We start from the raw sequence: 60,948 nt of genomic DNA, 5'->3' as shown, positions 1-60,948 counted from the left end.
TACAGAACCGACGATAATAACCAGCCATTCCCAGAAAGCGACGGAGTTCTCTCCTGGTGGTAGGTATTGGAAAGTCCTTGATGGCCAGCACCTTAGTATCAGCTGGACATATCTTCCCACTGCCAACCTGTTGTCCAAGGTAAAGGACTGTGCCTTTCCCAAACTCACATTTTGCGAGGTTCAACGTTAATGAGGCTGCTGACAAACGCGTGAAGACTTGCCTCAGAGATGACACATGGCTGTACCAGTCATCCGAGTACACCACAATGTCATCAAGATATGACCTACAATTTCTAACATCCCCCAGTACTTTACTCACCAGCCTTTGGAAGGTTGCAGGTGCGTTGCATATCCCGAAAGGCATGACTGTATACTGGAGAAAGTAGTCAGGTGTAACAAAAGCTGAAATATCAGAAGCACGCTTAGTCAGAGGAACCTGCCAATACCCTTTTAGCATATCCAGCTTGGTCACAAATTTTGCGGGACCGATCTCATCTATACAGTCATCAATAAGTGGTAACGGATGGGCATCTGGTACTGTAATCGCGTTCACTTTACGATAATCGGTACAGAACCGAGGGCTTCCATTTTTTTTAACCTCCAAAAGACAAGGGGAGCTCCAAGGACTACTACTTGGAATGGCTAAACCATGCTGCAAGAGGTACTCCACCTCTTTTCTCATCAGGCTTCTCTTTACCGGGTTAATCCGGTATGCATTCTGCTTGATTGGGGAAGCGGTAGTAAGAACAATGTCATGTTCAATATATGTTGTCTGAGAGGGTACATCACCAAAAAGACATTGAAAGTCCCTAATCAATGCCTCTAAATCTCTAAACTGACTTTCTGATAGGTGAGCTAGGTGGAAAGGCAAGTTAGACATTATGTCACTATTACACAATTTAATCCCCTGAGTTCCAATGTCGGACAACAAAAAGTCATTGTCTTCAGGTGGAGATGCAATCAAGGCTAAAGCCACAGGCAAACTATCTGTGTTGGCATCTTGAGATTGCTCCTGATTTTGCATCTCACGAGTGTAGTACGGTTTGAGCATGTTAACATGACACACTCTTGTACTGCGACGCCTTTCAGGGGTTCGAATGAGGTAATCTGTTGCACTTAACTTCTTCTCCACAATGTAAGGTCCAGAAAACTTGGTAGACAAGGCTGATCCAGGTTTGGGCAAAAAAACCAATACCTTGTCACCGCACTCAAATGACCTTACTATGGCCTGCCGATCGTAATGTCGCTTCATCTTCTCCTGAGAGAAAACTAAGTTGTTCCTTGCCAGAGAACAAGCCTGCTGGAGTCTGGCAACATACTCTGGAACGCTCTTAAGTTCCTTTGTCTGAGAAACAAGAGTTTCTTTTAACATTTTAAGTGGACCCCTGACGTCATGTCCAAACACCAACTCTGAAGGACTGAATCCAAGAGAGTCTTGTACAGCCTCACGAGCAGCAAACAAAACAAAGGGAATGCTTTCATCCCATGTCTTCTCTGAGTCATAACAGTGCTTCCGTAACATAGCCTTAAGAGTCTGATGAAACCGCTCCAGAGCTCCCTGACTCTCAGGGTGATATGGGCTGGAAGTCACGTGTTTGATCCCAAGACACTCAATGCTCGGGCAAAGGTTCTTGATTTAAAATTCGTTCCTTGATCCGATTGGATTTCTGTTGGGAGTCCGAATACTGTAAAAAATTTCACCAACGCTTTGGTGATTACTGGGGCTGTAATCTTTCTCAAAGGGATGGCCTCAGGAAACCTAGTAGCAGCACACATTATAGTTAATAGGAATTGGTTCCCCATCTTTGTTTTTGGCAATGGCCCCACACAATCTATTGTTACTCTTCCGAATGGCTCTCCTATTGCAGGGATGGGATGGAGTGGAGCAGGTCGTATCACCTGATTTGGTTTACCTGCCACCTGACATTTATGACATGTTTTACAAAACCTTACAACATCTGCCTTGAGGCCAGGCCAGAAAAAATGCCTCAGGATCCTGTTATAGGTCTTGTTAACCCCCAAGTGTCCAGACCAGGGGTGGTCATGGGCCAAGGACAGAACCTTGTTACGGTAATCTGTGGGCACCACAACCTGATACACATCCCTGCCTCCGGTTTCCAATCCATCTGACCATCGTCGCATCAGCAGATTATTGTCAAGGAAGTAAGCAGTTGTTTTTCTCCTAGCCTCCTCCTTCAAGACAACAGAAGACAAACACCTGGAAAGGGTTACATCATTTCTTTGAGCCATGATAAAGTCTTTACGACTAGCAGGATTTGGATCGGCAATGCTGGTGAGAGGAGGCACAACTTGTTTCACTTCCTTTGTGCGCTCTTCTCCGTCAGACGACTCATCTGTGGCAAGAAATGAGTCAGACAGGTCAATTTCACCCTTCTTGGATCGGGCCCTGGTCACAACGCATGATGGAAAAAGAACATCATCCATCAATTTATCTGGCACATCATCCATGCTAGGGCTGTCGAGTAACTCAGGGACTGGGGTGACTTTCCCCCCAGCCAAATCATTACCTAAAATGAGGTCAACGCCGTCGATAGGCAGAGCTGAAAGAACTGCTACTTTAACCATTCCGGTTACAAGTGATGACTTCAGGTAGATCGTGTGCAAAGGAGCAGAAACCAGGTTTGCTCCAATTCCCTGAATCATGACAAAGGAACCACATGATGACGCCTCTGTTAAGGGCAGAACACCGTCACGGACTATAGACTGTGACCCTCCAGTGTCTCTTAAGATTTTTACAGGACACTGGACAGCAGTGTCATCAGTAAGAGACACAACACCAGTTGAGACAAATGGCTTGAAACAGGGGTCCATGTTGATACCCTCCTGTTGACGTGGGAGATCAGAACATGTAGCCTGCATCAATCCCATTCCCTTTGGTTGACTAGAAGAGGTTGACTTCTTCAGGGCATAGCAGTCAGCAATAAGATGTCCCCTTTTGTGGCAGTAAAAACATGAGCGAGGGGGTGACAATGGTGGCTTTGGTTTATCTGAATGGCTAAGGCGAGTTAATAGAGGATCAGAGTGGCTTTGAGAGTGTAGTGCCCCAAATACATTTTTGTGTGTCAACACAAACTCGTCAGCTAGGACAGCCGCCTTAGACAGAGAAGACACTTTTTGTTCATTTAAGAACACCACAAGCTTTTCTGGCAAAGCTCTCTTGAAGTCTTCTAGCAAGACCAGCTGACGTAGTGCTTCAAAGTCATCTTTGACATTGCTAGAAGCACACCACTTGTCAAAGAGATTCCCCTTTTCACGTGCAAACTCCACAAAAGTCTGCTCACTGGACTTTTTGTGGTTCCGATATCTCTGCCTGTATGCCTCAGGCACTAGTTCATATGCACGTAGTATAGCTTCTTTGAGGACACTGTAATCCAAGCTTTCCTGTAAAGACAAAGCAGACACAACTTCTTGGGCCTTTCCAACCAATTTGCAATGGAGCAAAATAGGCCACATGTCTTTTGGCCAGTCTAGTGCACTAGCAACCCTTTCAAATGCATTGAAGTACGAGTCAACTTCTGACTCCCTGAATGCTGGTACAAGTGCAATATTTCTACTGACATCAAAACTGTGCTTTGTTACAACGTCCCCCGATTTTTCAGATAGTGAGGGTTGAAACTGTCCTGAGGAAATTTTCATGGCTTCGAGTTCTATCTGGCGGAGCCTGATCTCTTTTTCGGCTTCAATTTCTAATTTTTTCACCTGGAGACGTAGGTCGTACTCTGCTTTTCTCACCCTCTCCTTCTCTTCTGCTTCCAAATGGAGTCGAGTTAGCCGTACTTTAAGTTTGGCACCGGAACCAGAAACATGAGGAGAGGATTCATCAAAGCGGGGCAAGGTGACAGGCATTGCAGGAACACCCTCTGGTGGACGAATGGGTGTGATATGGTCCTTCACATCTGAAACAGAAACACCAGGAGAAACAGCCTCTCCCAGAACAGCATGGCCAGCAGCCATAGGCTCTCCCAGAACACCAATCTGAATTAACTTCCCCACCACATGGTTTTTAATTTCTCTTTTCAGGCTTTGCTTAGAAACACTAATGCCAAAATGAGCAGCAATAAGCAAAAGATCATCCTTGCGACACAAGTCAACTTTAAGATGACTAGGGTGATCCAGAAAGTCCTGTAAATCAAACATTGTGTGAAAACAAACGTAAATGTTAAACACAGGTTAACAGTATCCCGGACGAGCCCCCAATTATGTTACGTTCACAAACGTACAGGTCTAGGGCGGAGGTGTACGTAACATAAACACACATTATGAGGAACTTTTAAAGATTTTATTGAACGTGGAGATGGGGAGGTAGGGACAAAGGTTGGGCCAAAGGAATGAAATTAATAGAACAAAACTCAGCCTGGCTATCAAAGCGCTAAAACTAAAACAAGAAAAGAAAAGACTCACTGCCTTATCTATAAAGTGATGATAAAACATACAAGGGGTGGCACCAACCAACTTACCTAGTGTGTCTAACAGAACGCAAGCTGCATGAGGTGTACAGGGTACCCTGTCTTACCTGTCCACAAACCTCCCACAATCTCCAACACAGCAAGCTCAAAACATTCATCTGGTAGTGATCCAGGAAGAGCTTTCTCCTCCAGTGGTTCACAGGAGCTTATATGCAGGCCTGGTGGCTGGCTTTGGGGCCTGATTGTGCAGCTGGTCAGGTCTCCACCAGGTGTCTTCACTCAGCTCGTTAAGCACATGCAGAGGAAAGAAACAAAAGAAAGACATGAAAAACCCCTGCATGTAACAGCAGTTATTTAAAAAAATGGATAAATCTCTGACAATTTCCCTCCACCTTGAACTCTATGCAAGATCTCCCCTGTTTGACTACAAACGGTCTTGAGACTGACTGGAGAGGAAACAGTCCAGAACTACGTGGTCAAAGCCATCTACATCTACACATTTCTTTTATTTTGAAAACAAATTTACAACATTCAGTCAGTAAAATATATGGTACCTCAGTTTAAGTTTTGGAAAGCTGTCAGCTGGAGAAATGTTTCTGTGTGCACGACGTGTTCAGTGATTTTGAACCTGCAACACAGGATTTTCACCAACAAATTGTGCCCCTTTTTTTCTGCTTAATTTACTGTTTTCAGTCCAGACAGCTGTTGATTTAATTCATCTGTCACACATGACAGTCATTTCACTTAATATTTAACAAGTTAAGAAGGGTATTTCCAGAAAAATTAAACTGGAATATTGTTGCAACTCCAGCTTTCTTCATGCTATTTTTTTACATCTGTTACTTCTTGTAAATAATAATAATAATGGATCTATAACGGATTTATCTGCTGTTTCCAGACGCTCAAAGTGCTTACAGTGTCCATTATTTATTCACCCCTCATTGATTCTTGGTGATGGTAACTACTAATGTGGCCACAGCTGCCCTGGGGCAAACTGACAGAGGCGTGGCTGCCAGTTCACACCTACGGCCCCTCTGACCATCACCGGGACATACATGCACGTTCACACACTGCACTGAGCTGCACTGGAGGCAAGGAGGGTGATGTGTCTTGCCCAAAGACACAACGACAGTTGGCTAGAGGGAGCGGGGATCAAACCCCCGACTCTTCGATCATTGGACGACCCGCTCTACCGCCTGAGCCACTGTCGCCACAATAGACAAATAGAATAAATATTAATTTAGGGAGAAAAAAAAACAATATTTAACATCATTCACTTCCGTTGTTGGAAATGTTAGTTTTGAAGTTGAACTGCAGAACTTTTTCCACGGTGAAATAGTTTTCATTATCTTGAGATCCGTCCATGTCTATGCTGCTCCACGTCTGTGTATTTAAAGGCTGAATTTATGCCATTTACTTTTTAATAAGCCTGCTTGAACTGTTTTATTCTTTTACATCTCAGCTGAAACACCCAAAAAGAAAATAGGACTGCTGTTGTCTCCTCAATCAGCGGAGAGCGGCCCAGGAGGAACACAGCTCTCGTTTCCAAATGGATCATGGACATCTGCACATCCAATACTTTTGTTCTTTCTAGGATTCTCATCAGAGAAAGAGCTCCAAAAATGGGGAGCAGGCTGTTTGGAGCAGAACAGTGTCTTATCCCTCTGACACAAAAGCTTCCTCTGATCCGTGTAACACCAGAGCCAGCTCCCGTGTGCCCTCGGGCCAGGCAACAAATAAAAGCGATAATGGAGCATGTCTGCTGGAATCCCCTGCGGATAAACCGGTCCAGCTTGGAAAGGACTCTGCCAGGCAGCGGCTGAAATACCAAATCCTGGCACAGATGTTCCTTTTTTCCCCCCTAACCCGCCTAATGGACGGGGAGTTTTCTTCTGTTTTCATTTAACACTAATGCAAAGTCTGTGAAAGCATGAGGGTTAGGACCAACTCCTTTGTGACTTTGTGGGATTGTTTGGGGGTTAGTCGTCACCCACACAAGTCCCTCCAGCGGGGGGAGAACTGGTTTAGATGAAGCAGATATAACAGTTGCCACACAAGTCTCATGGTGGCTCTCCCTAAATAAAACAAAGGGAACAGACCCGAACGGATTCAGAGTTCACCGCAACGCTTGCCGCTCCACTCCCCTGAGTTCACGATGCTTCCTCAAACATCTCTGATGAGGGAAAACTGGGAATTTACCCACAGAAATAAAGCATCTCAGATCCCCCCCCTGAAAAATTCATGTTTGCGGAATGTTGTGCAAACGCGTTTGAAGGAGAAAAAAAAAACTGTGCCACATTTGTGACCTCAAAGTTGAGCAACGGGAATTTCAAACTACTTTTCAGACACCACTGGTGTTTCAAAATGGGTCGAGATGTGAGGGAAGTGCGTGCGGCTCCACAGCGCCACCCTGTGGTGCGTGAACAGCAAAAACACAGATATACTTCTTTTAGTACCTTTTATTTTATTTTGAAAAGCCAGACTTCAAGCTAGATTGAAAAAAAAAATCATTATAACAAAAATAAATTCTGGCTTAACTTTGGCAGCATCTGAAGCTCACATTTACATTTTTACTCCTAACAAAAGATTCACAAAAGCACAGTGCATGACGGCAAACTTGGACTTGGCAGCAAAGCACTGATCAGAATATAATCTGTATTTTGTTTTTAATTGCCCTTCTGTGACCAACATGCACCTGTTCGTCCAGTCTTTGCAACAACCCTGCTGTCTCAGCCATCTATGGAACAACGGCTTTTTCACTATAAATAGAAGGAAAAAATGCATTATTATTGATTTTTCAATTTAAAAATGTCCCCTTCTGACTCCTTTTTCAAGTTAATAAACTTTTTGGGAGGGGAATGATCATTGTAACAGTCTACAGTCTTCCATACATTCACAAAAACAGATGTATCCCAGTCTAAGGCACTCAGTTTAGAGAGAAATGTAGGTTTATAAAAGCCCCGGAGCCTGAAAGCAGGTTCCAATCGAAAACTTTACATTTTACGTTCATCCACCGTCACAGTTAAGTTGACATGTGGATGATTGAGATGCAGATGCTTAGGAAAGAAGCTTATAGAAAGCCCAGCTAGAACGACGACAGCCCGTGACATGGTTCCTTCCACGTTCTCCACAATCAGCCTAAAACAGGAATCAGGCCGACCCAGACTCCGTTTCCATCAGGGGTCCACTGTTGCCCAGCTGCTCCCGATTTTGGTCCTCTCCGATCTTCCTAGAGCATCACACTCATCGCCGTGCAGTGCCGCTTTAAAGAAAATAAATAATCACACATCGATCTTCTTCAGCTGCTCGTAAGTGAGGAAGAACTGAAGATGGAGTCAAGGAAAAGAAAAAGAACTCAAAGTCACAAGTCAGGAATCTCGTCAAATCTTCAGGCCTGGATGATAAATATCTGTCAACCAGAGGATGCAGTGATGCTTCAAAATCGCAGAATTCACAGTGACCTTCACTCCCCTCCTCACCTTACACTGACCTTTCCTGGGAGTTATGAGTGGGTGGAGTTTGAGGGCCCTGAAAAGTTACATAAAAGAATTACCGAGAATTCAATAAAGACTTGGAATTCCATGCGACACTGAATCCCTAATAGCATTTGAGAACCCCACTCAGCTCCGAAAAGGTTTATGAAAAAGGTGGGAAGGATACGATGATGTTCCACGGTCCCAGACGCAGCCAGTTGGGGAAGAAGCCTTTATAGAGAGCCATGAACCCCTCAGAGCGCCACGTCTGTGAGAGAGAGAAAAGTTTACAGCCAAACTTAAAATCACTTCATTTGCTTCAAAAACTGCACTTGAAAAGACTACAGCAGGTCTGTTAAACGTACAAATCCTTGACAATATAAAGCAACAGATCCAGACAGAAACCACTATTAAAGGCAATTTTCTGCTTTTTTACTGGCAAGTTATTGACAACATTTTAGGATTTCTTTGACTAAATATAGCTAACATAATATCATTTATGTAAGCAATATTGGATGACATTGTTAGCAAAGACTGGATTGTTTTTTACATTTTATGTTCTTTAAAAAGGGCGTTTCGTATTATTATGTCCTGCAGAAATCATGGATTACTAGGAGCAGATTTTTTTCTTCCCTCACGATTATTCTTTCCTACTGCACCTTCAGGCAAACATTTCAAATTATTATGGGATGGCCACAGGACCTATGACTTGGTGGCCATTTTGTGGTAAAACCTTTCCCACCATATAAGAAAAGAAAACGTACTTGAGTGATCTTATAGGAATGTTTACACAGACACCACCAGGTTACATCTAAAAACACAACCCAAGTTTTGTTGACCTTTGACCTTGGGAAGTGGCCACCATTCTTGAATTTGACCAAAACGTCTACAAATTTAAACTCCTCTTAGGCTACGTTCACACTGCAGGCTGAAACGACCCAATTCCGCATTTTTTGCCCCTAAGCGGCCCAATTCCGATCTTTTCATGACAGTCTGAATGACACAGATCCGATCTTTTCAATTGCGACCCAGGCCCCGTGGATTTGCCGTCCTGATTCCGAATTGTAGCCGTTCTTTTCAATTGCGACCGCCGTCTGACCGGCCGGGCGACTTGATTCCGAACCGTACGTCATCGACACGCAACAAACGTCATCATTTTGCGTTGAAGTAGGCGGGAACGAGAACGTAAACATCAACCATGGTGGACGATGCTGCTGAGACCAGTCAGTGGAAGGGAAGCGAGGTCACGGATTGGATTAATATTTGGGGTTATCGCTCTTTTCAGGCCAAACTCCAGGGCTCTTATCGCAACTGGGCGGTTTTTGAAAAAAATTCCAGCTAAATGGCAGAGCGTGGTGTTGAACCTTTACCGCTATAACTTTTTTTTCTTTCTCCCCTTTCCGACCGTGTTTAGAAGCGCGGGGGACCCGAGGCGACCCTCCTCCTCCTCCCTGTTCTGATCCTTAGATTCTCCAGAACGGGTTAATAAAGAGTCCATAGCATTTATTCTGGGGGAAACTTTCTTTTATTACCGTCCTCCGTAACACACAACATGAATGCGCGCCCACACTGCCCCCCCCTATTCTCTATCGCGGCACGCGCTTGCACACACACACACACGCGGGCGCGCGGCCCCAACACATGCACATTTCCTTTCCACAACAGTGGGTACAGACGATCCCAACTCCATTACCTTCTTAAAATGAGAAGATTGTAATTGTGCTGCTCCTTCGTGAAAATAAATGTAATATTACAAAAAGAGCTCCGCTTTTGACAACACTGTTGTTGACATCCATTGTTAACGTTTGCTCCGCAAACAACAAGTGACATCGTTCACTGTTGTTCACTGTATTCTTCTGGCTTCTGCGCATGCGGGTCTCGTTTGGGTCGTGTCACGGTCACACTGGAGATCACAAAAGTTCGGATTTACTTGGAAATGTGAACGGTCTAGCAAACAAATCAGATTTTTTCAAAAAAACCGAATTGAGCATTAAGCCCTGCAGTGTGAACGTAGCCTTAGAGTTTTTGGTCTATCTTGTTGTAACTCCTCGAACATCAAGTTTCTTGGGGCAAAAACTGTTGGTTTTAAAGTTTGTAGATTCGGAACGGCGTCAGCACGGCGAGCTCCCAAAAGTGAAGCTTTCCCTGCTGCTCTAATATTTTTTTTTACCATAATATTGTGAAAATTGTTTACATTAATCTTTCGCTCAAGCTGAACAAAACAATGACTATATTAGGAATGCGGGCAAGGGTTAACAAAAAACCTCTGTTGTCAAGGAAATCCCAAAATTTCACTTTTGCCAATTGTTCTAAAAGTTACATCGATCTGTTTGTCACCCCCAGGCGACCAAAAACTAAAATGGTTGCTATGGGAATAAAACCAACAGAAAAGCCACCATTTTGAAAAAAGTTTTCAAAATTCATTCAATAAAATGAATTTGTCACATGCAGCTCTGATCAAGGACGATAAGGGAGGGGTGTGTGTGTGTAAAGGGGGGTGACGAGGGCAAGTATCACCTGTGGGCCATGCAATCCCTCCCGCAGCTTTATTCTTTCTTTCCTGGAGCACATTTTTCTTGTTGTTTAGACTGTTCTTTGCCTTCAATGATTCCACTGTAGTGCCATGTTCCAACGTTTTCCTTTGTATTGTATGTGCATTTTCAGATGAAAGCTTGCAGGTTGTTGTGACTTGTGTCCCTTTGGCCCACCGTTCTGCCATGCTGCACCTCCAGATGTGACTGACCTGCAGCAAGCAGTCCAGCGTCCCCTGGTAGAGGGCTCCTCCTCGCTGATTCATCATGCGCGTCCGCACCACGTCTACTGGATTTGAGGCCAAAGCGCCAGCTAGGCCGCACACGAAGCTCGACCTGCAGAGCGCAGAAGCGCACGTTAAACTTCTCGTGTTACTCCCCAAAACAGATGGGACTCCTATTTTTGTGTTTATATTACAACTTGGATTTAAGCTCGATAGGAAATGGAGACTCACAAGAAGTGTGTGTACACAGTGTCCCCCATGTAGCCCGAAAGGATCAGGTGTTTCTTGGTGATGTCATAGACTGGAAGTTCAACGCCGACCACAATGGCAGCCCTCTGCGCCGTCAGAGAAACGCCCTGATGCAGAGAGGGGGGGGCATTAACACCGTTTGAGTCCATTATACATTAAAATAAAGGTTGACCTACTTTCCAAAGGCCTCTGGTTCCCTCCTGCTGGTAGATGTTGATGAAGTTGCCCATCATGCTGCCTTGGATGACATTTCCCTGAGCTTGCATTCGAATCTGACGAAACAGTAAGTTCATTTTAATGTGAATCTAGATTTGTGTTGCAGTCATTCATAACTGCTGATCAAAAACAGCTCAACTTCCTGCCTCTAGTGACTATAAAGTCATATAACAGGATGTTCCAAACCCGTATGAGTCAATCCGTCAACACTTAGGACATCACGTGCACAGAGATCACCGCAACTCATAAAACATAATGGAAAAATTCTTGGCAAAAGCAGCCCAGATAATCGCCGGCAGCCGTGCACCCATATCATTTACAGGACACTATGTTAAGCTTTGAAGGTACGACCCCCTATAAATATCCACAGACGGGTCTCTCTCTCCACCAGGCGAGCTATAAAAAAACCCGTCTACATCTTCACCCTGAGGCGAGGACACACCGGGGGGAAGAACACCACAGCCCACCCGGCAGGTTCAGAAAACTGTCAGACGCGCTCGGAGTGCAAAAAAGCAGAGGCACGCGTATTGGCAAACCTTCAGCACATCAGTGGGGTTGGCGATGGAGGAGGAGATGACTCCGGAGAGAATGCCACACGCCACGTTGGTCAGCAGGGTCTCATCTGAAATAAGAGGGGAGCTTTTAGAGAGGAATGCTCGGAACTTTACAGCCTGCGGCAGAAGCATGAATTCAGAATGAGGAGGGCAGGGTGACACTCACCCTCCGGCCGGTCAACCAGAAGCCTCTTGAAGCTCTGGTATGTGCCGATTTTGATGGTACCATAGGAGGCCTGGCGAAGCATGGCAGGAGCAATTCTGCCCATGGAAAAAAACATTTCTTGAAATCTTAATTTGGTCATTTCAAATTAAAGCTTTGTGCAAGGATGAGGTGACATGGCCTAGATATGAGAATCTAGAGCTGGTGCAAACTTTATAATGAAGATCAGCAGTGACGTCATTGAAACAATGCATGCAGGATGTCAAACGAACTCACTGACCCTGAATAAAGAGCCCGGGGCCCCTCCTCCTTTCCGATCCTCATGATGGCATGGAGCATGCCTCTGTAGCGGATCTCTCGGTACCTTCTGTCGCCCACCTGGCCTTGAACCTGGAGACGCGTCTTGGTTAAGTCGATTGGAAACGTACCTGCAGCACAGAACGCGCAAATCCAAACCTTAAATTAGGAAGAAAAGAAAAAACCTGAAAGCAAGGAGCCACGCCGGCGGGCCTCCCCGCCCATCACTCACCGCATTCCGCCGTCACAGAGGCCAGCCCGCCGAAAACAAAAGGTTTCCAGTTTACGTTAGACATCTTCTCCGCTGAGTACCGACGCACAGAGCTGACCCCCCCGGACCGACAAACCCTCAACTGTCCAGCAACTACGGTTATAGCGCGGCTGCGTGGTGTCGGACTCCCAGGGGGTTAGAGGAGCACCGCCGCCGAGCTCCTTCAGACAGACACACTTGAGAAGGAGTGAAGCCCCGCCCACCACCATTCCCTCTGCTGCCGCCACTGTCACGCCCACCGCCGGTTGCCCGGCAACTGTGGAACTTAAATCAGCAAAAATTAAATTAAATTAAATTAAATTAAATTAAATTAAATTAAATTAAATTAAATTAAATTAAATTAAATTAAATTAAATTACATTAAATTACATTAAAATTGAAATAAATAGATACATACATTAATGTAATTTAAAATACATTTAAAGTAAATATTAAAACAAAATAAAATAAAAAAAGTGAAATACATAACTAGTAAGACTACTGTTGATGTGCTATTTATTGTCTGTTTCAGCAACACATTCAAAAGAAAAATATTATTTACGTAAATCAAATAAAAATTGTATTTTATAACATAGTTTAAAGTAAAATGTATTGCACGGCTGTCCGACAGACATTATTGGGGTAAAGGATTATACTCTCAAATAGGTTCATACTTTGAAAGAGGTCATTGCTTTAAAAATAAAGCTAAATGAAAGACAAGAGGATGTACTGGTAGTTTGTGCTGTTTTTCCCTTTAGAATTTGTATATAAGAGGAAAAAAAGTAGAGTATAGTACTGAGTAGTGAATTACTTTTTCAGGTAATGAGTAAAGTAATTTGATTACAATTTCAATCCAGAGTAACGAAAGTAATCAATTACTTTTTAGAAGGAATTTACCCAACACTGCTGACAGAGTTGGCTACAGGCCTAAGAACAGTAAGTATAAAAAAAAGTTAGGTGACTGAGTATGAAAGAGACATTTCAATACATGTATGCCAATACAGCCTAAGCGATTTGAGGTCACAAAAGTGTCAAATGTTCAAAACGTATAAAGCGATGGTGCCTTGTAGCGATTAACAGTGCAGTTTTCTGTTCAGACGTTTTGTGTGGGTGGGGTGGGAGTCCAGAAGGACAGGTTTTAGGTGATCTGGTTGAGGGCCCGAATGACCTGCGGGAAGAAGCTCTTCCTTATCGTTTCCGCGTTAGCCTGCAGGGAAGAGAAACTTATACCCTTTAAGTTTTCACAACATATAATATAACATATAACATACCTACAACATTATGTAGATTTGTAACACTTTGAGATGCATTGCATGAAAGTTTTTAGTCCACTTTTTCTGTAGACAGTTGCAGAAAACTCAATTTTCTCTGCCGTTCTTAATTTTTTTCAAAAAGCAAGAAAAAAACTTCAAAGATCTGACTTGCTGATAATTTTGAAGAAATACATTTTTGTTTTGTTGAATGTACCTGAACAAAAACAGTAAATATGTAACTCATCGACGATACTCCATGAGGAGCTACTTTAAAAAGAACATTTTATGAAATGCAGATATGTCAACATATTTACTGTCTTTTGACTCAGTTATTTTCTTTTATGGTCTTTCTGACCCAAATCGCTGAATTGGCTCACTGACCTTCACTTTTCAGTTAAAAAAACAAAACAAAAAATGTTACATTTCATCAATCTTCCCCTTTATCAGCATTATTGACCCCACTGGGTGTGTGTTTTTTTAGATTTTTTAAAACATTTTCATCATCGAGACAAGAGACATCTGGAAGAAAAAATATCTAGTTGCACCAAAGCAACAAAGATGTGGAGAAAAAAACACAAGTAAAATGTGAATAAAGATGAAGGAAAATAAGTAGAAAGAAATGAAATGAGAAAGCAAAGTTTACATCCTCTAACTTCTTGTTCTGACTTATATTCTTCTTCCCTTTAGCTCAGCTGTTTTACTCAGACCTGTGTCCATGCAGCTTCCCAAGTAAGCAGGAAGTTTAGATCCTATCTCTGAAAATGTTTAAGTATTGTTGGAGGCATGCTCATTTGTTTCTTGCGATTTTATTTTAGTTAAAGATAAACAATTTAAGGAACACTTAGAGGCACAAGTCTTTATATACTTGTAGATGCCGATAAAGAATTTCTCATGCAAATAAGGATGTAATCCTTAAAACAAGATAAAAAATTCCCAAACAAATGCAGCATTTATACACATAAAAAAAATTAAGTTACTATTCTTTATTTATTCCCTTTTTTCTGTTTTATAAATATAACTTTTTATTTGCTGGAAATATGTTTCACACATGTATTATCTATTGCAGCTCTGAGTCTTAATTACAAAAACAATCAAAAAAATTGTTATTATGATAATTTGAAACCTCCTTAGGACTTGGTGTTTATGAAAATCTCAAGTCTTTGCCCCCCCCCTGGTATTGATGAAATCTATGCGTTATTGGTGCATTTGGAAAATAAAAAAACAAAAGTCCCTGTTCTGTTCTACAAACTGTAACGGCCTCGTTCGAAACCTCACCATGTCCTGAAGGGGTTGAGTTGAAGAAGTTGCTGTTCAAGCTCTGCATGTGCAAAGTGTCCAATGTGCATGTGAATAGAACAAACCCATAAAGAAATGCCAGATAGGCTTAAGTGTCCTGAGCTAGAAATCATTGAATAAATCTATAACATATGAAAACATAAACTTTCCCACATGATAAATGCCAAACTTCAAAGGTACACACGCCCCCACGTGGTGGCCAAAAAAAATACTGGCCACCTCAGTGGCCACCCCTGAAAATAATTCTACAATTTTATTTTTATCAACATTTGTGTACTGTCAACACAGTCCAGCATTCTATTTATTTTTAAAACTCAAAATCTTTCCAAATATGATAGAATATTATTAAATAAAGTCGGAGGGTGGAGGCAGGAGATTGTTTTTAAATTAAGCGCATTTTGCAAGAAGCGGGATTTTCAGAAGATGGAGACAGTCGGTATGGAATCGACAGTAATATCGTCAGTTTAACATTAAAGTTATGGTTCTCTGCTCATTTTTATGTGTTTAAAATAATTACAAGGGTGATGGACAGTTCTAGCTAGCTAGTCTTTGGGTTTCAAACAGGGTTGTCGCGGTCGTAAAAAGTCTTAATGCCATTGAATTACTGAATTTAGAAGCAACACATCAAAACATTGTTTTCTAAAATCCAACATTTTGCTATCTAGGTCTCAAGAATGGTGCTGTGACTTCATTGTTTAGCATTTCTTGTACGAAATTTCTCATACAGTGGTTTTGACATGATTTCAGTTTGGCGGGAGTGCGAGCTTGCGGCAGTGCACACCCAACCGACCCCGCCGTCCCACACACCCAATTTTCCCCTCTTCCCGGGCACACGTTTGCTTCTGACCAATCCTTTTGTCCTAACTTGTCAAAGCATCTTGTACTAAACAAAACTCTGAAAATGTTAATTTATTATTAACAGATGTTTGTTCAATTGATTTCAATATTTTGGTCAATGGTCACATTTAAAGTAATCCAGAAAAAACTTTAATTAAAAGGCTTTTTCAAATACCATACAAAACTGTTTCTCAGGAATTTTACTTAATTAAAATTTAAATCCAAAATAAAACTATCACCATTAAATCTCCACATAATTTCAGTTTAGAATCTGTATTTAGATATATAAATGCAGGTTTATGCTAAACTTAAAGGTAATTTTTTAGTTGCAGAGACACAACTTGAATGACTAACGTTTATTTAGACCAGCGGTGCCCAAAGTAGGGTTATCTTTTGGCCCGCCAAGTCGTGGCTACAGCAGCCACGGAGTGTTTATGTAAAATCCCTTAAGCTCCCATCCATTGTCTATAGCACATGTGTCAAACTCAAGGCCTGCGGGCCAAATGTGGCCCTCCATGTCACTTTATGAGGCCCACGAGATCATAAAGGTTTTTATTTTCTTAAAAAATAAAAATTGGTGTGTATTTTTTTCATATCTAGGGGAAATTGGACTTGAAATATTGGATTGGGAAACTATACATTAGGACTTAAACACTTTCCATATAACCTAACCTGACAGAATCAAATTCAAAAGGATTTATTCTAGAGTAACAAGCAAACATGTTTTCTATGCAACTGTAATTGTCACTTCAAAAAGTTATAAGTAAATAAATAAACAAGTTATTTAGCATTAAGGAGTAGTTACATGTATTTTTCATTACATTTAGTTACATGTATAAGTTATATCTGCCCCTTTGAGGACAGCCACTATGCTGTTGTGGCCCTCAGTGAAAATGAGTTTGACACCCCTGGTCTATAGCGTTCCACAACTCCACAGCTGTAATTTACTTTCGGCTTCCAGGTGGCGCTGTTAGCACTTTTTGTCCCCATGGCTAAGGAAGAAACAACCCACAACTGAGTTAGCGTTCTTTGGTCTAAACTATAGACTTTTTGTTTTGGATCACAATTGTATTTATAGTCTGTTTTTTAGGAACATTGCAGATCAGGAACTTTTCTGAGCATTAGCACAAACTTTTTCCGCACAGGTTGCTTGAACTTTTGTTGTTATGCATAATTGACATGATATCTGTCACAAGTTAAGGCAGATGGCTGGATCCAAATGCAGCAGGTTTAGTACCTCAAGTAAAAGTTCACAAAGCTAAATCAGGAGTCAATAACAGGCAATAAGTTCATCCGAGGAGAGACAAGGTGGTCAAAATACAGGCGAGGGTCAGGGCAGGGGGCAGGCAAACAGGATCAGGAGACAGAAGATCAGGTCCAAATACAAAACTCGGTAAGGAAGGCAGAGTGGCTCAAACAATGCTTCATAATGAGCGTCACTCAGTGCAGCATATTCTGTGGTTGATGAATGAATTAGAGTAAGGTGTGAGGCATCCTGGAAGTGTGGGATGGGGGTTTGCTGGGAGATGTCGTTTGGCTAGAACTCTGGAGGTGGCTCCTGCCAGTAACCAGAGAGGGAGACAGAGCTCTTACTTCTGACAATATCCCTTGGCCACCCTGTGTTGCTCTGGTCATCCAGTGGCAACCACTAAAAAAAATTCTGCCTGCATCCCTGCTCAAAGCGGCTTCAGCTGATGCTTCATAAGATCAGTGCTGGAGCAAGTTGAACCTCTTGTCAAACACTGGTTTACTACTACCCAAACATATTAGCATCTGTCTTGCTGGGCTGCACCTTATAAATGCTTTTTTACAGTAAGGTTGACAGGTTTTGTCTCCCAACAATGTTTGCAGTCATTGTATTCCAACTGTGAGTCGCTCAGAGAAGAGAAGCATAGCAACTAGCATAGCAGCATAGCAACTATGGACAGAAATTATGGAAGTCCTGCGCTTTGCAGTCCTTCTTGGAGATTGCTCATTCAAACTTTATATTCTGTTGACCAATTGTAAACTCATGTATCAACGTCAGACACAGCACATTTTACTGCTGCTTTGGTCCAGTGGAGGCATGGTGCAGGGCGGTTACTGGCAAGAAGAAGAGATCTAAGTAAGTGTTTATGACTTATAGATGTCGGGAAAACAGTGAACGGCAATGTGCATAAAGTTAAAAGTTGTTTTATTGAGCCTGCATTCATCCAATAATATTTCAATAAGTTGGTGTGTCTCTTCTTTGTGATGTTATGGCATTATTGTTAAATTAAACATTGCAACATTGATAACACAACAATCATTGGTTTACACAAGTTCACAATTTGCTACATTCTGACTGCATTTTGGATTACGTGGTCATTTTGATTCAGTTGTTGCGCTCCGGGAACAGATTGTATTCAGACTGAAGAATCTCAGAGTGAATTGAAGCTCAGGCGGATTGGAAACGAACTGAGAAAGATGGGTCAGAGTGCAGTTCCTGGTCCCGGACCAGGGTACGCTTGGACCAGAACAACTTTTGAGGCTCTTTGATTTCCCATTTTTTTGTAAATTAGGAACAGTTACAGAGTAAAAGGAATAGAAAATCAAGAACAACCATTTCAGTTTGCTCTGTATTAAAACCTCAAATCAGGATTTTATTGAAGCAAGTGCAGCTTCTTTGAATTTGTTTGACTTTTAAGATTTGCTGCTGTGGATCAACAATACAAAAATATTGTTCATAAATCAGGACAGAAAGCTACAAACATGTTGGACATTTAAGTTTCACAATGTTTGTGTGTGTTTTCTATCCATCCTGAAACCCTGAAAGCGCTGGCTTCTTCTCTTCCATTCAGTCTAAGCAACCCTGGTAAAAAATAAATAAATAAATAAGTTTCAAGAGATAGAGTAGTTTAAAAATCAAAGCAGATAAAACTTGATTTGAAAGACAAGGCAGAGTTGTGTCCAGGAATGGATGCATTGTGTTTTTCTTAAAAAACAAATAGCATACTCACTGTGCTTATTTGCCATCGGTTACAACCTGTAGAGATCAATACAGTAAAAAAGAAAAGTCTTAATCAGTCATCTTTACAGGAATAAAACAGATCAATTTGGGTTTCTCCAGGATTTATTGGAATCATATATATACAGTGGAGCAAAAAATGTATTAGTCAGCCAGCAATTGAGAAAGTTCTCCCATTTAAAAGATGATCGAGGCCTGTAATTATCCTCATAGGATTACCTCAACTATTAGAGACAAAATGACAAAAAATAAGAAAATAAGTATTTGGGCAATAAAAAAACTTCAACCCAATACTCTGTTATATAACCTTTGTTGGCAATGACAGCAGTCAAACGTTTTTGTTAAATCTTCACAAGGTTTTCCCAAACTTTGGCCCATTCCTCCATGTAGATCTCCTCTAGAGCAGTGATGTTTTGGGGCTGTTGCTGGGCAACACTGACTTTCAACCCCCCTACAAAGATTTTCTATGGGGTTGAGATCTGGAGACAGGCTAGGCCACTCCAGGACCTTAAAATGGTTCTTACGAAGCCACTCCTTTGTTACCCAGGCAGTGTGTTTGGGATTGTTGTCCTGCTTAAAGATCCATCACGTTTCATCCTTAATGGCCTTGCCGATGGAAGGATGTTTTCACTCAAATCGGACGATACATGGCCCCATTAATTCTTTTCTTTAGATAGATCAGTTGTCCTGGTACCTTTGCTGAAAAACAGCCCCAAAGCATGATGTTTCTACCCCCATGCTTTACAGTAGGTATGGCCTTCTTTGGAGGCAACTCACCATTCTTTCTCCACCAAACACGACAATTAGAGTTCTTACCAAAAAATTCTGTTTTGGTTTCTTTTGACCATAGGACACTCTCCCAATCCTCTTGGATCATCCAAATGCTCTAGTAAACTTTAGACGGGCCTTCACATGTACTGGCTGTAGCAGGAGGACACGTCTGGCACTGCAGGATTTGAGTCCCTGGCAGCGTATTGTGTTACTGATGGCAGCCTTTGTTACTTTGGTCCCAGCTCTCTGTAGGTCATTCTCTAGGTCTGGGATTTTTGCTCACCGTTCTTGTGATCATTTTGACCCCCCAGGGAGCCTTGCAGGGAGCCCCAGATGGAAGGAGATTATCATTGGCCTTGTATGTCTTCAATTTCCAAATAATTGCTCCCACAGTTAATTTCTTTACACCAAACAGCACCTTTTCTTCCCAGCCTGGTGCAGGCTGGGAGCAATTGCAGCCAACAATTTGGTTTCTGGTGTCCTTAGACAGCTCTTTGGTTTTGGCCATAGTGGAGTTTGGATCATGACTGTTTGAGGTTGTGGACAGGTCTCTTTTATATAAAAAAAACAGTTCAAAAAGGGGCCATTAATAAAGGTAAAGAGTGGAGGACAGTGGATCCTCTTACAGAAGTAGTTACAGGTATGTGAGAGCCAGAAATCTTGCATGTTTGTAGGTGACCAAACATATTTTTTCCACAATCAATTAAAAATAAGTTCTTTAAAAATCAGACAATGTGATTTTCTGGATTTTTCACCCTAATTTTGTCTCTCGTAGTTGAGGTTTACCTATGATGAAAATTACAGGCCTCTTTCATCTTTTTTAATTGGGAGAACTTGCCCAATTGGTGGCTTACTAAATACTTTTTTGCACAACTGGATATAGTCAAATCAAAGGAGAGCATGAATTTTATCATAGCATTTGTGTCTCATCTTTACTGACCTCGGATTTGAAAAACAATGCAAAGGATTAGAATTTTTCTATCAATATTGTACAAATAAATATATGACTTTGATTTGATAATGATGACGGTGTAGTCAAATCCACTAAACAGCAGGTTTTTGTGGGTTTCATCCGTCATACACAATTCAGAGAAGAAGAAAAAGCAGCTCTCTACATTTGTTAAATTGAATGTTTGGTGCAGTAAAGCTGAACACAAAATCTATATGGTTTTTGGTGAAATTGTATTAGAAATCCATTGTTCTCTGTTTTCAAAAATCACTGTCTGAATCTAAACAACATACTTACATCTTGATACTGTTGCTTTCCCATTTTTGCACCAGACAACCCGATGGTTTGTAAAGAGAAAGATATCCTTGCATTCCAGTTCAACTATCTCTCCATTTGTCATAAATTTGACTCCAGCAGGTATAAGGTCCAAATAGGCATTAGTGTTCACAGAACAGTAATTGGCTGCATAAAAGTAAAAACAACAATAAAAAAACATGAAAAAAATGTGTAAGGATTTTTTGACAAAAGTTTGAAGACTAAACTGTCTGGTCGTAATTTTTACCTTTGCAGGTGGGTATTGCTGACCACTTGTTGCTGTTGTAACACACCACTTTCTCAGGACCATAAAGTTTATAAAATTGTTGACATCTAACTCTCAAAGCCAACGTTTCAGATTTCTCAACTAATCCGTTTTCAACGATGGGGAATTCTCCACAATTTTCAACTACAAAAAGAAAAAAAAAGACATTCATCAAGCAATAATCATGTAAAAAACAATAAGAAATGTTGAATTAGAGTTGTTCAACTTTTACAAGGTAAGAAAAAAAAACTCAATTGTTTTACCTGGCACAAAGGCAGGCTTAGTATTTCCATCTTTAGATTCAGGAGAGTATACTATGAGAAATGCAGCAAAAAATATTTGTCATGGCTTTCTTTTTGCGACACACACATCTGTTTTTGCTGACCATATTTCTTGCTTAAGGCCATGTCACAAAGCCACTACATACATTTTGCGCGTGTTGCAGATGAAAATTGGTCATACGTGAATGGACGGGGAGAAAGTGAGAAATGTTGTGGTCTTTACATAAAAATTTCACAGATGTGTCACAAATGAACCACGTTAAAACCATGGAAGAATTACGAATAAGCCACACAAAGAACACTTAAATCATCATAGAACATAAACAGTGCGTGATTTTTGCACTGTGTATATGCAATTAATTAGATATTCGTGCATCAATTATGTAATTTTAATGTAATATGTGCACTGTATGCCTGATATGAAAGTTATACATCAGTGGTACATGGGTGAAAAGGCCATCAGACATACATGAACATACATGGAACGGTCATGGAAAGCCACAAAGTTGCGTATGCATCTCGCAAAAATCCCAATTGTGTGACGTTTGCATAATAAATGAGTATAAGCTACATAAAATACACAGCGCAATTCTCAATTTATAACAGTTTAAAACCGAATTCACGCAAAGACCCGTTAGCCGAAACACTCAATGGATATATGCGCACATCGACAAATGATAAACGCAAGAAACACTTGTGCATTACATTTATCACACATGTATCAAAAAAACGTAAAAATTTCATACGTGGAAAATACACAAAATGCCCGTAGTGACTGTGTAAAACAGCCTTAAGTGTCTGTAACCGTAATTCTAACACTTAGGCCTTGATAGATTGCAATCTACAATACAACTTCAATGCAAATCTCTGGATATTTCCTTACTGCATGTTGGGTTTTCCGTCCAGTTTCCAGCGATGCAAAAGATGGACTTATTTTTGGCTCCTTCTTCTGTTACATAGTCATCTTTACACTGATATGTCACCTCACTGTCCCCAGGAAACACCTCCTGGTGTTCCTTGTTAATAATGACTGCGTAGGCAATTTGAGGTGGCTCTGTGCATGCGTCTTTGCTCTCTGGTGATGACATTCCCAAATAACAACAGAACAAGATGTCTTCCAGACTTATGAAACGGTGTAATCAACAAGACTTACTCTCACATACAGGCACATTTGTCCAGTTTCCATTGACACAAAGAGCTGTGGCGTGAAAGTTTTTGGTGCTATACCCTTCGTTGCAGGTTACCCATTTTTTACTACCATTCTTATACCAAGACTTTGAATCCTCTTTGAATTTTACATTGGTTATGATGGGCGGGGTACAGGCTGAATTCTCTGAAGAGAAAGAAATAAAAATAGACAGATTCTTTCCAGATTTAGAAAGATCTCAGACTTCAGATTTCATGTCAGTTGGGAAAAACATTCAAAAGTTGAGAAAAAAAGTTTCAAACCTTTTGATGTAAAAGGTTTAGTTAATAATCACCATAACTCGTGCAGCACAGAGGTCCCAGCAGCAAACAATAACATTTGAACATGTGATTACTTTAAGAAAGAAGCAAATGAGCAACAATTTGTTTTAGTTTCATTTGGTAATCATAACCCTCTGTGTTCTTCTTTTTTTTTTGTCTGACAGGAAAAAGATTTTTCATGATCCCTAAAAAATATTATACCTGTAAAATTGTATTTTTTTAAAAATCCATCCATCCATCCATCCATCCATCCATCCATCCATCCATCCATCCATCCATCCATCCATCCATCCATCCATCCATCCATCCATCCATCCATCCATCCATCCATTTAATTTTACATGCTTACTTTTTACTTTATTTTGCATTGTATTCTGTCCCTGATTGGCTGTAGACCTTTGTCGATCAATCTTCTTCATGTCTTCGCGTCAGTATAAAATGCCTTTAGCGTGCCAAATTTTCTTAAATCTTTGATCGTGAGCAGATCTTTGATTTCCCTCTGTTCTTCGCTGGTTATAATCTTATTTCTCAGACAGCACTCAATTCACTTGTCCCCCCGAAGAACCTGTCACCACAGGCAATCCCCAGGGCTCTGTCCCGAGTCCCCTGCTTTTTCTCATCTACCTTTTTACCCTCGGTCACAACCTTCGGCCCACGTTGATGACATCACCCGGTTCGTGTACTTTTATCTACTTCCATCCCCAGCATTCCTCCCTGCCTCAGCCCCCACTCCACTGTTGCCTTGTTAACAGCCTTGAAACCTCCCATCTCCACTATTGAAATTTCCTTTTGTTTCGACTCACAAAAAACTCTACATAACCTTCAACTGATTCAAAACATCAGCTCTAAGGCAACCTCTACTCACCACATTACTCCTGTCCTGGCTTCCCATTACCCTCTCATCACCCTCTTTTTTGTACTACTTACTATATTCAGAAGAAACATTCAAATAAGGTACACAAACAATTGCTTTCAAATTGGATTTTTTGCTAGTCGTTTCTTGCTCTCTTGTTGTTTCCTTAAAAACAAGCACCAAAGAATTTCCATGGAAAATTCTCTAAGCTTTCTTTCTAAAACACGTTTTTTGAATGTGTAAAATACTCACCAATGCACAGTGGCTGAGGAGACCATTGACCATTTCTACACACGCTTTCTGCCCACCAGCCCTCCACTGCAGGTTTGTATCCATTCTCACAGGCATACGTGATCTTTTCATGTTGCTGGTAAGAGTTCTTCATGGGGACCAAATAACCATTTAGCAGTGTGGGAACACTGCATAACTCTGGTGTTCCCTGCGCTGGAAAAAAGACCAAAAAAACAAAAATAAATAACAAGAAAAAAGAACGTCAAAGAAATCACAGCGAGCAAAAACAAACGTTAGATGTGTTTGGTTTCAAACTCTGACATTGAAGAAAGGTTGGTCTGCAGGACATAGGGCAGCATGAAGTGGCTGAGATTCTTACCAGACAAAAAAAACCTTTAAATTCTTACCATTGAGTATTCCTGGAAGCCAAACCAGTAGAGCAAAACTGGAATAACTCAACCTCATCATGTCAGGACTTCAATCACTACTGAAGAACAGCTAAGAACCTTTTACTGATCGAGACCAGTTAATGATTGCTGGATATTTTTCCTGAGGGACAAGAAGTGAAGAAAGAGTAAATACACAATGAACAAACAGAATAGCAACAGATATTGCTCAAGTCAATCTTTTACCTAATATATACCAAAAAGGAGCCACTAGTTGTTGCTCCTGCAACCATTTCCTTGGTTGGGTTTGTACTTATTTGAGGAAAAATAACTATTATTATTTCCATTATGACATATAAAAGTAATATGACATTATTTTCTGCTTAACTTTTATGATTTGTGTTAAACTAACAAATCTGTTAGTCATTTGTCTCAAACAGCAGACTGGACAAAGTCCACAGAGTTATTTGCATTTCAGATTTCAAAGTTATTTCCCGGATTGCAGAGATATGAGATCAACATTATGAAATAACAGCAATTAGTTCCTTTTTTTGCTGTAAAGACTTTCGGCAAATACTTTATGATTAGGTCAAAAACAGACACACCTGAACTCAGTTTAGACGTTTTAACCGAATGAATTTTCCTTTTTTTATTTTTAGCTTTGACTTTTTTTTTTAAGTTGAAAGCTTTTTCAGTTTTGGATTGTTTATTAACTTTGCGCTAATGCAGAATGAAAGAGCGTTTGATCCATGGACATTTGCCCTATTTCTGTTTTACCCACTACAGAGGATTGATGCTTCTGTTATTTTGGATTATAATTATGCAGAAAGAAATGGTCATGAACAGATGAAATTTAAATTGTATAAAAAAAACATATTTGCAACTTTTGATATGAGTTATATGAATGTAACAACAATATTCTAAGTGTTTTTAATGAATTTAGTTTTATTGCCTTTAGATTTAGTTATCTATGTGCCACAGGATGAGACTTTTTGTTCTAAAGCACATTTTCCTGTACAATACAATTTTCCCTTTGTAGTTTACAATGAATGCCAAAACTAAACGTGACATAACGGTGGTAAAGTATAAATTCAGCACTCAAATAAATAAAATTATTAGGAAAGTTCTTTAAAAAAAATCATTTTAGTTTATATATTTCGATAAACTGCCATCTTCATTTTTTTTTTAATCTTTAGTCATTTTATTAATTTTTGGACCAAACTACTTTTCTTTTATTAACAGATTTCTTTTTAACCGTCATATTAATTTACTTGACATGGTGTTTTTTAAATGTTTTTGCACTATTTTCTAATCCACTATTTTTTAATTTGGCAGCTACTACAATTATAGTTTTCATGAATGAGAGCTCTTTTTTTTTAACAAATTCAGCCAACGTTGCATGACTGTAATTTAAAGGGTTTAGCAAGTGTTAGCTTTTTTACCTTATCTAATCTTTTAAACATATGGTAGATCCATCTCAGTAATTGTTATTCATTTACTTTTATATGGAATGAAGAAAATCATTTGTTTGAATTATGTTATTATCTATGCAAGCAATCATTCCAGCTTCTTTATTTAAGCTTTTGTTCTCCAACAATCCTATTTTCTGTGATCTTAGTGTTTATTTATGCTGTCCTATCTTGTGTCTCATACTTTTTGGATGTTTGCCTAAGTCTGAATCATGCAATGTTTTCTTTTTTTTTTTTTAACACATTTTTCTGTTCAAAACTGTTTTTTTTTTCATTTGCGAGAAAGTTCAATTAACTTTAAAATTACTTTTACTTTTCTTAACTGTCAAAAATGTCAGAATAAACTAAATTGGTGACCAAAACCAAATCTTAACCATGGAAATTATTTTTAAAAATGTCTGGTATTCAATCCTTTAGATGCAATAACTGATAAACATTTTAGCTTACGAATAAATCAGTTTGATTTAACCTCTTCAGACCTGGCGTCCACATATGAGGACATCACATTGTGTGTTTTTTTTATTTTAACTGTAGTTAATTCTTACTATCTGGGGCCCTGTGACTACAAAAAAAAACAATATCTAACAAGAACTCGGGTCTCAACAGGTTAATACTCAAAGGTGATGGAGATTAGACCACTTAAAAAAAAAAGGTTTAATTTAGTTTTGAGGTAATTTTGTCATAGTATACAAAAATTGGAGGTAAATGTTAAATGTAACAAATAACTAGTTTATAGTAATTTGGACATGTGTTTGTCAAGAAGTAAGTTCAGTTTATAAATATTCTCTTAACTGCACTCAATCACAATTCTACAAGGTTAAATTGACAGATTTTCAAAATCTTTTCTCTTTTCTGGTTAGGATTTCATTGAAATAATATACTTGATTGTCTTCTACTTTGTCCATGATTCAGTTGTTCCATGTCAGATCTGTCTTGACATTTTTGTCTTTGTCATTAAAATTTGCCTCTTCTGTTGACCTGCTTTGAAGCATTCACTATTACACTCCTCTTCTATTTTCCTGATTTGAAGCAACCTTGGACTCATGCACCCATATGATGGTTTGACCCATACGGGTGCTGCATGGTTTTGGGCTGTCCGGGCCCGTGGAGAGTTGTATAGAGAAGCGGCTGCATCTTAAGGGTAGCACAGGTGAGTCTTGCAGTTCCTTTGAGGCTCATCTGACCACCTCAAGGGACGTCATGAAAATGGAACTTACCATAGTGGCGCGTGTGGGGTAAGTGTATCATGAAGTATCCGTAAGGGTAAGTAGCACACAATTACGATGTATGCGTGATGCTTTCATATGGCACACTTATGCTACATTCTGGTCATTATTAATGTGCAAGTACTGGCCCCTTAATGACCCCACAACATGAGTGTGTGCTACGTCCTGATCATGTCTAACAGTCATGCTGCCACAAAGAGCCTGTAAAGAGCACACACAAATAAAGTGAACAGCACTAACAGGACACTTGTGCATTGTGTGGAATTAGGGGGATAAAAAAATTTAAAATCTGTACAACAGAACTGTGTCTCGCCTATTTCGCCCTTACTTATTACACTGGCATGACCCGTACAGGTTAGTAACATGTTTAAACATGATTAAAAATGAATATTTTAAAATGCTGTTTTAAAATAATGAACAGGTTTTTAAAGCAAAAATGAAATATATTGAATAATATAATGGCTAATTTAAAATCTGTGTGCAGGTTTTTCACAATATCATGATCTTTTTATATATTTATGAGAGATTTAATGGTTGATTGTGTATTGGAACAAGGTCATATTTATTTAATTATGACCAGCTTAGGACTCCATAGACCCGTACAGGTTTGTACAATCTTTTGATGAGGTCAGCCCATATTCACCCATGAGGGGGTTAAGATGCTCCTTTTCTGTTTACTTGTTGTGAGAGGGTTGTAAGGGTGTCTCTAACAATATTGTCTCATATGTGGCTTACCGGTATGTGATTTGTTGTTTTTTTTTTTTTGTTTCACAAAATTTATGGGCAAAATAATCTACAGATGCAGGTGAAAAAGTAGATTAGTTTTAGTCAGAACTCAAAGAGGAAAATAATATATAACTTAACAGGCAGAAAATATACAGTCGAAAAATCTAGAACTCTTAAAGATCTTATGTACATCCAAGTCTGCCAGATGAATTGTGAAGTCTAATGGCTGATGGCAGGAATGACTTACTGTATAGTTTTTTTAGCACAGCGGGGGTGTATAAATCTGCCGCTAAAGCTGCTTCTCAATTTGTCTACCTATTTGAAGAGAGGATGGGAAGGATTGTCCATGATGGTCCCCAGTTTAGCCAGCAGTCTGTCCCCCTCCACCTCCTCCAGATTGACAAGCTTGGAGCAAATAACAGACCCTGCTTTTTTAAGAGTTTAGTCTGCTGGCGTCCTTTGCTTTGATGCCAGCACACTACAGCAAAGGAGATGGTGCTCGCCATGACAGACTGGTAGAACATGTAGAGCATCCTGCTGCAGACATTGAAGGACCTGAGTCTCCTCAAGAAGTAAAGTCTGCTCATGCCCTTCTTGTAGACCGCCTCAGTGTTTGTGGACCAGTCCAGTTTGTCGTCCAGATAGACACCCAGGAACTTGTAGGATGAGACAATTTCTATTAAAGTTCTGATTATTTCTCACAGAATTTAAAGAAACGAAAATGAAGGTACAACAAGAGAATAAAACACGTCATGCAGTCATTTCCTGTGACTGAAACATTCCTTTTTTGTCCCGTCCATGAATCAGAATCTGTCTGGTTGGGGGGGCTGGTGAGCGTGGAGGACCCAAAATGCATAGACAGAGGCACACGGTTCCAAGGCAAGGGATTTAATTAACAAAAGGCGCTGCAGAGCAGGGTAAAAAAAACTAAAACTAAATTTAATGTGGCATAGCATGAAAACATGGCATGAAGGGAGTCAGGGACGTTAAAGACATTACATGAGAGACATTAAGGACATTAATGGACCAGCACAAGAGGAAGGCAGAGACTTAAAGACTTAAATACAAACAGGAATGACAAGACATAGGTGAACATGATCAGGGCAGATTGGGACAGAGGAAGTAAAACTCAAGAACATGACAAAACAGTAAACCTTTCACAATAAAACAGGAAACAGAACTCAACCATGACAGAACAAGACAGGAAGCAAAAACCAATACAAAGAAACCCAAACCATGACAGAACCACGGCTCTGTTAATGAAATCGCAGTCTCTCTGATGGCAAAACAAACATACAAACAAACAAAATAAAAAAATTGGGAAATTTATGTCAATTACTTATTAATACAGCCAGTTTAAAAGTAGAACAATGCTTTTGTATAAAAATACAATTTTAGAGCACTTACACTGCCAGTATATCTTGTGGGACAACCTATAAAATAAATTCAACAAATGCAACAAAGTTGTGAATATTTCTGCACACAGTTTTAGAATTTAAAATTAAGTCCAACTAACTTAGATTTAAGCTGTTTGGCTGAAAGTCTTTGGATCATTTTTATGTAAACTTGAATAACAAAACAGTCAACCTATGTTTGTAGACTATAATGTGCACAATGAAAGAGCATACTTTAGGACTGCACTGAGCTCAGCTCCATGTGTATTATTGTTTGTGCCGCTCTGCCGACTTTACCGAACATTATTTCTGGAACTGATGTTCTGTCTCCTGGCTCTGACTCTGCCTGCCGCCTGCCCTGACCCTTGCCTGGATTTTGACCATCCTGTCTCTTCTGTGATGAACTTATAGCCTGTTATTGACTCTTACCTGTTTGACCATGATTTAGCTTTGTGGACTTTTAGCTGAGCTAATAAACCTGCTGCATTTGGATCCAGCTGTCTGCCTGTTCTTGTGACAACAAGCAGGGGGGGGGGCTTTTTCTTTTACTACTGTTTACTAGTGCACATCCACCACCTACAGTTGGATGAGAGGGTGAATCTAGACTGGAAAATTTATTTTTTCTGGATCGAGTCCACTTAATTTGTGCGTTTGGTCAGTATTCAGTCTGGCATCAAGCAGTTTATTCTGCTACAGACCAAAGCTTGTTAATAAAACTATGTGACTAAACATCTCGTCAGTCATTAGCCAGGAATTCGGGGGGGGGGGGGGGTCAAAACAACAAGAGAAAGACAGACGTGCTTCGCTTTACAACTCTTATCGGGACTTTTAACTTGTCAAAACTCTTATTTTGATCATCAGTTCTGAACGTTGGGAACAACACTGTTTACTTGTTACTTTGGTACGGCCAAGGTATGCTGGCTGTTACTGTGCTTTAACTCAGAGGATGCTAGCAACTGCTGTGATGATGTGAAGTTACTATGACGGTAGTCTGCTAAGTGTTTATGACATATAGATGTCGGGAAAACTGTGAACAGCAATGTGCATCAAGTTAAAAGTTGTTTTATTGAGCCTGCATTCATCTAATCAAATTTCAGTAAGTTGCTGTGTCTCATTGTTGTGATGTTACGGCATTGTTTGAGAGAATTCTGCTGTGAAACTACAAGGTAGCTAATTGGATTATGTCACAGCAGCGCGTGGCGTGTAACGAGACACAGAAAGGCATGTAAGAAGCATTTTCAGCAGTGTTACTTGTAACAAGTAAGGAGTTTTTTAGCTCTTTGATACCAAAATTATTGTTACTTTACACAAGTTCATCATTTGCTAGATTCTGACTGTCTTTTGGACCACGTGACCACCGGCTACGCTGGCCATTTTGGTTCAGTTGTTGCGCTCCGGGAACAGATTGTATTCAGACTGAAGATTTTCAGAGCGAACTGAAGCTCAGTCGGATTGGAAACGAACCGAGAAAGATGGGTTCGAGTCAGGATTTTATTGAAGCAAGTGCAGCTTCTTTGATTTGCTGCTGTGGATCTACAAAACAAAACTATTGTTCACAAACCTCATTTGCATGAGTGAAAGAGAATGTTTGGTCATTTTCGTCTCTAACACCCCTCTGTGTTCCAGGCATTTGTTAACGACATCTTCCAGGACATGCTGCAATGCTTTGTTGTCGTTTACATCAACGACATCCTGGTCTACTCTGACACGTTGAAGGAGCATGTTGCACATGTTCGGCAGGTATTACAGCGGCTGATCCAGCATAACCTGTACGCCAAGGGAGAGAAGCGGGAGTTCCATGAAACATCAGTGTCTTTTCTGGGTTATGTGATCAGCGCAGTGGGGCGTGGTGATGGATCAGGGCAAGGGGTTTACGTGGTGCTGCAGTGGTCCCAGCCAAACACAGTAAAGGAGCTGCAGCGTTTCCTCTGGTTAGCCAATGTCTTCCAACGTTTCATCCATGGCTTCAGCATGGTGGCAGACCCTCTCACCTCTCCACTGAAGGGCGCTCCCAAAGGTCTGATATGGACCAGGCAGCCACGGAGGCATTACAGACACCTGAGCAGTGCTTTACCCAGGTGCCAATCCTCCATCGCCTGGACCCAGCCAGTCAGTTCATCATGTAGGTGTGTGACAACATAAGATGTTCAGGCACACACTAATAAAAAATGGGGACTCAACCAAGTGGAGACGTGGCTCCAATTTTAAAAGAGATTTATTATAGTGGTTAAAAGACTGAATAAATTAAAATACATCTCATGAAAACACTAGGGGCCTCAAGCCCACCTGCTGACAGGGAAGGTCCCGATCTGGTTCCCGGTCAATGGGTCTGGCCTTTCACCCGAGACCTCTGGCTTCACCTCCTGTTGCCTCCTGACTATCACTTCTCTCCCACCCATCCACCGCCCACGTCTCTTTGCTGAAGCCCGCCAGTAGACCTCCAGATGGGGCGGGCGGGGGGGGTCGGAACCCTCTGACGTCGGTGTGCCTCCCTTGATGGTGGATGGAAAGGCGGCCTATCTCATTGGGGAGATCCTAGACTCCCGTCGCCAAGAAGGTCGGCGTCAATACCTGGTGGATTCAGACGGGTACGGTCCAGAGCTCCAGGGTCGCCACTGATGACATCCTTGAGCCCTCCCTGATCAGCAACTTCCACTGATGCCACCTGGACAGACCAGCGCCCCGACCTCTGGGTCAACCTTGACGTCGGAGGGCCCCTTGCTTTCAGTAGCCACTCGCAGGAGGGGAGCTCTGTCAGAAGTTTGAACTCTGTCTCCCCCTCTGCTCACCAGCAGGATCCAACTCCAGAGTTCAAACCACACTACCTGAATGCTGCACACCTGACTCTCATTTCACTCAATCAACTACAGCATACTTAAGCTCTAAAGTACTGTACTGTAGACGACTATTGTTGTGAATTTGGGCATTATAAATAAAAATGAACTGACTTGTTTGTGCCAATCTGCGTTCCTTACCAAGGATTATGTTTGGACCTGATCTATTGACTCTGTTTGCCTGCCCCAACCCTGCCTATATTTATTAACATCCTGTCTCTCCTCTGATGAACTCATGCCTATTTTTGACTCCTTCCTGCCTGACCCTGATTTAGCTTTGTAGACTCGTATTTTTAAGTATTTTTACTCCCATACTCATACCAAAACTTTGAGTCCTCTTTGTATTTTGCATTAGTTAGGCTGGGCGGGGTACAGGCTCTGTCCTGGGTCCTCTGTTTTTTCTCATCTACCTTTTTACCCTCTGTCACATCTTCCACCAAAACAACATTCAGCCCACGTTGATAACATCACCTATTTCACCTACTTTCACCTGCTTCCATCCGCAGCATTTGTCCTTCCCTAAGCTCCCACTCCAATGTTGCCTTGTGCACAGCCTTGAAACCTCCCATCTCGACTATTGAAATTTCCTTTTAGTTTCGACTCTCCATTTAAAAAAAAACTCTATAAACTTCCACTAATTCAAAACATCAGCTCCCCGAGTCACCTGTCAGATCCCCTCTAACCACCAAATCACTCCTGTCCTGCCGCTCAATGGTTTCCCATTACTCACCAGATCTACTTCAAGAGCGTAACTCTTATATTTTCTTGTCTTCTGTTTTTTTAATGTTTATAAACATAAAAATACCAACCTAGCAAAGGCCAAGTGGGCCCCAGGTGGTTAGAAAGTGGGCAGAAAGTGTGAGCCCCAGATGGGTTTTTCCGCAGTTTCCACAGTGCCCCCACCAGTGTTTGCCCACATTAGCTGAAGTGGACACTCAGTGGGCTGGCTCACTACGTCAGCCAGCCGCCCAGTGGACAACTGAGCTGTCCACCAGGTGGTCTCTTAAGCCAATGTGGGCAAACACAGGTGGGCCACCATGGAAACTCATTTTTTTGTACAACCTATCATATTTGGAAAAAAATTCTTCTTTCTAATTTAAAAGCAACCAATTTTTTGCTAGTCATTTCTTGCTCTATTGCTGTTTCCTTAAGATGCAGCACCCTAGAATTTCCACGGAAAATTCTCTAAGCTTTCATTCAAAACACCTTTTTTGAATGTGTAAAATACTCACCAATGCACAGTGGCTGAGGAGACCATTGACCATTTCTACACACGCTTTCTGCCCGCTCCACTGCAGGTTTGTATTCATTCTCACAGGCGTACTCGATCTTTTCATGTTGCTGGTAAGAGTCCTTCATGGGGACAAAAAAACCATTTAGCAGTGTGGGAGCACTGCATAACTCTGGTGTTCCCTGTGCTGACAAAAAAAGAAAAAAAAATTGAAAAAAAGAATGTCAAAGAAATCACAGCGAACATAAACAAAGATTAGATGTTTTTTGTTTCAAACTCTGACATTGAAGAATAGTTGGCCTGCAGGACATATTAGGGCAGCATGAAGTGGCTGAGATTCTTAATAGACAAAAAATAACCTTGAATTCTTACCATTGAGTATTCCTGGAAGCCAAACCAGTAGAGCAAAACTGGAATAACTCAACCTAATCATGTCAGGACTTCAATCACTACTGAAGAACAGCGAAGAACCTTTTACTGATCAATACCAGTTAATAACTGCTGGATATTTTTGCTGAGGGACAAGAAGTGATGAAAGAGTAAGTACACAATGAACAAACAGAATAGCAAAAGATATTGCTCAAGGCCATCTTTTAATTAATATAAACCAAAAAGAGGGCAACAGTTGTTGCTCCTGCAACCAGTTCCTTAGTTGGGTTTGTCCTTATTTAAGGAAAAATAGCTGTTATTTCCATAAGACATATAAAAGTAATATGGCATTGTTTTCTGCTTAACTTTTATGCTTTTTGCTAAATTAACCGATCTATTAGCAGTGATGGGCCATCAGGGCCTTCAAGGCCTTCTCTGAAGTCCTAAAAAATATTTGAATCATGTGTTAATTATATTTTGTCAATGCATACACATTTATTCATTCCAAATGTGTTTCCCTTTTGGCTTTTCCCATCAGGGGTCGCCACAGCGAACGAGTCGCACGGTAAACTTGGCAATATTTTATGCCGGATGCCCATCCTGACGCAACCCCCTCAAAGCAACCGGGCTTGGAACCGGCACAGAAGTAGAGAAGGGAACAGGGAGCAGCCCGGAGTCAAACCCTGGTTTCACGGACGGAAGGCACCGCAAACCAGCACGAGCTAAACCGGGAGCCTGAATAAATGAAACGAGCTAAACCGGCTCCCGGTTTAGCTCGTTTCATTTATTCATTCCAAATGGTTTGTCCAATTCCTTTTATTGTGTTTATGATGGTTATGCTGCTTCCAGACAAACGTATTTTCATGTTGGACCATTTAACCAATTTACCATTACAGCTGTTCTTTGTTGCTAGGCAGAGTAAGAGCTAAAGAGCTAATGTGAGTCATTCATTTACAATTACCAAGTATGAATGAAGAATGAATGATTAATGGACACAATGGAAGCGCTTTGATCATCTGGAAAAGCGCAGATAAATTCAATCCATTTTTTTAAATTATTATTATTTCCTTCAACCAATCAGATTTTGAGTTGGTGTCAGCAGGGCCATCTAGAAGGCTTAGGCAATGTCACACTATTTAGACCTTCTGATCCTGACAGTTTCAGGAAGACACATGCAGCCTTGTCCAGTTTGGCACAGAGCCACTGAGCAGTTTTTAATCCGTCTCAGTTAAAAACAGAGCTGACTGTAATGCATAAAATGCATGAATTTTATAAACTCGTATTACAGGGGGGTCAAACTCAGTCTCACAGGGGGCCTGAATTAAATACACACTTTATGTTTCGGGCCGAACAAGATAAACATTTAGTGAACACACTAAAGCTAAACTTTTAAACCTTTAAAAGTTAACTTTTTGAACATAATTTTGGATAAAAACAGGAAAATGTATCCAGAATAGATCAAGTTAAATCTTAAATAACGTAAAATATTTTGCTATCCACAAAAATATATTCTGTCAAAATCATACAAATAGGAACATGAAGCAGAACAAAACAAACAAAGCCTGGAAATATTAATAATTAGAAATAACGAATCAACAAATTCCATTTCTTTGCTCTTTTGTCCATTTCTTTAGAGCTGGACTCCTGGCATCATTTTTAGCAATAAGTTCATTTCTGCGTGGTGTGTGACGCCTTGTGTGTGTTTTTGTGAAACGTATCAGATGGATTCGATTTTTTTTTCATGCTACTGTGAACATCATTTTTAAGTCTTATAAAATAGTAAAAACGAAATCAAAGAAATCATCGGTTGGATTAATCCAAAAATATTTGGCCTTTTCCTAATTTTGTGCAAAACCAAGAGTAAAAACCTCCAAAAACCCCAATCCATTCATAAAAAATGATCTATTGTTTATTTATGATCTCTAAAAGTGCAGCTGTTTTACTGCATTACCTTCTGTCTTTAATGTCAAATACTGACACCAACTAAACGACAGAAAAAACATGTAAAAAAAATATCTACAATAGTTAATAAATAATGACATTATTAACATGAGCTGAGTGATCCAACAGCAGCAATGATCCAGGGGTTGCGTTATCACGGCTCTGCTCCTCGCAGCCTGCGGCCACTACCCCTCACCTTTTCCTTCACAGATGCAGCTCCTTCTATAAGACAGGAGCGTGCAGCTGTGGGGCGGCGCCAATTTGCTGGTTTTAGGCAGTTCCAAAGTCTGTGAAATGATAGATAATAGAAAAGATAGTGGCGCAATTTTTATTTTCTTCCAAGCACGGGGATGCCAGCCCCCTTGAATTTGCGCCCCGGGCAATATCCCGTATTGCCCGTGCCTAAAACCACTACTGACGTCAGGGATGATTTTGCAGGAAAATATCCCACTGATATCCTTGACTTCCTTCATCAGAAAAATCTGAGTGAGATCGTGAGCAGCTCTACCGATTTGTGTGTTTGGCGCTGACCATCCCCATGTCCACTGTGTCTGTCGAGCGGACATTTTCGGCTCTGAGGCAAATTAAAACTTGCGCAAAAACACAACTGGACAGACTCGGCTCTCAGCTCTGGCCTTGATGAAGAGAATAGAAAAGGACTTCTTGATGGAACTGAAGCGCAATAATCTACACGACAGGGTGATCAAACAGTTTTTAGACAGGATTTTCTCTTCAAATAATCTGATTTTTAATGAATGAAATTATAAATATCTTAATAAATAATGTTTCAAATTGATGTGGTTATTTTCAAAGTTTTTTGCTGGCTGTAGTTCCATAACAAGATGTTTTTACTGTTTTGTTTATTCCGTTTATTTAGAGGCATTTATTGTTGCTAGGAATTTTCAATGTGCAATGCAAAGCTTGTCTCTGCATCGTAAAATGGTTCATGAGAGGTTGAGTAATTTAGCCCTCGTGCTACCCTATGGGGTCCAGATGACCTTACATTGACGTGTTCTCCCTACCATAACAAAGGTGGATAAAGGTGAAGAGAATTTCATGTAATCCATGGACACCAGTGAAGATCACAAATCATTGAGGAAAAAAGGTTCAGCGCACTGTCTTGTGGGTCTAGATGACCCTACTCCCAATGTTAAAGTGCCTAGGATAGCACAAGGGTTAAACGTCAAACGACTGAAGACCCAGGTGTGAAATTCCCGGTTACCACCGTCTGGTAGTCATTTGTCTCAAAAAGCAGGCTGAATAAAGTCCAAGGGGTTGTTTGCATTTCAGATTTCAAAGTTATTTCCTGGATTGCAGAGATATGAGATCAACATTATGAAATAACAGGAATTAGTTCCTATTTTTGCTGGAAAAACTTTCGGCAAATACTTCATGATTAGGTCAAAAACAGACACACCTGAACTCAGTTTAGACGTTTTATGCAAATTAATTTTCCTCTTTTTTATTTTAGCTTTCACTCTTTTTTTTAAGTTGAAAGTTTTTCCAGTTTTGGATTGTTTATAAACTTTGTCCTAATGCAGATTGAAAGAGTGTTTGATCAATAACCATCTGCCCCATTTCTGTTTTGCCCACTACAGAGGATTGATGCTTCTGTTATTTTGGATTATAATTATGCAGAAAGAAATGGTCATGAACAGATGAAATTTAAATTGTAAAAATTTCATTCCTTGATCTTCCCTGATTTGCCTGATGATGCAGGGTAATGCTGAATATATCTCTTTTTTAGGTAACTCCTGGATGTACTTTAATCTCTTTCATGGTTTTTGAAAACGTAAGTTGTCTTATACTAATTTGATAGTAACGGCAGCCGCTATAAACCCTGTTCATTGACATTTTGCTACCATTATTATTATTTTTAACAAAATTTAATCCAAAATGATCATTTTCATATGTTGATTGAGGAAAGCACATTTTCCTGTACAATACAATTTTCACTTTGCTGTTCTCATCGAATGCAAAAAATAAAAATACAGGTAAAATAAAGGTACAGTATAAATTCAGCATTCAACTATAAAAATAAAAATAAATAACTTGTTTTCTTTAAAATTATTTTTTAAAATCATTTTAGCTTTTATATTTCTAGAAACTGGCATCTTTCTTTTTTTAAATCTTTAGTCATTTTTATAAATTTAGGATCAAACTCCTTTTTTTATTAAAAGATTTTTTTAATTTCATATTAATTTACTTGACATGGTGTTTTTTGAATATTTTTTAAACTTTTTTTCTACTATTAATATGTTTTTTGAACAGAAGTTGGAATTACACTTTTGTTTAATTTGGCAGCTACTACAATTATAGTTTTTGCATTAATGAGAGCTCATTGTTGTCTCAATGTAATTTAAAGGATTTAGCAAGTGTGTTATCTTTACCTTTTAAACGTATGGTAGATCCATATCAGTGATTATAATTAATAATACTTTAAAATGGCATGAACAAAATCATTTGTTTGAAATGTTATTTATCTATGCAAGCAATCATTCCAGCTACTTTATTAAAGCTTTTCTTTTTATTTAGAAAACCTGTTTGGGATCTCCCCTGTAATAAATGAGTGGTTTCTAAAGTGCATATATAAATGTATGAATGCAAATGGAACTTTGTTTTGTAAATTAAAATCTGCATGTTTACCATATCCAACTGAAGCACAAATATACTGGGTGGACGCACTGTTATGATGGTTAATTATACAGTAGAATCACTAAAATATCTTATTTATGCATGAAAATGCAGCGTTTATTTTCCCTCTAAAGGATGACGGACGTTGTTCTCCAACAATCCATTTTTGTGATCCTAGTGTTTATTTATGCTGACCTAACTTTTGTGTCTCATATTTTTATGGATGTTTGCCCAAGTCTGAATTACGCAATGTCTTCTTTTCTTTTCTTTTTTTTTAACAAAAACAAATGTGTCTGTTCAAAAATATAGTTTTTGTTAAAAAAGGTGTTTTTTTTGTATTTGTGATAAATTTCAGTGAACTTTAAAATTACTTTTACTTTTTCTTAACTGTCAAAATTATCAGAATAAACTAAATTGGGGACTAAAACCAAATCTTAACCATGGAAATTAACTTGAAAAATGTAAATGTCTGGCATTCAATCCTTTAGAAGCAATAACTGATAAACATTATAGCTATGGTTAAATCAGTTAAATGATAATGGACCTGGCGTCCACATACGAGGACATAACATTGTGGGTTTTATTTTCATTCATCTTCTTCTGTTTTGTCCCTTTCGGGGTCACAGGGCTGCTGGAGCCTATCCCGGCCACTTGTGGGCGAAGGCAGGGGACACCCTGGACAGGTTGCCAGTCTATCGCAGGGTAGAGTGTCGTCAATCACACACCCACGCACTCTCACATTCACACCTAGGGACAATTTAGATTAAGCAATTAACCTATGAAGTGGGAGGAAGCCGGAGGCCCAGGAGAAAACCCACGCATGCACGCGTGCAGGTTTTATTTTCACTGTAGTTAACTCTGATTACCTGGGGCCCTGTGACTACGAGAAAAAAAAGAATATCTAACAAAAATACCTCCTACAGGTTTGTACCATTTTTCTGTATGTGGTCAGTTTAGTTTTAGTTTAGTTTAGTTTAGTTAGTTTTAGTCAGAACTCAAAGAGGAAATCATTTTTATTAAAGTTCTGATTATTTGTCACAGAATTTAAAGAAACTCAAATGAAGGTACAACAAGAAAATGAAACACATGTCATGCAGTCATTTAGTGTGACTGTAACATTCCTTTTTTGCCCCGTCCATAAACCAGAACCACGGCTGGTGTTAGGCTCTGTTGACGAAATGGCAGTCTCTCTGATGGCAAAACAAACAAACAAAGTAAGGAAATTTAGGAAAATGATGTCAAATACTTATTAGTTTAGCCAGTTTAAATTAAGAATAATGCTTTTTTATAAAAATAAAATTTCAGAGTACTTACACTTCCAACATAGCTTGTGTGACAACCTGTTAAATAAATTCAAGAAATGCAACAAAGTTGTGAATATTTCTGCACACAGTTTTAGAATTTAACATTAAGTCCAACTGACTTAAATTTAAACTGTTTGGCTGAAAATCTTTTGGATCTTTTCTATGATATTTTTAAGTTAACTTCAATTACAAAACAGTAAACCTATGTTTGTAGACTATAATGTGCACAGTGAAAGAGCAGACTTAAATACATTGTGGTATGATGGCATATAAAAGTAATTTAAGTTTTACACTTACAATGGGTTAGAAATATTTCTGAATTGATGCAGCGAGCTCTCTTTTCATAGCCAGGATAACCACAGTTAAATGATCTGATCTCTCCTTCCATAAGAAGTTCATCTTTTGTTAGTTTGAAATCCGTATATTGACCTTGTCTCATCACACAGGCAGGACCTAAGGGCAAAAAAGCACAAACAAAACAGAACTTGCTTATTTAAACAGATCAGAGCTGCAGTCATGTGTCAGGTTTACATGTCCAAACTTTGTGGTTTCAGTATTCATAGGTTGCTGGCAGCTAGGATCAGATACCCCCCTTTAATGTTACCGCATCAAGCGGTTAACTCTGTTACGGACCAAAGCTTGTTAATAAAACCACGTGACTAAAGAACTTGTCAGTAATTGGCCAGGAATTATGAGGGCGGGTCAAAACAACAAGAGAAAGACGGACGTGCTTCGCTTTACAATTCTTATCGAGACAGTTAACTAATAAAACTTTTTATTTTGATTACCAGTTTTGAACGTTGGGAACAACAATGTTTACTTGTTACTTTGGTAGCAGAGGCATGCTGCTATAGCGGTTACTGTGCTTCAACTCAGAGGATGCTGGCAACTGCAGTGATGAGGAGACGTTGGTATGAAGGAAGGCTGCTAAGTGTTTATGACATATAGCAATGTGTGTCATGTTGAAAGTTATTTTGATGAGCTTGCATCCTTCCGATCACAGTTCAGTGCGTTGTGGTTTTATAGAATTATTTTCAGAGAATTCCATTAAGGAAACTACAAAGTAGCTTTTAGGATGACGTCACGGGCGCATGCAGCGTAATGAGACCCAGAAAAGCATAAAAGAAGCGGTTTTTTTTTTTTTTTTTTTTTTTTTTTCAACTTGTCCTGTCCAACAGCTGGGCAAACAGCTGAGAGCTGAAGGCCTCTTGTGTTGGACACATTTTATTTTAACATCAGGGTTTATGAATCTTCTGACAAACCAGAGGTATGTCTGAATAAACCCTTTTTGTAATCGAAGCCAAACTTTATTCATTTATTCATTTTAATCACATTTGAAAATCTTTTGTGTTGGACTGGACGGAAAAGGAAAGGAGGGAAGAAGAGAGAGGGATATTGAAGGGGGGGGATAGGAGGATGATTATAGAAGGGGGGGGGGGGGGGGTTAAAACCATGAAGCAGCAAAAAGCAACAAGTTTCTGGATGGTTATACTCATTACGGTGAGGTTCAGATGTAATACAAGTCTATAAGGGCGGGGCCTTATAGACACATACCTGTTGGCTCTAAAAATGTCCACATGTCAACATGTACACAATACAAATAATGTTCACACACATATTTATGCATTCAAACTAACTAGTATGAATTATTTCATTCAATCATGCAAACTATTTGTGCAGTGTAAGAAGCTTAATAACGATGTTAAAAATAAACTTTCCAACAAAAAAGTTGACTTTTGTTTTGTTTGATAACACGACAATCTTTGCTTTATATTTCTATGTGACTCATTTTTCCATCATTCCTGCTCTGATTACGTCGTATTGTATTCAGACTGAAGAATCCCAGAGCAATCCGAAGCTCTCTTCACTTGGAAATGAACCGAAACTACCTCAAAGATGGTTCGAGAGCGGGTTCTGCTCCCGCCCGGATCAGGGTCCGCTTGGGTGTGGTCAGATGGATAATTTGTTCCGGATTATCGGTGAAAACAAACAGTGGTTCACAATAAGCAAATCAAATGTGTCCAGTCTGAATACACCCTTAGTGTGAACGTCAAAGCGCTGCAAATCTTGCTTTAGACTTTGTCTTTTAGAGCTTTATTCCGATATGGGAAAGAATTGATGTCGTATTGTACCGTCCGGGCACAAACCACCATTAATTCTTTCTCCTCCATGATCAGTTTTAAAGCTGTTGGCACTTCTGTGAACTAAAAGAGATGCCACCCATAAGGCACTACTAAATCCGAGTCCCTCATTTATTCAAATTCTTCATAGAAATACAAAAAAAAAACAATTTTGCTCAGTTTTTTTCTTGTTTTCACACCTCTAACTGTTTCCTCTTTCCTCCTCTTTATCCCTAGTTCCTCTTTTATTTATTCTCTCAATAAAAAAAAAAAAAATAAACAATCTGACAAAACAAAGAGACAACACAGATTAAAATAACTCCATCTCTGAAGTGTGACATGAGTCTTTTTGAGCTCTGGGTCTCATACTGTTTGCAGTCTGGGATTTTTTTTAATGCTTACTTTTACTTTACTATTTGCTCTAATAATTTAGCTTTTAAAGTTATTTGGAAATGGTTGATATCCATCTTTTTGGTATAACCCCATATTCAATGAACCTGAACCTCTACAAAAACCTCAATTCCAAGTAGTAAATGTTGTCATTTTTTTACTGCAAATTTCAAGGAAATGTTTTCTTTCTGTTTTGCAACAACGATCTAATGTGTAAATATGAAATACAAAGGAAGTGGCGATTTGCACCTATTTAGGGCGGGGTTAGGGTTAAAATACGTGCGGGGACTGCTGCAATGTGCATTGTGGCTGCAATGATTACATGTGGCCAACATGAATTTCCACCAGCTTTTGGGCTTGGTCACATGTGCAAATGACATCGGCCAAAAAAATATGTAAACATCTAAATACAAAGCAAAGACAAGATCAAAACAACGTGAAAAATAATAAATAGGTGACGCTCCACTAAACATTCAAAAACAAAACAAAAAAACGAAATTTCAAAGCTTAAGACATTTAGAACCCGTTATGCAAAATTTTGTTCTAATGGGGAAGTCGACGTAATTTCTATATGATTGTTAACAGCTGATGTGATTGGCAAACGCAGCGGTGAGTTCAGAGTCTACAGAGGGTTAAGGAAGAGTCTGAGTGTCTTCAAGTGGGAACTTTATGCACTTACTGACTCTACTGCATGGGAGCGGCGTCATCCACCACCCAGCCCTGCAGGTGATGGACTCTTGTGTTTTTCCGTCTTCTGTGTTGTGTCCTGTTTTGCATTCATACTGAAGCTTAGAACCTTCAGCAAACACCTCCTGGGATGCCTCGTGAAGGATTGTTGCGTTAGAAATTTTAGGAGGCCGGTCACATGCACCCTTCTTTTCTGCAAAGGAAGAAAAGGAAAACATTTATTTATTTTTATCTTTATTTTTTTTTTACCATTTTCAAGGCAATTGGTTTTAGGTGCATCTAGTAAAATATAAACTTTAAGGATTCTAATACTCACTCTCACAGGTGGGGATAGAGGTCCAAGATCCTTTAATGCATGTAGGCTGGGGAAAAGCTTTTGTAAGTCGATATCCTGGGTCACAGTCAACTGTAAGTTTATCATTTTCTTCAAACCAGCCACTTGTGGTCAAACATTTCCCACCAGAAATTTTAGGTGGAACACAGGAGTTTTCATCTGAGAAACAAAACATAACAAAGTTCTATGTCTATCTCGGATTTGTAATCTGTTCTAACAGACAGTAGCAGAGGCACATATTGTTGAAAGCCTGTAGGCTTTCAACAATATGTGCCTCTGCTACTCTCACTTTTGCACAATTAGATTTTCATATTGCAAATGTGTCAAATGAATTGTGTGCACTGTTTTTGTATGCAACCAAAATATGTGTACCATGTTTTTGTGCATACACACATTTTGATGCATGTAAACCTATAGTAAAAAAAAAATGACATAGGGAGGACAATTAGTAACTCTAAAAGTACTGAAAAGCAATGATCTTTGGTGATTTGGTTAAGGACTTTGAAAGTTATAAAGGTTCTAAAAAATTAATAAAGTTTATTAAATAACAACTGCATTGATTTAAAATTGTAAACACTGTTGTGCATACAATAGCAGTTTTAGACATTTTGATGCACAAATATCCAATGAAAAGACTTGCATTACTGAAATATTATGAAAAAAATCAAAAACAGGAAGTAAATCACAAAAGTTTGCCGTCATTTTTGTTTGCATAAATTCATTGAAATTTAATAAAGATGCAGTTTTGAAAATAGAGTTTACCGTAAGTTTCATTGAACACCTACCGATACAGAAAGGTTCGGGAAACCACTTCCCATTTTGACATGTGGTTGTTCCCCACCAGCTTTCCATAGCGGATTTAAATCCATCATCGCAGGCATATGTGACACTGTTTTCAGGATAACTTTGCCGGTCGGGAACCAGAAACCCGTGTGTCAGCTCCGGCCGAGCACAAGAGCCAGCAGCTCCCTGTGCTGAAACAGCAAGAATCAAAGGACAACAAACAAATAAAAGGAAAAATTAAAAACCTTTCATGAGGCAGAATCTTAGTGTCTCACCATGCAGCACAGCTGGAAACCAAGTCAGCAGCAGGAAGCTAAGAATCCACATTTCTTCCTTTTCCTCTGGATATTCTGTCTTGTAACAGAGCAGAGACAAAAATCCTGCTTAGATCAGAATCAGTTAATTATTACTGAGAACAAATCCCCAGTATTAAGAAATGTGGACCCCACACACTCTTACATCACACTGTTTTTCCTGCCAAAATGATGCAAAACAAATATTTCTCTAAAAGAATTTATGTTTTAAGTTATGATCATCTTAATTGTGAACTTTTGCTGCCATTATCATTCATTACCAATCTTTGTTACAACCAAAAAATCTGCATTAAAATGGTATGTGCTACGTTTGGACCCCTCTCCCAGCGCAGTGACTTGTTTTTTCACTCCAGATTTCAAGTGATTTACTGGACAGCTGCATTCAGATGCCAGAGTGGGCAAATAACAAACTCCACAGGTCAAAGGTCAGGCTTTGTGACCCAAATAGAATTTGACTTGGTCCAGAAAACAGAGTTTCATAATTAATATCCCTCAAACCATTTTATTAACTTATCTAATGTGTTAATTCTTATAAATATTTAAGACAACCTCAGTAACAAAAGATAATTTATCCATTCAACATCCAACATTTTTAAAGGTTTGATGAAGAGCTGCGTGCAAACTGTGAAAGGCGGTACAAATTATCTTTATATTTTGACCTTCGTTTAAATTCAGAATTTCTTTTTTTAACTATCAACATGAAAAGTGCCAATACTATCAGTAAAATGGGTTTTTATTTCTTTAGAAAGGTGAGGAGAAGATAGGAAAATTTATAAAAATGCTTTTTCCTGTTACACTGAAATAAAATTTTGATAGAAACAAGTCAGTTGTAAAAGTCAAATTTATGGTTTGGTCAACAATCTGCTGAACATTGTTTTTCTGAGTTTTCCTGAACGCGTCATCTCTTTTAAGAGAGACATGTCAATTCACCAAGCAACCACTAGGTGTCCTGTTCTACAAACAAGTTTTCAACCAATAATTCATTTTTAAAACAGTCCAACGTGATCAACAAAATTTACAAAAATGTTTGGTTTACTCCTGAACACATTTTTTCTACTATAGTTAGATTTAATTTCTAAGATGCAATCATAGGGGTAAAATTTTAAAAGAAAACTCATTCCAATTTGGAATTTGGAATCATGCAAACAAGAATGTTGAATTGAAAATCATCAGCTCTGGAATTTTCCAACAGTCAGTTACATTTGTGCCTCCTAATTTTCCAAAATCTGAGGTTTGGCGATCTCTGAACAAATCAAATTAAAATGTTCCAATTTAATCTGAAGTATTTAGTTAGTATATACATTCACGTGCGTAGTCTATAGCAGGCTTGCTATAATTATACTTAAGGATACTTAATGCAATAAACTTCAAGTTAACTACGTTTTGCTAAGCAATGTCACAGCCAGCCATGATGGACGAACCAAAGAGCTGAAGACTTCAGAGACTCAATGAAAACCGGAGTCAAGTGTCAAAAGATTCTACATTTACTTTTGCTAAATTATATCAGTCTCCCGTCAGTCCAGCACACCTGTATTTTTGTGTCTAAGTACATCGTCCAGATAATGTTTTTGTCTTTACCAGGAGCTCTATAAGCTACTCTAGTACTTTGGTGACACTTAACTGAGCAGTCAAAGCTTTCCTCTTGACAGTTGGAGCTCTCTCTGGTTCCCTTGCTTGTACAAAAATAAAACCTTACATTTGTCACAAGACCCTTACAGTTAGGGGCCTGATTGCCTGCCAAGCCCAAACCATGACTCATCCACCACCATGCCTGCCAGGTGTTCTGGGGTCTAATCATCAACAGTATTTGTGGGACATTGCTGTGGTTGAAAAGGGCTGCTGTACCAACACTTTAGTTCTGATCCACACCAGTGTTTATTACTCGGCGGCTTTTATTGTACATTTTTTCTTACATGATTTAAGCAACGCTTTCAATCATCCTCTCACAACATCAAGGAGAAAAAGAAAAAAAAACACACAAAACGATTTGACCAAAGTCATTGCATGACCAAAGACGTTCTCTGTCCAAACTTAAGTATGAACAGAAGCTGTGCAGAGAGCCGTTGAACCTGCTAACAGATGAACCTTTCATTTCTCTCGTTACTCGAAGAGCGTTGCCTCCTGACAGCTGATGGCGTGTATATACATTCAGACCTTAAACGCACAAAGTAAAAGTGTAATAAAGTCTCTGAAGCTGCTCTACTTTCATGCTGCTCTCACACATCTCAAAAAGTCTCCTGCCTTCACCCAGTTTTTCGTTTGGAACTTATGTTGCCTTTTTTTTAATGTTAAACAGAAAACAATTGAAAGGAAAACAGAAAAAACTAGTTCTAAATGTCTGGAGCAACAAATCTAGCAAGTCAAGTGAGAACTGGAAAATTCAAAAGATCCATCGTCATCCTCCTCCTCCTCTTCATCAGCCATGTGAATGAAGGGCGGTGTTGGCGGAGCTCGGATGACAGGTGGGCTGAGCAGAGCTGGAAGGCTGTGGAACCAGTTTGTGGGATTCTCCGGGAATATTTTCTGAACTCAGAACCTGAGGTGGGATTTGTGTTTCACCATGTATCTGAAAAAAGATCAAATAGAATCACACAGAAGAAGAAGGTGGTTAGCCTTTACCCTCAAACGAAACATGACAGTTAAAAACAAAACCAAAACAAAAAACCTGTCAAGGGTTTCCCAAAATCGCAAGAAGACGGGTCGGTCGAGGTGGCGTCTGTGGCGACTCAGCTCCAGGACGGTCACGTCCCACTTCTGCACATTTGGGTCCATCTTCACCTCATCGTACTTTAAATGAAAAGCTCGAACTGAAGAGAAAAGAGCATCCAATGGTCTGCATTAGTTACTTTCATCCAGTGACTTAAACAAGGAATAAAGGAATAATAATGCAAAAAGATTTTATCAATTAAGCATGCATATTTATTGCAATTTGTTCTACTACTTTAGAAACTTGTGGGTTTCGTTTAAAAGGGGATTTTTAGCCAAGTTCTTTTTTGTATCTTTATGTTTTGTTTTTGTTATTTCCTGTACATCTTTAGCCCCAACTAAACCAGCCTAAAATAGTACTCTGCCTCCTTCCTGATAACTATTGTTATCAGTTAACATTAGAACTTCACAAATGGGACCACCACTCACTTTTGGCAAAAATGTCAACAGGAGATCCGTCGGGCAGCAGCCAGGGCCAGCCTTTGAACTGCCAGGCAGGTCCTTGCACAAACACAGCCACCACTCGATCCCTGCATGCAAAGAAACAGCTTTATTGAGTTGGAAGTCAGCTGGTGTCAGCGCTGACACGCGTGCCAAGTTTTACTTGTTTGTTTTGAACTGGAATTATAAAAAGGAGACATTTCTTCCACAGATTTAAGGAAGGTTCTGAATCATTTCACAAAATGTGTTAACACCTTCAGCAAAATGAACAAGTTAGGTCTGCAATCTTTATAAAAACCTGCATCTTAACCAAGGATGTATTTGCTGTTAGAATTCACCTGTCAGCAGCTCCTTGAAGAGTGATGTCCTACCGCAGAAAGTTCTAGATGTCTGAGTATTTTATTTCCTCTGAGCTGTCAATGCTTCTGCGGCTGCTTTAGCTCCAGTTGTCCACCAGGTGTCTCCGTTTTTAATGTGATTTAGACTGACCGTTTGTACCAGTCAAACCATCACTAGCTTTGTTTTTCAGGAAATATTGAGATTTATGAAGCAATCTATTATTGTTGTAAGACATCGGAATGTTTTCCCCCCAACATTTTTTTTAAAGCTTTAAATGCATCTGTCCACTGTTGCTATGACAACCTCAACAAATGTAAGTTCCACTTTTTATGCAGGCAACAGACAGATGAAAGTGAATCTACAGCGACTTCCTGTCCGGCTGAGTTTCAAAAAAGGCCCACCCTAGAGAGCAGAACTGCGCCTGAACTTTTGAGTCACCGCCAGATACGACTAAACCACTAAGAACAAAAGATCTGTTGAGCTGAAACTGTATTTTTTTGCTGTAAAACCAAACGCTGAAAGAACTGGTACCAGTCTTGGGGCGCCAGTTTGAGAGGTTGATCGATGACGCGGTATGGGACGGTGACGCTCAGCGTTGTGCCACCGGGCTGGATCTGGTCTTTGCGCCTCTGCAGCAGAACCTCATTGTCCCGCTGGATGCCCTGCTTCTTCTTGTCTTCTGACGTCAAAAACCTGCACAAAAATAAATAAATACATAAAGGTTCAAGGTTGTCTTGATTTGTAAAAAAAAAAAAAAAAGTTTCATTAAGAAGTGTATAAATTTGTATAATTATAGTACGAAGCCCTTCAAAACAAAGCAGCTGTTTCTAATGCACAGTCCTTCATGATGGTTTCTAACTCAGAGCCACTAGACTTCATTTTGTGTCCATCAAACAAGGCTAATGTTGTTAGCGCGTGTCAGCCTCTCCTATACTGGCTTCTTCCAGCTCCGTTCTTCCACAAAAAAAGCACTGACCACGCGGATTAAAAATAAAACGATGCGCGAACAGGCGCTTCATATTATTCATTACATTAATAAAAGCACGTTTGGAATATCGTCTCCTATATGACCGAGCTGCTGCATAAAATGTATGCAGCAGCTGTTTATTTACAACGGGACTCATGTCGTCTTCCGGGATTTTTTTAACACTACTGCGCATGCCCAAATGATTTATTCCGACCGAGAGTGTGGCCCATGTGAACATTTGTTCTAATCAGAAAAAGGTTTTCTGATCCCATGTGCACGGTTGAATTTTAACCCGACCATTGATCCGATCATGTAACCGCCCATGTAACCGCGGCTACACAAACAAGAGCAAACGGGAAGACGTCAGGAGGACAAAGACCCTGAAGCCTGAAGAATGTAAACTCACTTTAGATCCTGGAGGAGATCTTTAGCGTTGAGCATTGTGATGAGGGAGGTGGTGGCAGCGGGGATGATGATGATGGGGGTCCGAGACCCTGCAGAGACGATGAGAAGGAGAAAAAAACAAAAAGATTGAAATGTTTAAAGCAAAAGCTGGAACCATTTTTTCTGACATAAAACCTGTTTTTTTATTGCTTACAAATGAGAAAGTGTCTGACGTACCTTTCTTTTGGTTGGGAGGAGGTCTGGCTTGTGAAACTAGAGACAAACAAAAAGAGACCGAATAAAAGAGGTATTCTATTTAGTTAGTTTGATGGTTATCTTTATATTTTATTTATTTCAGCTGTTTGACAGCAGCAGTTTGGAGAGCAGGCTGCTGATCTGTGGTCCTGGAAAAGCTGTGGGAGTCAAACAAGTCAAACGCCTGTTCAGTGATCATATTTATCACGGATTGGCCTGATTTCAAATATTTCATGCTCAGTCTGAGAGTCTTTTGTCTTTCATTAAAGCGGGACTAAAACTAGAGAAAAACGTAAGGAATAGAACACAGCAACAAGTTGATGCAACTCTGTTCTCATTACCTAAGAGTTCACTGTACAGCTCAGTTACAGTAACTTAAAAACCACAAACCATTGAACCACACCGAGGCTCCAAAACGGAAACCTTTCCCGTTAGGATTCTGCTGGAGAACTATCAACCCTTTAGGACCTTTCCTAAAGTGTCAGGAATTCAGGGACAAAGCGTGCACTGCAAAGAAATCTGAGGTCATGCATGGCTGAACGATAGCAACAACTTCCACGCTGCTGTCATGGCGAGATCATCGCAGAGTCTTCACAGCTCTCAGATCCCAGAGACTGAAGCAGTTCAGACTGGAAACATTTGGGGCCTCATTTATAAAACTTTGCGTAGGATTTGCGCCAGAAGTGGCGTACGGATGAAACATAGGACGTGCGTACGCACAGAAATATTCGGATTTATAAAGCCGTGCGCACGCACATCCTACGCATCTTTCCCTTAATAAATCACAACCGATTCTAAATGGAGCGCAGCTTTTGCGGCCTCATGACACGCCCATAGTTGCCCATAAATAGTCCGTGAAACGCCCACAAATGAATATTCATTGATTGCGAAACCATGCCAAACACCGAGAGGAAATCAAAAAAACGTAACTCAATGTGAAATAGACGTTATCGTTGGCGAGGTGGAAAAGAGGAGAAAAGTGTTGTTTGGAGGGCACATTGTGGGCATTACTAATGCCAAAAAGGCACGTGAGCGGCAAACGGTGGCAGACGCCGGAAATGCTGTAGCCCGGATGCTACAGCGCTCCATCGGGGGGGAACCGGAGCGCCAGATGCATGCACCGGGTGACACGCGTGGTTCCTCCGAGTGCTCCTCTGTAACGCCGGGCCCAAAAGCCTGCAAAGTTCCAAAAGCCCGCAGAGGAAGTCGGAACCGGCTCATAAGCCATTCGTCCTCGTTTGCCAGCAAGTCTTCTTGCTGTCTAAAGATGCGTTCACTCCGAATTCTTCCATTTGCCACATCTTCTAAGAGCGCAAGATCAGCCATTGTGCGTCATTACGCATTGTGATGGGGCATTTTATTTCCATCCATTAAATTATATCTGACAAGCTACAGATGTCAGTAATAATCGACGTGGAAATGGGAAATTGTTCAGCACAAATGTAGATTCTTGTTGCTTTCCGAATGGTCGAGACATACGCCATACAATGTTTTATCAAAAATAAAACAAACTAAAGGCATATGCATGAATACCATAATTCCGTAGCTTATGAAGAAATGTTTTAATATGAAAACAACTTTCCCCAGTGGACAATTAGTACATCTGTCCGTCCGTCCGCACGCCCGCACCTCTATCTGCTCCGCCAGACGGACACACTGACGAGAATATCAGTGTTTTACATTATTTCGTTCTGTTAACTTTATTATTTATGAGGATGAATTGCACAACATGCCAATATTGTAGAAACATATATAACTTTTCTTTTTCCAAATATGTGTTCATTTGAATTTCTGTTGTAATTTTCGTTTGATTTTTTTTTTGTTTGTTTCACTGCTGATCGATCAAACGTGTTCGTGTAGGCTGTTAATTGTAAGACTTGCTTTGTGAAGTCTTCATGTTATTTCTGAGAGGCAGTATTGTCATTTTCACTTTCACGTGTTTCTTCCATCTGCCGACGGTGTCGCCGTTTCTCATTTCACCCGTTTTTGTGCGTACGCCTGGGTCAGAGCTTGCGTGAAGGACCGCACATTTTCCCGTCAAGTTTGCTTTTATAAATCTCAACTATTGCGTAGAGAGTGGCGTACGCCTTCTTTTGTGCGTACGCAACGTTTATAAATGAGGCCCTTGGAGAGTATTCCCCACAGCCATCTCTGAACCGGACAGAATTTAAAAACCAAACAAAAGAAAAAGCATTGAAATATTTTCCTTCAGTTTTGAACAGAATTCACTTTGTAACATGGTTTTTAGAAGCCTCAACAGGAAAAAAAAAAACATTAAAAAAAAAGATTTAAGTGGCTATTTCTCTCTGTGAGGAATTAGGCTCTATAATCTAGGTTTGTTAAAAACCCACTTCAGTCAAAACTGATATTTACTACTTACTTTATACAGTTTTGTACGTGTTCTTGTGGCAATTTTTGATGGACATTTATTAGGAAAATTTAGCTTAAAATTGTATTTGAGTATTTCTTTATTCAAATTGATGTGAACCAGGAGCAGATGAAAAAAAACGCAGTTTAGAAAAAAGATTGTTTTTGTTAGAAAATATGCTGGGCTCAACTCAGAGGTGAATTTCTAATGAACAACTGATGCTCTGCAGAAACTGTCTCAGAAAACAACATGTTTTTTGATTTTGGCTTTAAAAACATCATAATCATAATTAATAGATCACTGGGATCACTTTGAAAACAGATGAACAGAGTGGGACAGTTTTGCAGAGACTTGGTTGGTTGTGGACAGTTGTTCTCAGCTACATTCATTTTATTTTGGACACAGTAAAGCCCAATAAATGCGTTTTGACTGAACACTTTGCGATTTAAGGTGCATTCAGTGGGACCGTGCATGTTCAGGTGAAACCATGTGTTCCGTTCCTGGGAGGCTTCAGGCTTAGAATGGGTTCCAAATCAGCACCTACCTGGACGAGGAACAGGCTGCAGCGCCGGGGTCTGAGCTTTCCGAGCAGATGCTCCTTCCTGGAAAATGACAAGAAACCAGATTCAGACCTATGTGAGCTTTACGAAAGGTATTTGGCAGAAACCGTGTACATCAAAGTTGCGGCTAAACGGGGCGACTATGATGCAAAGAAGGGGGGTCGACCTTTGATCTGAAGATTGCAGATTCAGTTCCCGCCTTGCCCGCCAACGAGTCGCAGTCATTGAGCAAGACACTGAGCCCCACATTGCTTCTGGTGGTTATCGGTTGGCACCAGTGTTCAGCAGCAGAACCGCCATCGGTGTGTGAATGTGTGTGTGAATGAGGAAATGGGACCCTTTGGACCCTCTAAGAAGGCAGTAAAGTGCTATATAAATATATGTGATTTACTATAGTTTTCCAACTATTTAAGAAAAAGTCATTCCAATTCACTTTGAATTAAACAAGTTTACTGGTACTAATAACTGCTTGAAAGAAAGCTCTAGCTGGTTTGGATCAAAACATATAGTATATTCCACCAACAACAGGATTCTTCAGGTGCACATTTGGACGCTTGAAACAACTGAACTCAAATGACAAAACTTTATCTTTAGAAACACATTTGTATCATTTTAGCATTAAATGGTTGAATTTTGACTTTTTAAATGTCGACTTGTGCCATTACCAGAATTCTGAGTTAAACAAAAGGAGTGCTTGCTTTAGAAAAAGCTCAAAACGGACATTTACTTGGTGGAAATGGCAAATGAATTCCCCTGCAACAACCAAAAAGAGGCTGTTCAAAGGCTCGGTGATAAGCATTGGTTTCACACTTTGTAGGTGGCGTCCTTAGCTGTTTTTGAGTTCAGGTTCAGGTCACACTGTTGGATGCTTTTTCTAGAACTATTTCCTTGGCTTTTTCTGTTAACAGAAAGATTGTGCCTCTGAGATTAAACAGGCAAATTATTAAAAACACACAACTGTCGTTTCACTAAACCACAAGCCTCAGGGCGGGTAACAACTTCACACATCCATCCCACCTCTTTCTTACACCTCAATCATAGGAGCCCAACCAGGAAATAAATCTCGTGTTTCATTTTGGTTGATAGTGATTTGAGAGACAACACATTTAAAGACATCCAAGACGCCAATATTTTTTCACATGATCCTATTTTTTTGGTTTGTGCCTAATGAGAACAAGAGTTTTATAGAACTGTGCAAAGTTCCTAAAGTGGAATCTCAATTCATCTCTAATCATCTTTGGGGAGACGTTTTCGGTAAACTTGCAGACTTTCATAGTAATTATTAACCAACACAGCTCCTTTAGATATAGGAAACTTTTTAAAGAAGCAGGCTACAAGTTTGTCCCACATTTTGATGTGTTTTTATTAATGTGACTAAAGGACCAAGGCTCTGTGACCACTGTGATTCTGGAATTGACATCGACCCATGTTCTATTGTAGTTTACTGCCCAGAAAAGGATGGATGGGTTCTTCTTTTGTCCCTTTGAGTGAAAACATAAAATACCTCACAAATGTTTTGATGTTAAATGATATTAAATCCAACCCCATTTACTAAAGATTAAGGCTGTTTTATAGTGTCAAAGAGACGGGCAATGATTTTTAAAAGATTAGATGTAAACTAAACTAAAAAACTCAACTTAGTTTATTTGAAAAAAAGTTATTTTAAACATAAATCTAAGATACATTTTTTAACTAAGTCATACACTGGGGCTTTTCTTTTTTGAGCTTTTAAGTGTAATATAATGTTCATTCCTACCTAAACAACCCCAAAGTGGTATTTTGATCTGTTCATGCATTTCTGAGTATTCCTCTTGAAACCTGCGCTCCGAGCACACCAGCCCCTACCGATCCATGAAAACGAGCCGGTTATCACAAGCCGACGTAGACCGGTGAGAACAGCCCCTTCTGCGCTGTCAGCGCCGTCCAGGCTAAAACACACACACACTTTGTCAGCGGTTTCGACAAAAACTCTTTCCTTTCCTTCCTTCTGCCTTTCGCTCCTTGTGGGTGCCGCCCATTTCATGACATCATCCTAGAGTGAGCCTCAGCAGCGTGTCTGTGTCTCGCCCACAAAACAACCAACATCCAAACTTTAGCAAAGATGGATGTGCAGTTTTGCATATAGATCGAGTCGTCTTTCTTCCGGGTTGGAAAATAATTCAGGAAAGTAGGACACATTTACTCAAAACAACTTGTTATTTTGTGTGCCAAAAGTAATATATTATCATATACATGGATATTGTTTACTATAAAGTCCCCTTCGATGCTTATCAAGTTTTTTGAGTTTTTGACTTTTACTTGTGGCATTTTTCTTATGAAAGAATAAAAAAATCATTTCATTTTTGCATTGATTATTTTTCCTTTTAAGTCGCTGTCATTTAAACTGCGGCAAAGATGTTCAGTTTGAATCAATGAGCCGTTTGGACGATTCAATTTTTCTAACTTTGAGGATTCTGCCAAAATACAGAAACCATTTGATTTCCATTCATACGTTTACAAGTCAATCTTCACCCCGCCACCACTTCCCGACATCCATCTGTTTACACACTTTCCCAGAAGCTTACAGCCCCTTACACCAAAACCCAACATTACCGGTGCAACAAAAACGGCAAGCATTATGGGAGCTTTCCAGCCGTCCAATATTCAGCCGGATGTCTGCTCAGACGAGGAAACGAAGACGTGCACGGATCTAGTCGTCTATAAGTGGATGAATCAGAATAAAGGTGATCAGGGAGGCTCGTGGCTTGTCGTAGTTGCTTCTACGTCACAGCTACACGCTTTTTCCAACTGCATTTTTCGTCTGCTCCTTTTCACAATGAAAAAAGAAATACTCAGAAATGTAATTTTTAAGCTTAATTTTCTTTAAATATGTCCCTCCCCATGAGAAAAATGCCACAAGAACATGTTAAAAACACAAGCGTCTTTAATCACCAGTCCAGCGTTTGGTCCTGCTTGGTTTCTCCTCCCACACTATTTTTGTGTTGAATCAATACCCATTGTTTTGGATTTATACTAAATGCTACATTTGACTACAGCTTGTTTTAGGTTGCCATGTTAAACAGAAAACCAGGCAGGCAAATATTGTCTGATCAGCTCAGGAAACCATTAAAAGCGTTATCAGAGAAGATGTCAGAGAAGATGTAGCTCCTTTTTTTTTTTTTAAAGCAAACTGCCGATTATTCATTCCTCCTTCTGGCTGGTGGGTGTGAACACAAATAGGTCATAGCCCCCCTCCCTTCCTTCCTTTACAGCGTAGGCAGCAACAGCGGCAGAGACGGCATGAAGTGGTGAGAGGGAGTAATGCTCAGCAGCCTGGAGCAGCCTTTCAGAGAGAGCACACACATCTGAAAACGCTGCCTCCCTTTCGTCCCCCTCCTCCCCCGCCGCTTGGACCATTCTCCCCCGCACACACAGCCGAGCAGTGACAGAGCGTGAGAGGCCGCTAAATGAGACGGGCGAGAGGGAGATGCTGAAAACAGGACGGAGATGGTACCCAGACATGCGAATCAAAGAGGGAGGGAGGACACGAGCATCTGCATGGAAATGAGGAGAAGAGAGGAGAGCAGGAGAGCACGGCTGGCGCATTTTTCACACATGACGAATACCAAACCTCTGCAGCTGGGATTTACGCATTAAGAGACTGAGCGTGGCAAAAGGACTAAGGATTGCAGCCAACTGTCAGCTACAGCCCGCTTTTATTTTTTTTTTAGCTGAAGAAAACCGCTAAAGACGGTACAAGATCTAATCAAGGGACAGTGCACCAAAGACAGTTTCAGAGACTGTTGCATCGCGAATACTGATGGACACCCAGAGCACACGTGCGTTGCAGAGAGCTAGAACTGCACGGAATACAGTTACCCGTCAAGATTGATGAGAAGCATTATTCTACAAGCAAGGGAGGAAAAAAAAAAACAACGCTGCAGAGGAAGCAAAGGAGGAAATGAGCCACTGCTCCATTGCACCATGCGTATCCGATCCGGCCACGGAGGAGCAGTTCGGACAATTCACTCACAGCCAAGATGGAGACAAGACCGGCCTCAAAATTGAAATGGGTACGTCTGTTAGGCGGATGATTAGTACAGAGATGTGCACCAAAATGGAGCTTGAATACTAGAAAAGAAAATAGTTCTATATTTTGGGAGAATTTCTACAATATGAAGGTGTGAGCTTAAAACAAAAAGCTACATCTTTTAATCTAAATGTCAGGTGCATACAAAAAGTAAATGTATCGATAAGATAAAAAACACGTGAGACATATTTAGTAAAAAAAAAAAAAAAAAAAAAAAACTGTTTACCGGTGAGTCCGTTTACAAGAGCACAAAATATCAGATCAAAGTAGACGGTAGAAAAGCTGGACTTGCTTTGTCTATATTAAAGCCTTAAGGAGAAGACAGAATTGACCTAAATGAGAATCCACCCACATCAAAATCATCAAATCAAATTATTACAATTTTTGACTGAATGTGTAAACATAATTGTCTAATAACTGATATTGTTTTCTAATAATGATAAATAAATTATATACAATTAGAAAATTCTACCTAAAAAGCTGCAATTTCCCAGCACACTTCCACATTTAACAACAGTTTTTCATGGTTTTATATCTGCACAAGCGTAAACAAAATGCAAGACACAGAAGAGGTTGCATTGGAACCACACAAATAATTTTTTTTAAGCAATAAAGTACATGTCCTCATTTTCGCAGAAAGCTTAGCTCCCACATTAAAAAGCTAATGCTACAAATGTGGCCATTGCATTTGTGAAATCTAGAGCTCGAGACTGAAGTTTGAAGTTGGAAAATAGACTGAATCAGCAAAAATAAATAAAAATAAATAAAATAAAATAAAGGAACAAAAAAGATTTACTGGAACAAAAAGCAGACGGGGATTTTTTGGAAGATCCCTTTCTTTAGGTTAAGTTGTAGAATATGAATTATTCCAGGTTGTCTATTTTCTTTTGCCGATGTTGAGATAACAACCAGCATGGTGCTCTCTTGTATGAGTTTTAATGCAACAAACTGTGAACCTAAACATTGTTCAGTTGGTAAAATTTAAAAAGACAAGGTTCATGATTTAAAGCTTAAAAAAGTACCAGACTCACCACAGCTTTTGCAGTGGTGCATCAGGTCCAGGTATACCAGAGTCATTACTAGAATTCCCACCAGAGTCCATAACTGAGTCCGAACCAAAGTCTTTACCAGTGTTCATACCAGAGACGATATCAGAGTTTTACTACCTTGGATCTTCTTCCTCTTCTTTGGCAGGTATGAAAGCGTACATGAACCAAGGATGGAATAAAAGACCATTTTAGCAAACAGGATAAATAGGGTAGAATGAGGGGGTGATTTTACCAATTCAAGTTTGATGGAGTAGCAGAACGAGGAGCTTAGGTCTGATCTTGATAATGCAGTAAGGAAGCAATAATGTACATAAGTAATCAGAGTCTGCAGGGAAATATCTGTGTCAATTTGCCCTAAACCAGTGACTTGTTCATAAACAATAGCCAAATACTACTGCAAAATGATTAATTGACTTTCCAACATGTAATAGCAGAACCACAAGAAGCCATGAGGACAGAACACAGAGTTGACATCATTCCATTGTTGGAATCCACTTTTAACAGGAGTCATTCTTGCTCGAGTGTACAATCTCTCTGAGCTCATTCTTTTGTGTTTTCTAGGTGATTCCTGGACATCAGCGAAGATATTCCAAACATTGTAAACAATATAAAAAGAAAGGAGACATCCCCCTTTTTAATCAACTCTCCACTTTACTCTGAGGAATGCTTCCAGGAGTCGATGAAGATCTTCCTCAAAGTTGGTAAATGAATGAATTCCCAGAACCATGCAGTGGCGGCGTCGACGTTGCTGCACTCACACAACTAAACTACTGTATCTCCTTTCCCTGTTGGGTGTTCTCGTTTTTTTGGTCCATCAAGTATGGCTGCCTAAGCTCACTGGTACGTCGATGAAGAGAGGCTTTCCAGTGGTGTTTAGAGCTGGGGGGCTCCATGCAGCCAAATGGAACTTAAGTTCTCAAAACTCGGTTTGGAGGTTCCTTCTTATTCCAGAACTCCGTTTCAGAGCCGATGCCAATTTTAGCTCCCATGAAAAGCTGGGCGTTTCTTTACCTGAAGGTAAGCCACATTCGAAGGACCTGCTGATTGAGCACATGAGCCAAAGGAAAGAGGGGTCTGGTAACGCCACCCAAAACCCTGGGCCGTTCCTTTATATCATCAACGAGCCGGATAAATGTGCAGACAACAGACCGGCTCCATTTCTTGTGTTGCTGATTGCAACCGAGGCTCGTCAGGTGGAGGCAAGGAACGCCATCCGGCAGACTTGGGGGAATACGAGTCTAGCTCCAGGTCTGTCTTTAATACGACTTTTTCTTCTTGGGAAAACAGATGGAGAACTAGGGCTTCTTCAGCAAAAGATGCTACAAGCGGAGAGCCAGAGGCATCGTGACATCATCCAACAGGACTTTTTGGATTCCTATAAAAATCTTACTATAAAGACACTGATGGGGATGAACTGGGTGGCAGTGCACTGCCAACGGGCAAGTTACGTCATGAAAACAGACAGTGACATGTTCGTCAACACAGAGTACCTTATTTATAAGCTGCTGAAGCCAGAACTGAAGGCCAAAACCAACTACTTCACAGGGAACAACATGAGAGGCTTTGCACCCAACCGGAATAAAAACAGCAAGTGGTACATGTCCCCCGAGCTGTACCCGGAGGAAAAGTACCCCACTTTTTGCTCTGGAACTGGCTATGTATTCTCCGGAGACATGGCCGGGAAAATCTACCAGACTTCCTTGAGCACCCCCCACCTGCACCTGGAGGACGTATACGTGGGAATATGCCTGGCCAAGCTCAGAATCGAGCCCACGCCGCCGCCCAATGGGTTCCTGTTCAACCACTGGCGCGTCTCTTACTCCAGCTGCAAGTACAGCCACCTGATAACATCACATGGGTTCAGTCCCAATGAAATACTGAAATACTGGCATCATCTTCAAGGCAGCAAACGCAACGCCTGCATCAACATGGTCAAAGGGAGAGCAGGCAGGGCACACTAGCAGGATCCTTTTACTGTTCATTGAAATTCATCTGTTTAATGCGACAAAGAAATCACAGTAATTCTCTATACACTTTTTATTAAAAACAACAATTCTGTTTCAAACTCAAAACAGTCTATGACTTTTTTTTTTTTTGAATAAAGTTAAGCCTGGAGTATTTTTTTTTTCTTTTGTAATGGAAGTCGTGGCTAAAGCAAATGTTCAAAATTCAATTTTGGGGAAGAAGATCATAAGTTTAGTAAATGTGGGAACAAAAAAAGTTGATCCTTTTAAATAAAAAGAAAATACTATTTAAAAAAAAAAAAAAGAAAAAAAAAATCAAAAATCAACATTGCAGTTATTACATATGAAATGTGTGATCATAATCACACATTTCACACATTGGTTGCACCCAACCAGTGCAACAAACTTATGCAATAGCAATTGTTGCAACAATTTTATTACACGGTCAAGCAGCAGCCAATGGTTTCCCCTTAGCATTTAGGGAAGGAAAAAAAACAGTACCATAGTTTTTCACAGATTTAGTGCCCTAACTAATATGTTAAAGTTAAAACTGTTGTGTTTTTGTGAGAAATGTAGCCATGCAGCTTTTTTTTTATTTTTTTCCATCTCCATCAGCTAAAAAATATCCATATAACAAGAGAATCGGGTGAATGATCACCATGCTTCTTCTAGAGCTGAGCTAATTAGCATAAGGTGTTAACACGCAACAATATTCTGGATAAAATCAGCAATTTACGTTTATTTTGTTTTGTTTTGCATAAGTTGACTGAACCAGTGTGTTTATACATGACCTTGTTAGTCTGGGTTTGAGCTCGTTTGGGGTAAGATCAGAGAAAAGACCAGCAGAGAAACAGTCACTGGCTCGTTTAATAAATGTTCACAACTCTGACACGGTACTGTGTGCATCCATGTTAAGTTAACCACAGTAACAGAGAAGTGGGTTTTTAAGGCTAAATAAACGTCTCCTTTATTTGGCCTCAATAATCACAAAACACGCAAGGCAATTCCCAGAAGGTCTTAAAACTGTCTGAAAAATAGACTACATTTTAAAAACATAGAAGCTTTGAATCCAACACACCAGTTTGTGAACTCAGAAGCAGAGGTGTACTCGTCTGTTTTCTTACCGTCACCGACTTGAGGGTCATGCCGTGGTACGTGCCCATGGTGTCGATTTTGAAACCCTCGGTTTCTAAAAAGAAGTAAAAGAGTTGAAAGTTATTGAAGAATGAAACGGGTGCTTTCATTAATCGTTGTGAAAAACTTGCCCTTGTTAAGATTTAGATTAAAACTTTCAAGCAAAATCTGTTTCTTAGTAAACCGGCTAATGAACATTTAAACTTGTAACCTTTTGTCAGCGTTCATCTGATACTTCCATCCATCTTGTAGGTTGTGAAGCTAATTTATTCTGATCAATTTCTTGTCATATACATTTTATTTTTTACTTGTATAGCACTTTTCTGCCTTCCTTAAAGCCCAAAGTGCCTCACATTTACAAGTCCTTTTCACACATTCACACACTGATCGTGGCAGAGCTGCCATGCAAGGCGCTAACTAAACCACCAGGAGTAAAGTAGGGTTAAGTGCCCAAGGACACTTCAACACATTGGCAAGCAGAGCAGGAACGTAGCCTGGAACTTTCCAGTGGTCGACCGCTTCACCTCTGTAACACAGCCACCCTTTAGTCATTAGAGTCTAAAATCGCCTTATGCTAGCTGCAAATGTCCAGAAGCATTTGATTCAAGAATTAAAGTCTCCTAAACAAGAACTGAGAGCCACATAAGGGCTTTCCTTCCTGTGACAATAAACAATGTACAAG

General features: G+C 39.9%; 5 protein-coding genes and 1 long non-coding RNA gene across 7 annotated transcripts in view; 1 reads left to right on the top strand and 5 right to left on the bottom strand.

Moving 5' to 3' along the window:
- Window positions 1-7,435: 7,435 nt before the first annotated feature.
- LOC101158137 (kidney mitochondrial carrier protein 1) lies at window positions 7,436-12,589 on the bottom strand. Its single transcript, XM_004079005.4, has 9 exons — window positions 12,367-12,589; window positions 12,118-12,265; window positions 11,841-11,935; window positions 11,657-11,742; window positions 11,081-11,176; window positions 10,887-11,011; window positions 10,644-10,767; window positions 8,088-8,168; window positions 7,436-7,750 (listed from the first exon to the last, which is right to left on the bottom strand). Exons 1-9 carry the CDS (start codon window positions 12,428-12,430, stop codon window positions 7,709-7,711), a joined length of 861 nt encoding a protein of 286 aa, XP_004079053.1. The 5' UTR covers window positions 12,431-12,589; the 3' UTR covers window positions 7,436-7,708.
- A 5,337-nt stretch (window positions 12,590-17,926) lies between these two features.
- Window positions 17,927-24,430, bottom strand: LOC101157887 (complement factor H). The gene is made up of 9 exons (XM_004079004.3): window positions 24,296-24,430; window positions 23,910-24,101; window positions 22,491-22,670; window positions 22,221-22,412; window positions 21,320-21,370; window positions 21,039-21,200; window positions 20,774-20,938; window positions 18,749-18,774; window positions 17,927-18,600 (listed from the first exon to the last, which is right to left on the bottom strand). The coding sequence occupies exons 1-9, from the start codon at window positions 24,354-24,356 to the stop codon at window positions 18,586-18,588; spliced, it is 1,044 nt and encodes a 347-aa protein (XP_004079052.1). The 5' UTR covers window positions 24,357-24,430; the 3' UTR covers window positions 17,927-18,585.
- A 4,439-nt stretch (window positions 24,431-28,869) lies between these two features.
- LOC111949135 lies at window positions 28,870-33,776 on the bottom strand. The gene is made up of 3 exons (XR_002875191.1): window positions 33,527-33,776; window positions 33,156-33,341; window positions 28,870-31,754 (listed from the first exon to the last, which is right to left on the bottom strand). It is a non-coding gene; the product is annotated as an uncharacterized LOC111949135 (long non-coding RNA).
- A 5,317-nt stretch (window positions 33,777-39,093) lies between these two features.
- On the bottom strand, window positions 39,094-44,128 carry LOC105357676 (complement factor H-like). 2 transcript variants are annotated; one of them, XM_023964855.1, is made up of 7 exons: window positions 43,992-44,128; window positions 43,719-43,907; window positions 42,916-43,092; window positions 42,592-42,792; window positions 39,700-39,855; window positions 39,413-39,438; window positions 39,094-39,288 (listed from the first exon to the last, which is right to left on the bottom strand). In XM_023964855.1, exons 1-7 carry the CDS (start codon window positions 44,041-44,043, stop codon window positions 39,259-39,261), a joined length of 831 nt encoding a protein of 276 aa, XP_023820623.1. In that variant the 5' UTR covers window positions 44,044-44,128; the 3' UTR covers window positions 39,094-39,258. The 2 variants fall into 2 exon arrangements, with proteins under 2 accessions (XP_023820623.1, XP_023820624.1); XM_023964856.1 differs by having other exon boundaries at window positions 43,719-43,895; window positions 43,992-44,115.
- Window positions 44,129-45,884: 1,756 nt separating this feature from the next.
- The window catches only part of cdc73 (cell division cycle 73), a 23,472-nt gene continuing 8,408 nt past the window's right edge, over window positions 45,885-60,948 (bottom strand). The window contains exons 10-17 of the mRNA XM_023964854.1: window positions 60,257-60,321; window positions 52,035-52,092; window positions 49,105-49,140; window positions 48,890-48,977; window positions 48,048-48,209; window positions 47,166-47,266; window positions 46,696-46,837; window positions 45,885-46,596 (exon numbers count right to left, since the gene is read on the bottom strand). Coding sequence (XP_023820622.1) covers window positions 46,560-46,596; window positions 46,696-46,837; window positions 47,166-47,266; window positions 48,048-48,209; window positions 48,890-48,977; window positions 49,105-49,140; window positions 52,035-52,092; window positions 60,257-60,321 — 689 coding nt within the window. The 3' untranslated portion in view covers window positions 45,885-46,559. The remainder of the gene's footprint in view (window positions 46,597-46,695; window positions 46,838-47,165; window positions 47,267-48,047; window positions 48,210-48,889; window positions 48,978-49,104; window positions 49,141-52,034; window positions 52,093-60,256; window positions 60,322-60,948) is intronic.
- On the top strand, window positions 55,239-60,021 carry LOC105357992 (beta-1,3-galactosyltransferase 2). The gene is made up of 2 exons (XM_011493510.3): window positions 55,239-56,102; window positions 57,730-60,021. The coding sequence occupies exon 2, from the start codon at window positions 57,894-57,896 to the stop codon at window positions 59,127-59,129; it is 1,236 nt and encodes a 411-aa protein (XP_011491812.1). The 5' UTR covers window positions 55,239-56,102; window positions 57,730-57,893; the 3' UTR covers window positions 59,130-60,021.

Source organism: Oryzias latipes, chromosome 17 (assembly GCF_002234675.1).
Source record: "Oryzias latipes chromosome 17, ASM223467v1".
Taxonomy (NCBI): domain Eukaryota; kingdom Metazoa; phylum Chordata; class Actinopteri; order Beloniformes; family Adrianichthyidae; genus Oryzias; species Oryzias latipes.
This window is presented reverse-complemented; position numbering and strand designations above follow the sequence as displayed.

Coding starts and splice junctions, on each gene's coding strand:
- LOC101158137 (XM_004079005.4), bottom strand. CDS start 12,430: ATGTCTAACGTAAACTGGAAACCTTTTGTTTTCGGCGGGCTGGCCTCT. Junction 8,169..10,643: donor CGCTGGACTGCTTGCTGCAG/GTCAGTCACATC, acceptor TCTCTCTCACAG/ACGTGGCGCTCTGAGGGGTT. Junction 7,751..8,087: donor TGGGACCGTGGAACATCATC/GTATCCTTCCCA, acceptor CTCCATCTTCAG/TTCTTCCTCACTTACGAGCA.
- LOC101157887 (XM_004079004.3), bottom strand. CDS start 24,356: ATGATGAGGTTGAGTTATTCCAGTTTTGCTCTACTGGTTTGGCTTCCA. Junction 24,102..24,295: donor GCTTCCAGGAATACTCAATG/GTAAGAATTTAA, acceptor TCTTTTTTCCAG/CGCAGGGAACACCAGAGTTA. Junction 20,939..21,038: donor AGCAATACCCACCTGCAAAG/GTAAAAATTACG, acceptor ACTTTTATGCAG/CCAATTACTGTTCTGTGAAC.
- LOC105357676 (XM_023964855.1), bottom strand. CDS start 44,043: ATGTGGATTCTTAGCTTCCTGCTGCTGACTTGGTTTCCAGCTGTGCTG. Junction 39,856..42,591: donor GCTCCCATGCAGTAGAGTCA/GTAAGTGCATAA, acceptor TTTTGCCCTTAG/GTCCTGCCTGTGTGATGAGA. Junction 39,439..39,699: donor AGAAATATTTCTAACCCATT/GTAAGTGTAAAA, acceptor TTTATTTAACAG/GTTGTCACACAAGCTATGTT.
- LOC105357992 (XM_011493510.3), top strand. CDS start 57,894: ATGCAGTGGCGGCGTCGACGTTGCTGCACTCACACAACTAAACTACTG.